Raw genomic sequence first — 71,607 nt, 5'->3', positions numbered from 1 at the left:
CCCCCTGCTTTGTTGGCCGTTCGCGCGCGGCGTCGCGGCGTAAGAGGCGATTAAAAGTGAGATTCGTGAGAAGCGTGCGAGGACTTCAGATCACAGGCCTTTCCCGAAGGGGAGAAGCTAAAGGCGGCGGCGGAGAGGGACTCAGCCGGCTAGATCTTAGAGATCTTAGAGCGCTCCCGAGCTGCTGTTCCACGGGACGGTTTTAAGAGGACGCTCTCTCTCTCTCTCTCTCCCTCTCTCTCTCTTCTCTCTCTCTCACAGGCAGCGGCGTGTAGCTCTCGCACCCTCGCTGCTGCCGTTGCCGAGCGGCGAAGAAAAATTAACGGAAACAGAAAGAGCGTGAGGGAAGCGAAGAAAAGTTATCCTAAAGAGAACTCGCTAGAGGTGGCTAACAAACTGGGCCCGCTCGAGTCAACATTTTTAAATATTTTAAAAAATAGTTACACATCTATTTTGGTGAATGCATGTGTTGTTACTTAGTTTTATTCATTTTATTTCATCACCACTGTTCTAAAGGTCATCCAAGCAGGATTTAGTAAAACAAAAAAATGTATTACTTTGTTGTAAACAGAAAAACACAATGCTTTCATGCCCCATGCTGTGCCCCGTTTAGAAAACAAAACGATAAAGACGTGAAAAAGTATAGGCATGAATTTAATCCTACACTCACCTACCTCTATGTGTTCTGTCAGTTTCTTTAATGTTCTGAAACTTACCTGGTGACTTGTGTCTCTCTGGATTTAAGTGCAGAGTTTAAGTGGGGTGGTTAAGACGACCAGGCTGTGTATCCTGTGTGCTCATGACTCATCACAAACAGAGATGACGTCCGCGAGCCGGGCGGCGGAGAGCGGTTTCCTCGATTTATCGACAGGAGAGCCCCCCTGCTCCGAACCCGGGTGAGATGCAAGCAGCTCCCTCCTTCACCCGGGGCCGCTGCTGATGAGCTCGAGTGGAACGGGGGGGGCGTCGCGGGGGAAGGTGCGGAGCGAAGCGAAGCTTCTTTAGCCCGAAACGTCTGTTTAGCGGCCCCGCGGGGAAGCTCCGCGGGGCGGTCGGAGGCCAAAGCCGTCGTGCTGAGTCCGGGTTCGAGCGGCCGCGCCGGTGGTCTTTGTCCGCTGCTGCTCTCTTTGTTATTAAGGTCTGGGAGAGCGGGCTCACACTCCAGCGGCCGCGACCTGCATGTCGCTCTGTCTGCGGGGTGCGCCGTCCAATCAGAGGAGACGTCCTTCACCCGGGTTCAGTCAGCACTCTCTCGCAGCTCTCTGACGCACAAAGAATAATATCGCGCGCCGTGATAACGCTCACATGTATCGCCGAAGTTAAGGGAAAAATTTTGATCGATCGAATCCAGACCATCTGAGAAGCCCGCGGCCTCTGCGTCTTTCCAGGCTGACGTCAGATGCCTCGACAGAGAGAAGATAGTTCTCTCCCTCTTTTCCTTTCCTGTTTGGAATGGGGAGTTGCACCTCTGAAGCCCTCGCTGCCCCACCTGTACCTGAGTAAGGAATCGCTGAGGCGCTATTCCAGTGGGCAGGCTACTGTTTACAGCGCAGTCTGCGGCACCGGAGAGCCCTCACGGTCCGAAGAGAGGCCTGTCACTCACTGACAGCTGCTGCTAGCGTGTGGGGCATCTGGCCTGAAGGAAGAAAACATTTCAGGGTTTCAGGGGCCTACGTATCCCCCTCCCCCTCCCCCTCCCCCTCCCTTTCTGATGCAGGGCAATGGGAATCTGTTTAGTCCTTTCCTTACTGAAAATGCCCTTTGGAAATGCAGTGAAATTCCCATCTGGCTCCTCACTGTCTCTGGAATAACTGTGAAATTCCCATCTGGCTCCTCACTGTCTCTGCGGAAATGCAGTGAAATTCCCATCTGCCTCCTCACTGTCTGACCTGGAGTGGCATTCGAGCAAGGAAAGAGAAAAAAAATCCTTCAGCATCATCAATGGGGAGTTTGCTCCTCAGGGACTGGTAATTTGTTTTGACTGTCTTTTGATGACGTTGTTACATTTGGACTACTCTTCAGACTGGGAAAACATTTCAACATGTTTACATTTCCATAACAGGGAAGTTGACTTCATAATTGACTTTGTAATTTTTGAAATAACATTTTAAGTACCATATTTGTAATGTTTATTTTTTATTGTTTATTACTTTTTTCCAGAATGTGGGGGTGGGCTTGCGCTTATTTTCAGGACTGTTCGAAGGCAAATCTATTTACAGAGCAAATGAGATTATGAATAAATTACAGCATTTTCTCACAGGCAGACAAACACTGCAAAAACCCATTTCCCAAGTAATGTTTTTTTTTTTTTTTTTTTTTTCTTCTAATAGAGGTCAGATTCCCTGGAGGGGGGCTATTAGAGGTGCCTCATGAACCTCACCCTCTGGTGGGGGTCACTGTCACAAGGTGACCAGCAATTTATGTCCCAGTCCCCTGGGACCAGCCACACCACTCCTTCCAGCGCACAACCCCCCCACCTCCCACCCCCCACCCCCCATCTCCTCCCCCTCTCTTGGCAGCACCCCCAAACGACACCCCGAAACGCGCTCGGTCCTCACACAGGCCCGAGAGTCTCGTTTCGAAGCGGAGAGCGTCGGCCGCGATTCTGACCTACAGGAACACAATTGTTCTTCATACTCAGGCTACCGGAGCGCGGGCCCATTACCTGAATACCTGTGTCAGCAGTTCTCGGGGCGCCCGGGGTCGAACGGATTCGGCCGGAGAGACGTTTGGAGAAACGTGTACTCTGAGATTAGACGCTCGTTTTGAGCGGTCCTGTTTTTTTGTTCGGAGCGCGTTAGCCGCGTGCGGTTCAACCACGGGGAAAGCGTTAACCTCCTGTCAGCCGTGTCAAGAAAATCAGCAATCTGAGCGCCGCACACTGACAGCCATATCTGCCACGAGCAAAGGTCAGGAGCTACTGGCACTGCCATTAATGCGCCATGTATCGCCGCAATGTCAATGTGCGCTGCTTCCTTTATTAGATACAAGTACCATGTTACATCGGGAGAGCGGAAGAAGATGACAGATTTTGACCCATAATTGATTTTCTTTTTTAAAAAGAAATTCACGCACAAACACACATTTTCAAAATGTATAATTCAGTGCTTTAATGCCAGGGCACCAAAAAGAAAGGTGAAGCCAAATAATTTTCTAAAAATTGCGGTACAAAAAACAAAAAAAAAACAAGATTACTGGTTGCAATGTTAGTGAAATAATCTGTAAGGGTAAATAATCATCATTTGAGATTCAGTTTTACTATAATTTTGTTCAATTCCTTTGTTATCACATAGTTTTTATTTTATTTTTAGCAGTACGCGTTGCTGTTGAAGCCCTCGTGCAACGCGAAAGAGAAAATGGTCCCAGGCTGGTCTTCTTTAGCGTTAGCGACGGGGGACTTTATTTAGCAGGAAACGAGCTGGTTTCAGGTCAGCCTGGGAGGCAGGAGCTGGCTCTTCTGTGCCCGTGCTTCTCAGCTGATTTTACCAGTCCCAGGGGCCCCCAAGCACCAGCACTTTAACCCTTTGAAGAGTAGGCTTTTCGAAATGTTTTTTTTTTTTTTTAATGTTTTTATAAATCCTAAGCCAGTGTTCTAGAACTCCATTGCTTTCTATTACCAGTAGTGACTGTTACATCACCATTAGAATGTTCAGTTAGGAACATTCTGATTGCATATTTTTTGCGATCTTATGCCCTTAAAAGGGTTAAGGGGGTAGCTGTGCCATCTGGCGGACGTGCTCCCGTTCTGACAAGGCCCAGTTTGGGGCCCGGTGCGGGACTCTGGTGTCGGACCCTGGGCGGGTCCAGATGAATGTGCTGAGGCTGATTAATACGCAGCCCAAAGAAGAACACTCTAATCCTGGCCAACATGGCAAAGATTTATTTCTCTTAAATTATGTAGCTTCCTGTTAGGCAGTTACCCCGTCTTCAGCTCTCTCTCGGTGCCTACAGCCAAAAGACACTGCCAGGAGGTGGTATCGAGTCTAGTGGGTAAGGGTGTGGATTTAAGATTTGAAGGTTACAGGTACTTCTGAATCTTGAATTACTTTCGTTTGCAGTATAGATTTTGGCTGGGACTAAATCAACATTTCTCCTTCATTTAGGCTAATAATTAAAAGTAATGTTTATTTTTTTCCACAAACACACTTTGGTGAGTTCAGCAGTCACTAAAACTGCCTCTCCAACAGCCAACACAAACAATGCATTATTGAATGCCCTAATACGCATTAATACAAACACCGGTGCTTCCATTGTATTCCTATCTGCACACCTCAGCAAGATTTTTAAAGCTGTCTCCAGTCTCAAGTCTATGCTCACACTGAAAATGTTATAGTTCGTATTTTAATATAGCGGCAACAGGAAGGGTGGACAGAGGCAGCTCTCTCTCTCTCTCTCTCTCTCTCTCTCAATCTGTGGTGCTGTCCCTTCAGCACCTCAGGGTTTTCAGTGGCCTGGGAGAACTCCAGGACCTTGGACAGCGTCAGCCCCACTAACAGGCAACCACGGCAACTATGACTCATGGCCAATCAGAGCAGCTCATATTACCAATTGCCTTAACTTTGGCCTCTATAAAAGGCCTACGAATCAGCCTCATGGGGAGATCATGAGAACTCAATTTGGTGACGCAACATTTATTTTTATTTATTTTATTTGTTTTGGCACTGGAAATATTTAATCTGTAGGTGCCAATATATTATATTATATTGTATTATATTAGTTATTGCTTCCATGCTGTATGCTGTACTCAAAGGTATAGACTGTAAAGGCTTAAGCCCAAGGGGAATTTCTTCCAGGAAAAAAAAAGAATTTGCAACACATAAACAGCTGTATAAGAAAATGCAATATACAAGTAAACAATATTTAGGATTTATATGTATGTTTGTGAAATGACAGGCTGGGATTTAGACTACCTACTGCAAATACTTGAATGAAATAAGATTCAGAAATAAGTCTTGTTCTCACACGAGGTTTTCATTAATCTCTGTAAATATTCCGGCACCTGTAGAGATGTCATTTGTGCAAAAATGCTAATGTTCACTGTAGCAGTTTGTTTATTAAACAGTACTATGAGCATTGTTGTTATAATGCATATTAATGGTTAGAAGAGGTATTACTCCGTATTTGAAATGTATTCATATTCAGGAGGAATTCACATTTATCTTAACATAACTATTAACAAAACACCACCTCCTTTGATTTACATTGCATTTGAATAAATTACAGATGACTGCAATTGGAATAAATGCATTTTGATGGGGGAGATACCGGGGTCGATGATTCACGTGTTCTCTGATAAATAATACATGGAACTCAATTAAGTGCGGTCAGCAGTCAGTAGAACGAGAGGTCCGGGGATTGAAGCTGGGCACATGACCAAAGGCGACCCCCCCACTCCCCCCCCCTCCCCCCCACCCACACACACCACACACACCACACACACACGCATGCACACACGCACACGCACGGGCACACAATCTCAGCCGAAACATGAAAAATAATTAGTAATGTGGCGAGCATCCTGATAAACTACAACACGCTTCCATCGGATGTTTCATTGATTGTTTATATGAGACAACCCTGGGACTGTTCTACTCATTTTAATTACTCCGCATCAAATGATCATTGACTGAGTGATTGATTGATTGTGCGATGCATTGTTTGGCTAATTGACTGCCATTAACGGTTAAAAAACAAAGCGACGGAGTTTTCAGCAAATGTAAAATTTCAGACATAACATTTACATCCGTGCGATTGCACGTTTGTGTAATTATGCTTGTTTTCGCAGCATGTCAACCTAGAAAGAGTTGACTTGCGTGAAATATGATTTACGATCCTCACCTGCTGCCTAGATGCCGCCTGCTTTCTGGTGTCCCACATATTATGCCATACTATGTGTGTCATTGGGGGTGGGGGGCAAATTATTTTGCCCCCCCCCAAGACAGTATTCAAATGTCTTAAGAATGACTGGGGTGCTCCTGCTTACACAAACGGTGGCGGGATTCGCTCGCGCAGGTGTCGATGAAGCAGAGCAAGGACGGGGTGGAAACAGAAGTGATGCACATGATGGCTGTGTGTTATCCGATCCTCACTGTCGTCCCCTAAAATTAGCTCCCGGTGATCAATGGCACACTGACAGAGGGAATAAATTATGCAGCGGCTTTTTCAGCGGCTTGGAAAGAGAACCAGACCAAAAGCCCAGAACCCTGTCGCTGGGTTGAGGTGCGTGAAAGTGCACCTCTCCCACCTCAGGCCGCATTCCGGATCTTTCTCTGGCATTAGAGCGCGTTCCAGATCTTTCTCTGGCCTTAGAGCCTGTTCCAGCACTTTCTTTCAGCTTAGAGCATGTTCTGGACCTTTCTTTGGCCTCAGAGTGCATTCTGGGCCTTTATCTCACCTCAGAGTGCATTCTGGGTCTTTATTTGGCCTCAGAGCGTGTTCTGGCACTTCCTTGCATCTCAGAGCGTGTTTCGGGTCTTTCTTCCCCCCACAGAGCGGCACGAATGCGTCCCGAGGCTGTTTCCCCTTCCTGTGTGGTAAGAGGCACACATGGGACGACTGCAGCCTTCCACAGGGTGCTCTCACTCTGCTTTGCATTGTGGGATTTCTCCTGGACTGGGGTTCAGGTCTGTGGTCGTCAACGTCAGCAAAGCCAGCATTTCACTGCACTGTGTTGAGCTGTATTTACAGGGGGGAAGTGAACAGTTGGTTCAGCATAATCACTGATCTGTATTCAAGCGACACTCACCCTTGATTTCAACTCTCCGTAAACACCAGTTTATTTTTACTCACATTTCGCTGTTACTCATATTTTGACCAGTTCAGCAATCACCCGCATTTATTGGTCCATCTATATTTAGAAATATATGTATGTAGTACTTCCCTGGCTGCTTATTATTTAAAATTGTGAAGTGTTTACTGAATCTGGAGCTACCTCCATTGAAGTAAGCTTGCCAGCCCTCATTATTTTTTTACATCAGACAAGCTCTTGGGTTTACCTTTGCTGCCTGCACAACACCTGCCACCTGGTGGTGACAAATATATGACAGCTACACTCACCTGCCAACTCCTCCATCGTTCCCGTAGCAGTGGATCCACAGCGAACATTCCGACGGACAGAGGTGCGGGTATGGGAGTAAACACCTGCATGCTTTCCGGCGTCAGGTTTACGGCACTGTCTGTGAAATCTGCTCCACGTGGGGAAGGGGGGGGCAGAAACAGCTGTGCAAAGAGACCTGAGAAAGGAAGATGGCCGACATGAAAGCTTGGACTCATCAGTTCATCAGTGCTGTTAATCATTGGAAGATGAACGCTGGTGCTTTTTTTGTGAGGCTGCAGTGTTGGGTCTGTGGTGTTGGGGCTACAGTGTTGGGTGGCGGTGTTGGGGCTGTGGTGTTGGGGCTGCAACATTGGGGCTGTGGTGTTGGGGCAGCGGTGTTTTGGGCTGCAGTGTTGAGGTAGCAGTGTTGGGGCTGCAGTGTTCGGGTATCAGTGTTGGGGCTGCGGTGTTGGGGTAGCAGTGTTGGGGCTGCAGTGTTGGGGTAGCAGTGTTGAGGCTGCGGTGTTGGGGCTGCGGTGTTGGAACAGCAGTGTTGGAGCAGCAGTGTTGAGGTGGGGAATATATGAGGAAGCCACATTGTTGCATGAGGACACTGAAATGCAAAGACGTTTTTTTCTTTTTTATTCAAAGCACTTTCCTCCACCCCCTCAAGGCCTCTGACTGTTTGCTTTCCTGCTTTCGCGAGACGAACACGAGTTACTACTTAACGCCTGCAGCCATTTTTCAGTGGGCTGCGTGGAGCGGGAAATAAGTGTTTCTGATCCAGGCAAAGTAGCATTTGATAAAAAGCCTAGAAATTAGTTCACGAAAGCAAATGCGTGACAAATCAAAGGGAAAACGCTCTGAAAACCCGCACTTTGGACGGTTTGCTATTCGCCAAGGAGGCGCAGGGCTTCACGTTCCAGTCGAACGATCGCTGTTCTGCACAAACGTACAGACACGGGCGCCTTCAGGTCCTACAGCACCTGGGGTTCCATGGTCTCATTGACCGAACGCAGAAGGGAAACAGCAAATCGGAATGCCACGACCAAATTGTGTGTATTGTTTGTTTTGTTTTTGATTTTTCATTTTTTTTTTCAGTTGTATTATTTCATACCTGGGGTTCAGTGATTCCAGGAACTATGACAAAAGATTGGTTTCTTCGCAGCAAAATGGATTCGATGGGCCACAGTCAAGGCCATAGTTTTGTCTTTGTCGTTGTTCATGGAACTGTCAAAGAAGCCCGGTTTTTTTAGTTTTACCCTTATTCATGTGATGATGAATCCCAATTGTTCAAAATTCAATGTGCATGCATCCAATGTGCAATTAGCACTGGCAAATGGCCTAACATGCTTATATAAGGGCTTCTGAGTCATAAAAAACAGCCAATCAGGCAGACAAAGGGAAGAAAAAAATAATTTCTGTGAGTCAGAAATTTAGACTATTGTGACAAAAAAGATTATGCAAGAAAAAATAATGTTTCTCAGTTGGGAGAGTCTACGATTGCAGAAACAAAAAACAAAAAAATTTGCACTGGAGTGAAATCACTGACGACAGTAGCTGTCAGATTTTGTTTTCCCATTAAATCACGGTTCCTGTAGGGTTGTGAGCAAATACTGAGCTTCCAGCAGAGCAGCGCTCTCTATGAACTCCTAAATGAAAGGGCTGAAACTTGTAATCATGATGTCTGATAAACCCAATCACACCAAACACACCTTTGTCTGCACAGATAAGTCAGTTCTGTTCTTAGGAAGGCATGGGGAATCTGTAAAATGTCATGCTTTTGCAAAAACACTGAATGTTCGTAATATTCTATGCAATGGACTGGAAGAACGTAGTTAGACATGCGTCTGTGCAAGCAACATACACAGAAACACGCAAAACACATACAGTAGCATCTGGCAACAGCGACATTGCTGATGAGGTGATCTGAAGATTAGAAGCAATTAAGCGTTTTCTTAATTGTGAGGGTGTAAATCGGATAACCGAAAAGGTGATTGAAGTGGCACATTTTTTAATAGCGAGGATGTAAATCAGCTAATGTGAAGTTTCAGATTTTTTTTTTTAACTGTGTATAAATCAGCCAACAGATTGATTTGAAGTTTTAGGTAGAGCCATACAGGGCGAATCAGAATTGGGTGCGATGTCTTCTGATGAGCCAATCTCTTCCAACATGTCTGTGGGATCTCTGAAGACATCATATTTTCCTCCAATACACTGTTCACAACATTCTCTAACAAGATAAGACTCTTCTTCCAATGCCAAATTGTAATGTTGCCACAAATCTGTTTTCCTTATTTGTTGACTTACATGTATACGTAATAAAATATGGTAAATAAATGAATTGTAAGTGGCTTCATTATGATAGTTCAGCAGCAGGTAATACTTATTGTGAATCATATTTTTTATTCAATTAGGCCTAGTGTAACCGTGTATCTACAGTGAAGCAACCAGCCCAGAGATTCTTCCAAATAGTTTTCTGAATGTCCGTGAGGTGGGGTAGATAAGGTTCGGTGGGGCAGAAAATCAGTGCGGTGGGGCAAATGAGGTGTGATGGAGCAAAATGCCCCTACAGTGGGGTAGATACCGTGACAGTCATAGTATCTACCCCACTGATGGGGCAGAATGTCACTACAGTGGGGTAGATGCCATGACAGTCATACTGCTCAAAGTAATGGGAATCTTAGAGGAATGTTGAATTGCTGGACGAAGAGCCCATAGAATTGTATGTGCTCTTAATTTATTTTTATTTTTTTTCAAAAATAAATAAATAAATACAATGTTCCCTGCACGTCATTTAAATGCTGTTCTGCTTTACCTAGACAGAGGCCTTTTCAAAGCTATTTTTGTTAAAAATCTTGGGTCCTCGAAAAAGCTCAGGGCAATTATAGAACACAAACGGAAGAGAGCAGGGGAGGGCAAACAGGGTTTAGCTTGTTCGCACTCTTTTCCTCTTACGTTTAATCACTTTCGCTACTTCTGAAAGAAACGCTCATTTTATTTGAATTCACAAACATTCCAACAGCATACTAATTGGCATTAGTCTTAAAGAAAGAAGGAAAGAAAGAAAATAATCTTTTCATCAAATTTTAGTCCCAAGACCAAAATCTGTTCTCTGGATAAATCGATTATTTTCTTTGTAGTAAAGTTATTTATTTTTTCCTGAGCAAGCGCCACTATTCAAGAACTGTACATGTTATCCCTTAATAGATTTTTATATTCACTGAAGCAGTACAGAATCATTGGTCAGCAGCACAACTGTGGTCAGAACATGACCCTTCATTCTCCCCATTACATTTTACTGCTGTCTGTGATATACACACATTTACTGCTGTATGTAACATTCATACATTTTACTGCTGTCTGTGATATAAACATGTTAACTGCTGTCTGTAATATACACACATTTTACTGTTGTCTGTAGCATCAATACATTTTGCTGCTGTCTGTAATATTCATACATTTTACTGTCCGTAATAATAATAATACTTTTTACTGCTGTCTGTAACATTCACATGCAGTGGAACCATCGACTTGTCTCTCAAAATTAGTCCTTAGAAGGCAGTGTAATGCACTGCCTTTATGAGGCTGAAATGCTAGCGGTCGGTACTTCTGTACTGAACTGAAATGTTAGTGGTTTATAGTCCTATATTGGACTGAAATTTTAGCGGGTGATACTTCTGTATTGTACTGAATTGTTAGTGGATTATAGTCCTATATTGGACTGAAATATTAGTTGTTAGTACTTCTGTAATGGACTGAAATATTAGCGGATTCCCAGTATGACACTAGTCATGGTGTTCGTTGTACATAGCAATAAGAGCATAAGAGCATAAGAGCATAATCGATAACCATATTAAACACTATTGGCTGTGAAGTTGCAGGAGTTGTGCTTTAATAGCGTTTACTGTTGGTTTTTGTTGGGGGGCGACATAGCTCAGGAGGTAAGAGCGATTGTCTGGCAGTCGGAGGGTTGCCGGTTCAAACCCCGCCCTGGGCGTGTCGAAGTGCCCTTCAGCAAGACACCTAACCCCTAACTGCTCTGGCGAATGAGAGGCATCAATTGTAAAGCGCTTTGGATAAAAGCGCTATATAAATGCAGTCCATAGTTCTGAACTTTGCAATTTGTAGTTCTGTATTGTACTGAAATGTTAGTGGTTTGTAGTTCTACACTGGACTGAAATGTTAGCTGTTGGTAGCTCTATATTGGACTGAAATGTAAGCCTGTCCATTGCCTTTGTGAGACTGAAATGCTAGCGGCTGGCACTTCCAATAGAACACTTTTCCTGAGTTAAATTTTCTGGTAGATCAATGGTGGAGGAGCACAGATAGCAGTGTCGAGGACTGACGCACAGGAGAACTGAAATAATGGCTCATCTTGTTGCATTTTCTTTCATGATTTTTTTTTTGTTGTTTTTTTTTCTACGCAGCTAAGGGAGAGGGAGAGGGGGAGGAGGATTTGGGGGTTGAGGATGGATCGATGAACGCTGTAATGCGCACTCAGCCCGGTGCCGTTTTTATTTCGTAATTGCGGGTGTAGGTGCCGCCTCCAAACTTCTGCCACCAAACTGCCGTTTCATCCAGCGTGAACCGACGGCAGGCCGATAATGGAAGCGGCTTTTGTGATCTGTTGGGGTTTCAGCGGAGATTTGTTGGAGGGAAAAAGAATCGCTCAAGGTCCACTTTATCCGTTCGGCCCCTCTACGCACCCCCGCCACCGCCCCCACCCCACCCTCCCCTCTCGTTCGAAGACACGCTTCAGCAAATCAGTTTCTTAGTTGCCCATGGGTTTCCTTCTGCATAAATATTGAAGCAGGAAATGTAGTTACACCAGGGAATGATAAAGGGACTTGTAAGGGTATGCGAGTACAGCACAGGAGTAGAAAACAATCAATAATTAATTTACCTTCGGCAGTCAGGGGCAATTAACATGCTTTTTCTCATTACCAGTCTAAACGGCCGGTTGCCACTCTCCTCCTTAATCTACATTGACCATTGTCATGCTGAGAGTGTAAGGGGGATGGGGGGGAGGGGGTGCTCCTGACCATAGGACTGCTTCATAAGTAATCATCTGAAATCATGCTGTCTGCATATCCCTGTTTTCTCAATCTGGCAACCCAGATAGTCTGCTCTACAACACAGTTACAAACATAGACTGAACATCACCGGTGTATTTCTAAAACATTTCTAACACACACACACGCACATACGCACACACACACACACACACACACACACATATATATATATATATATATATATATATATATATGTCCATTCATTATCTATACCTGTACACACACCATTCACTCACTATTCAGTCACACACTCTTACCTATGGGAAATGTCTTACCTATGGGCAACCTCCAGTTAGCCTAACCTGCATGTCTTTGGATGGTGGGAGGAAACCGGAGGACCCAGAGGAAACCCTCACGGACACGGGGAGAACATGCACACTCAACGCAGAAGGGCCCAGGCCGGGATTCGAAACCCAGGAGAGGTGCCAGTGCTACCCACAGCTCCACCGTGCCGCTGAGCTGGATTTTTATTTGAAACACTAGTTCTTAACAACAGGAACATGTTGCTTGCCATGCTCCACTTACTGGACAAACATTAAATATTGACAATAATAATGTATTGAAAAACCCTGCTGTAGCAAGCAGTAACAGAATGGGAAACAGTGTGTTCATAATGACTGCTTTGCTCTGAGCACTGAGGTGAAATTTTTTGGTTTCAAACGAAACCCCCTCCTCCGTATTTCCCAAATGATGACTACGTGGAGCTTCACACTTCCGCCGAGAAATGTGTAGATTTCCCAGAGAAACTGCACATTTACTGGTAAAAGAATAAGGCTCAGAATTTTAACACAATAAAAGGGAATCAAAAAACTAACTGCATTTTCCAGGAGGAAGTCTGCTGAATAAAGGCTTAAATTCACTACAGAAGCTGGAGGATAACAGGGGATTTCACACAGTGATGGGGGGAGGGGGTTGGGGGGGTTGTTATTTGAAGACCTTCTGGCCCAACTAGTTAGAAAAAGCTAAAAATGATACATAACTTAATAGGAACGATGGCAAGGTTGGTGGCAAGGTTCAATAACAATACCGCACACAGTTCTCACTCCGCAGAGAGAAAAAAAATCAAGGCATAATTAAGGAAGAACAGTGAGAAAGTCTAATCTCATCAATCTATATATAGATTGCTTATACTGCTCCATAAATATTAAAATAGATATGTGAAAAAGGTTTAATGGTTATGAAGTAATAATGATCAAACTTTGGTGTGTATGCACCCGTCAATTAATATAGTGAACTTTTAAAAAAAAGTTCTCAGGAAGCAGGAAGAGATGGCACGTACTTGCACACAAGATGGAAATTGCAATGAACAATTTATTCTTTGGGCAGGTGCTTTAAGCCAAAGCGACTTACCAAAGTTAATTTCATATAGTAAGCGAACACCACCATAGCCCTACGGATTGCAGACATTTAAGTGGCACTGTCAGGGTGCATGCCAAGGTGGCAGAACAGAGTCTAATAAGACCAGTTATTAAATAAGAGGTATTTGGACAACTGTGTGGGAACCTGACATATATATATATACAAATCACAAACTTTGGCTAATGGTTTTTTTTTCTACCTTTATTTGTTTATGCTATCTATACTTAGCTAACTAAGCAATTTAGCAAACAGCTAATTGGTACCTAAGATGAACCAAAGTCAGCTACCTATTTGAGTCTATGGGGACTGTGTGATTCAGGAATACCCTATTCCAGGGCTTCCCAATCCTGTTCCTGGAACGCTGCCATCCGGTAGGCTTTCATTTCAGTTCCAATTTGGCACACCTGATTCTACCAATTAGCTGCCCAATGAAATCTCTAGCCATTGAATGAGGTGTGCTTTGTAAGCAAAAACCAACGGGGTGGTAGATCTCCAGGAACAGGATTGGGCAGCCCTGCTCTAGCTGTTGAATGAGTTGTGCTTTGTTAGTGTTGGAGTGATAACCATACAGGGTGGTAGATTTCCAGGAACAGGATTGGGATGCCCAGCCCTATTCAATCTAATTTGATGCACCCAATTCAGATCCAGGAATATTCAGCTATTTAACATAGCAAAAACAAAATCTTGTCTCAGACATCTGAACAGTAGACATCTGAGACAAGACATTTTATTTTATTTTTTTTAGAGAAAATGTATCACTGATCAGATTTGACTATTTTAGATAAATGCCCAACGTTGCCAGGAAAGCTAGTTTGAGTGTCTCTATGTAGCTATTGAGCTATTTCTCTTGCAGACTGACTGTGAAGAACTGCTGGCCAGCCAGAGACTATGAAAGGGGCAGATGTGTTGTGCTAGCTAGCTAGCTAGCTAGCTAGCAGACTTAGCCTGCTCAAATTGGGTACTTCATAACTTATTTGGTGAAAATGTAAGCCACCATTTCATGGCTTCGGGTTTGCTGGCATATACTGAGGCTAACGACAAGTAACACTGAGCCTTGTTTATACTGTTTATGTGTGCTTTCATGCTTTTCCACAAACCTGTTGATGCCCCTATACCACCCATTGTAAAGTTGTCAGATGCTGAGAAACCAATGTCATTTGAAATATCTTTCATTTCTCACAAAAAAACTGCCTGAGCCAATCAAAAATATGCACTAAACATTCATTCGAAAGTGAACTATACTTTTAAAACCAAAAAATAAAATAAAAAATATTTTCAAAATGACACAGGGGGGAAAAAACGGAACAAAAAAAAAAAAAAACATGTCCAATACTTTCTCCGAGAAATCCGGTTGCTACTGAAGTTCGGCAAAGGCCAACAGATCGAGGGAAAAAAAAAAAAAAACCTCTTACATCACATCCTTAAACAATCACGTTACACATAGTTTCTATAGATCACACGAAAGGCTCAAATTGGATTTCCTTTATTCATAGAGCTATATCGGATTCGCCGGGCGGCGCAGCGAAAGAACGAAAGAAAGACAAAGGTGTGATATAAGAGCCGGGCGAAGACTGATGGCGTCCCTGGCTTCTTCTGACAGTCCGTGCACCGGGGGGAAGACTGGCGTTCTCCGCCAGTGACTGTGGCTGCAGCGGCTGATGAAAAAGCTCATTTGACACAGTAATTGCGGCGAAACATTTTTTGCCTCCACTGAATTCTGCAGTCGGGAGTGACAGTTATGATGGAGCTCATAGAGTATGCAAGAGCACAATCAAGGGAAGAAACGGAAGGGAGGGAGGGAGGGAGAAAACCAGAGAGAGGGAGGGAGGGGAGAGGGAGGGGGAGAAATGGAGAGAGAGGGAGGGAGCGGGAGAGGGAGAGAGACAGAGAGAGGGAGGGAGGGAGGGGAGAGGGAGGGGGAAAAATAAAGAGAGAGGGAGGGAGGGGGAGAGACAGAGAGAGGGTGGGAGGGAGGGGAGAGGGAGGGGGAGAAAGGGAGAGAGGGAGGGGTGGACAGCGAGGGAGTGGGAAGAAAGAGGGAGAGAGATAGAAAGAGGAGAGAGAGGGAGTGGGGAGAGAGGGGGAGAGACAAGAGGGAGTGCGGGGGCAGGTGATTGAAAAGGCACAAGGAGAGAGGAAAGAGAGATAGAGTGAGAGAGAGAGAGAGATATACAGCGGTTGAAAGAGAGGTGTAGCAGGGTGAGGCAGTTTAATCTGTGCACACCTGCTCTAAACAGCAGCCCCTTCCACACCCTCCTCAGTAAAAAAAAAAAAGCACATCTCTCACGCAACAACAGAACGAATCCTTCTCCCAAACAGAGGGAGAACAGGGTGCGAACGCTGGCGGGCAGGGAGGAGGCACGGGGACGGGCGGGGCCATTACACAGTGGGGGCGCTGGATATTGCGTGAGATGTGGAATTGGGGCTTGGGTGTGGGGGGTGGAGGGGGGGGGATACAGGAATGAAGGAAATTGCGGATTGCAGGGTAGGGGGACTGTAATGCAGGGCTCCTAAGTGCGATGAACTCACCGCTGTGGCATCTTTGAAAGTCTCTGCTCCACAGATGCAGCCACTTTAGACTGCCAGTCATCTCTTAGGCTGTAAGAAGTGGGAGGGAGCGTTGAAATGGTGCAGCGGTTCCGATGTGCGTCACGGCCGAGCCTGAGACCGATCCTCGCGCCAGAGACACCGCGAGGCCCGCTTCCTCCGCCCCCACCCCCCACCCCCGAATCTCTCCGTCCTGCGTCTCCCTCTCTCTCTCCTGAAGCCGAGGCTAAGCGGCCGCCCTGGGCACCGGGAACATTTAAATGCTTCAGAACCAGCTGCCGCTCGCAGACGCGTTTTTTTTTTTTTTTTTACCCGCCGTTAGACGGAGAGCGGCGCTGATGTCCTAATTAGAGCGCTCGCCGTCGCGTTTGGGGCGGCGGTGTCGCGCGTGCGCACGGCGACAGCGCGGCTCCACTCAGCCGCGTCAGCGGGATCGATCCGGCACGCCCCCCCCCGGGTTTCCAGGCTACGGCTGGGAGCTATGGGTGGAGCGACATCGCCATCTAGTGTTCAAGATGAGTACAGCCCACAGTTTGCAACGCCTGATTTTTTTTTTTCTGCACTCGAATCCCTTTCATTGGGTGAAAAGGGACTGCAGCTTAAGTTGGTGTGGTGCGATGCTCTGTGCGCATGAAAAAACAGAATGAACAGACGCTTCTAGCACTTAGGCTGCAGATCATGTGCATAACTCTGCCCTTCTTCAGATGAATCGTAAGCTGACAGGAACCCTGTCCTGCACTAAATCGATAAACACATCAGATCTTCCATTCACTGTGATCCTCTCTCCTTAGTTTCAGCTCTGCTTTACGCTGCACTGTTTACTTTGTAGATGTCCTTGTTGTCAGAAGACCTGCTGGGTTTACAATAGCTGGTATCGGGTCAGGCAGGTTTTTACTTTGGTCCAAAGCCAGAAGATGCTCTCCAAGTAGCTCCAAAGAAGCTTGAACGGCAATGTTACGCCTCCAGAACTTGTACATGTGCATATTTTGCCCGGTTATTCTTCAAAAGATGAAAATATGTTTAATCTTATTTCGATTGGAAACACAACCGGCGCTGAAGGAAGCTGTGGTGTGGCATCTGAAATCAATATCACTCCGCTGGTCTTTTGGAGGGAAAAAAACACAGGAAAAACGTGAGCCGCTTGTGAAGTGGGAAGAAAGGAGAACTGGCACGGAATAAAGTCTGATTTTTAATGTTCACAGTCGGGAATAAACGCTATGAAGTTAATCTGCCTATACGTACACTGAAGACAAAATGCTGTACACGCTGCATTGGAGTTACTTTAAATGCTTTAGATTATGAGACCCCCCCCCCACACACACACACAAACGTCCTGAAAACTGCCATTGTAAAGGCAGAAGGTTGTCAGAAACTAATTTCGGGATCACAGATACCCTTCCTTGCACAGAAAAAAAGCTATCTGGGCCAGTTGGAGACATGGATGAACCAGTGCGCACACTGGTCTCCCGGTCACATGTCCAACTTCTCTGGTCTATCTGAGGCAGAAAACGAGCAGTGGGCCTGCTTATCAGGAAGCGCTGGACCACTTCCAGGCCAGCTGCTCCACACAGACATTATTTCCTCGCAAGGATACTTGATCGCCTTCGTTAAGCTGAGGCTCGCGCGCGTCGGTTTGGGTCACATTAAATCAATTATCCTCCGTTGGAAACCGCGGCGAGAAGTTCCGCTTTTGCTGAGGGATGGAAAACGGGACCCCGCCCACATTCAATAACCAAAAAAAAAAAAACAAAAACCCCAACACCGACACATCTCTCCAGTAGGACGGGCTTCATCGGGAGGGCGATGGCGGCTTCATCGGGAGGGCGATGGCGGCTTTGGCGTTTCCTTTTTCCCCCGCCGCCGCCGGCAGCGAGGCGACGCGGCGCACTTTGCTCCCGCTCGTTAGCGGCGACGTTCGCGGGAAAGCAATTACAAGCCGTCAAGTCGCTTTTTAATCGGGCGGCAACGAGGGAAACAAATATCGCCGGCCTGCCCTCTGAACGTCATTAACGGCCGTTTCCGGGAGATTCATTATCGCTCCGCCGTTCTCATCGGCTGATAGCACTCCGGTGAAATGGTACAGCTGTTCGGCAAGAACCCCTCCTCCGTTCACCAAAGCGCGGCATTAAGGTTTAATCACATTCTTTCTTCTTCTTTTCTTCTTTTTTTGAACCCGCTTTAAGGTTGAATCATGAAATATTCAGTAAGCACAGAGCTGGATGAGAACTTCCAATGTGTGTGTATATATATATATATATATAAAAAGTGAAAAATTAGCATACAACTTTGTGAAGGCGATAGACCGCCACAGGGAACAGCAGCGAAACCATTTTCAGTTCAGTAAATACCACTCAACGTGTGACTCCTAACAAACCAGGCAGACTGATTGGTCCCTTTTGCCATATTGTGCATTGTTGTGACTTTAAACTGAAGCAGGACTTAATGATGCTCCAGTTCTCTCGGTCTCCACAATGGCTGTGCGTTCGCGTCTAACTATAAACACAGAAAGACGCCCACTCTTGAGGGGACGGGGGGTGTGGCTCTGGGGCACTTTCCCCTCCGATGTGGAGCACATCTCTACTTCCTAAACTTCAAGGTTTTGTGGAAAACCACCGATAGTTCTACAACCCCAGTCCCGTGTAAAGGTATCTATGTTTTCCCAATTCCATGCAGGACCCAGAACATTACTGATAGTGAACACTGAACAGAAAGCTTACAACTTACCAAAGCGTGTTACAAACCCAGCACAGACAAAATGTTCTCACAGTGCCGTTGCCCATGTTGTGGCAATGTCATAACACTGACAAAACATTCCAGTAACATTGCGAGAACATTCTGTGCGAGCTGGGAAAATGCCAGTTCCAAAAGAAACAGAATGCTAAAGGCTACCATTCCTAACTACTATCCAGTGCTATTAATTAGCCAAATGCAACGTAAGGCTGAATGTCCATTTAGACCTCTGCCTGTTCTGACAGAGTATTCAATGCAGTTCATCAGTGCACTGCGAGCTCTTTACTGCAATGGCATAAATTAACTTTGGCTCTGAAACTCCTCGATCCTGTCACAACGCATCAGTACCTAAATACCAGTCAGTCTAATCAACCCAATGCACTTAGAGCTTCATTAGCTCTAACAACTTTGGGTATTTTTTTCATCAAAATAAACAGAACATGACCGTGGCAGACTAAATGATTAATTATTGAAATTCACAATTCAATACTCCAGAAAGACAACATCATTTGCTTAACATTTTTTTTTTTTTTTTTTTTTTAAAGAAATGATCTTTTCCATTGTACACTGTGAAATAAGTTTTGCTTTTTCAAAAAAAAGACAGTTCAATGTACATGTTTATTTACAGACGTTCTTTTTTTCCTCTTCGTCTTTATACAAGGGGCTTTCAAATCGAGGCATTCAATTAAAGCAAATTATATTCAAAATGAATACATGTCTGAAAAGGCAGCCAAACATAAAACAAAGGTTCTTTTTTTCCCCATATATCTTACCATTTATAGCAAGGAATGTAAAAATTACAAGTTACATAAAAAATCCACAATATCATTAAGAAAAAAAACACTATATTGAATTGCAAAACCAATTTTAATTATGTTAATACTCGAGAAAAAATGAAGCTACAGCAAATCACATTAGCTTGATTACACTTCTTTATAAAGTCCAAACCCCTCTAAAACAAAACCAAACTAAGCTTTGAAAACAACCAAAATGGTGGAGGCTATATAAATCTTCTGGCAAAAAAATTAATGAAATAAATTAAAAGGCTTAATAGTATTAAGGATTACAGCAATGGCGCTGCTGTACGGAGAAGAAGCACAAAGCAAATTGAAAAAGATTCAAAAATTAATTTCCTGCCGTCTGCCGTTTTAACTAATCAACAGAAGATTTAAAAGACAAACATGGTTCTTTTATTTGACATCGTTACATCAAATTTTTTTTTTGTTTCCTTTTTTCTTGTGAGGTTAATGTGCAAATTTAATTGCACACGCGTGAGAATTCAAGTTCCTTTTGACTTTTCTGTGGTTGCGTTGAACTGCTGAAAGGATGAGCTCGTGTGACCGAAGGGTCGAGTCGGCGTGACCGTGCGATCAGAGTTTTCTCCAGATTCGATCGAACGCAGTCCGTTCTGCTTTTTTGTGTTTTTGAAGAAGAAGAAGCAGCTTTGGTTTTAACCTGGGTGTGGATTGCGTGACGCGGTCATCTCGAAAACAAAACGAACGGGAAAAAAAAAAAAAAAAGTTTAAAAAAAAAAAAAAAGTGAAAGTGTACGGATTTCGGGGGGGCGCCTCCGGGGCCCTCAGACGATGAACTTGTTCTTGGTGGTGGAGCCGCTCTTGGTGGCCGTGTCCGCGTGGGACTGGTACCCGATGGTCAGCTTCTGCGGGACCCCTAATCGCTCCTTGTACACCCTCCTGCGGCCGGGACAGGGAAGGGGAAACCACTTTAGAGAGACACACCGACGCCGAAAAGATTCTCAATCCTCACTCACTCACTCGCTCAGATCAAATCAAAGACCATTCTAACGGTAAATGCAATATTTAGTTTCTATAGCAGCAGCAGTCAAGCGGGCATCGCAGTTGTAAGGGCAAGGGGGGGGGGGGGGGAGAGAACGGTAACTGAGCACTCTGGGCAGTGAGAACCAGATGCCAATTCAGCGCACATTCAAAGCACCTACCGGCAAGATGGTACTAAACTCGATATAAAGACAGATTTGTCTTTCCATCTGAGTGAGAAACAAAGCTGTTTGGGGAGGGGGGAGGGGGGAGGAGGGAGGAGGGGGGTCAGAGTGCCGTAAGGTTTTGAGCACCTGGGTCTGGCTCATAGTGCTGTAATGTTAAGCGCAGCCTGCTCAGACTGTAAGGTTATGTCACAGTATCACAGCTGCACAATGTAAACACACATCACTGGCACACACACAGACCGAGCGCTCGGGGTCCACTCACCCTATATGGGTCACGGCCTCCCGGTTCTCGTAGTCGGTCGTCCACACGGCTATCTTGTCGCCTTTCGTCCGGATGTTGACGACCGCCCCGCACACCTCGTCGCTGTAGTCATCGAAGGCCTCTCCAATCAGGCACAGGAGCTGGGGCAGGACCGCACGGTTAGGATCAGGGAAGAACCGCACGGTTAGAATCAGGGCTGGACGGCACGGTTAGGATCAGGGAAGAACCGCAGAGTTAGGATCGGGGAAGAACCGCACGGTTAGGATCAGGGAAGAACCGCCCGGTTAGGATCAGGGAAGAACCGCACGGTTAGGATCAGAGAAGAACCGCACAGTTAGGATCAGGGCAGGACCGCACGGTTAGGATCGGGGAAGAACCGCCCGGTTAGGATCAGGGAAGAACCGCACGGTTAGGATCAGAGAAGAACCGCCCGGTTAGGATCAGGGAAGAACTGCACGGTTAGGATCAGGGCTGGACAGCACGGTTAGGATCAGGGAAGAACTGCACGGTTAGGATCAGGGCTGGACAGCACGGTTAGGATCAGGGAAGAACCGCACGGTTAGGATCGGGGCTGCCGCACACAATTCAAGGGATTCCGAGGGTCTTATTCAAAGTCTTTGAGGGCCGTGCGTAGAAGCGACCGCTTCATTGTGAGGGTTTAGTCAGAGGGAAAGGAGACTTTCGTGAAACATGCTGGCTAACAGACATTCAAGAGCCTTCAAGCGAAATCTAAGCACCTTCTTGAGCTAAAATGTTCCTCATTGAAAATAAAGAGCTTTCAAGAACCCGTGGGGAGGCTTGAGGTGCTTCTCCAACAGAAGAGGACCTGGAGGTAATCGGAGGGCAATAGGGGACAGAGTGGGAGCGCCTCAGATGTGAGATTTGGGGGGTGGGGGTCAGATCGGAGCTAAGATGGTGCGGGGAGGGGGGGGCTTCACTCACCGTTTCCAGCCAGAAGCGGTCCAGGTCGGCCCGGCGCTGCTGTTTGTTGAGCGTGATCAGCCATCGTCCTCCGCGTTTGTTCCTCTCGTCCTCCCACATGGGCTCAATGCCGTCCTATCACAGCAGAGGATGTTCGAGAGAGGCTCAGTGCCATCCTATCACAGCACAGGATGTTAGAGAGAGGCTCAGTGCCGTCCTATCACAGCACAGGATGTTAGAGAGAGGCTCAGTGATGTCCTATCACAGCACAGGATGTTAGAGAGAGGGTCAGTGCTGTCCTATAACAGCACAGCACAGAACGTTAGGGAGGCTCAATGGCGTCCTATCGCAGCACAGGATGTTGCCAGTTTTGTACCCTCAAGCAAGGCGAGCGCCCAGCTTGCTCCAGTAAATATGCTAAAGAATGCACGCTGTACAGATCCCTCTGGATAAGAGAGTCTGCTAAACGCATAAAATGTAAACGTATAAAAGAATTATGAAGTGCCACAATGCATGTGCGTTAAAGGCGAGCGCAATATTGCTAACGTGCGCTACGCTCCTCAGGGTAAAAAAACCCAGACGGCCCGAACGGGCTTCTCACGCGAGCGCACATGGTCTAATTACACTGCAAAGAGCAATTAGGCTATACGCGCTCTAACACTGACATTTCACAAACAGGACAGCAAACAAAGACACTTCCTCCATTTCCTGCATATTAATGCCGGGCGCAGGCTCACAGCCAACATGGATGCATATATTCAAAAGGGCTAATTCATTAACAGCCGTATAACAATTTAAAATATGCAGTATTATCTTTAATCATTTCCCAGATGTTTTTTTTTTTTTTTAACTGAGCATAACCCTAATTGGTAACTAAAACCGTAACTGTATACGACAGACAATAGCAAATGAGCCATTTTGTCTGCAGAATCCCCAACAGAAATTGCATTTCCTCCACTGTCCTGGACACCAATTGTATTTTATTGAAGCAGGGAAGTCTGCCAGAACCAACTGCTCTCGGCAAAGCCGAAGTAGGCCTAACGCAATGTAATACTTTCTCTGAAAATGATAGATGCGGTGACTAGTAGCCGATTCTAAGCACGAGAGAAAACGCACTTTCGTGAACAAGTTCGCTTATCTTAGCAAAACGCTTTAACTCAAGCACTTGACGCTGATGTACCCAATAAAAAAAAGACGACTCCAAACTCGAATTTTAAATTGAGGGTCTTAAACTAAATATGCACTCAAACATAAATCAAGGAAGGTTTAAAATACTCCTACCGGCACATTTCCGATTTACAGGTATTACGCACGTCTGGTGAAAAGCTGGCTCTAATCGCTCTCTCCGGGGTGTGCGTGTGAGAGAGAGAGCGTAGAGAAAAGAGACTCTTTACAGTCAGTGCTCAATCAGACTCCCGCACGCCTTCCAGGAGAAAGGAACCTGGAATAGCTCACCCGCGGCTAATTATGGGACAACGGCGGTTCCGCTTTCTGCTGAGCCGAAACCCCGGGCTCCCGGCCGCGGGTGACTGTATACAGAGCTATTTGTTGACCCCCCCCCCCCCCCCAAAGAGGGGGACGTTTAGGGTGACGCACTGAAAGGCGACCTCGCTGGCCCCGGGCCTCGCTCTGTTCCTGTCCGTTTAGCGCTGGAACCTGAAACGGCAGACCTCTGGGAGACCTACGGGACCCGCTGAGCATAGGGGACCCACCGCGTGTAGGGGACCCGCAAGGTTCGGCAGACCTCCGGGAGACCTACCAGACCCAGCGTTCATAGGAGACCACCATGCGTATGGGAACCCACCGTGCATAGGAGACCCACCACGAGAAAGGGACCCACAAGGCCCGGCAGACCTCCGGGAGACCTACCAGACCCACTGTGCGTAGGGGACCCGCAAGGTCAGCCAGACCACCGGGAGACCTACTGGACCCACCGCACGTAGGCCACCCACCGCGTAGGGGACCCGCAGGTCTGGCAGACCTCCAGGACCCACCACGCACAGGGGACCCACCATGCGTAGGGAACCCACCACACGTAGGGGTTTTCCAGCAGCCGCAATTAGCACGTGAGCTGTCACAGGCTGCATCCCAGCTCTGCGTGAACCAGATCTAACCAGATCCACCTGAATTTAATAGAGGAAACACACCCACCAGATCAACCAGGCCAACCAGATCCAATAGACCTATCAGATCGAAGGGATCCACCACCACGTAAATGGCCTACTGGCTCATCTTTCCTGTTTTCAAAATCATAAAGGGTGAACCTCATAGTCCCTCGTTTGTCACAATAGAGAACTGTAATTGCACACCTTTATTCATCATTTTCAGAGCATAGGGACACGTGGCTGGCCTCATTTCAGCTTTTGAAATCGGTTATGTGTTGCTAACGTTCACAAATGTTGGCTTGCGTGAGGCATCTTCATTCAGCTGGAGGGGGGAAAAAAATGTAAAAATGAACACTTCCTACCTTGAAGAGTGAGTAGTCGCAGCCAGACATTAGATTGCTGGAGAGCTGAATGTGGTTGTAGAGCCTGGAGAGAACAATCGCGTTAGCGCCCCGCCGCAGAGCAAACATTTCACATTTAATACAGAAAAACACAAAATGTCAGACGCAATCCACGCAATATTACGGGGCACGAAACAGGGTCGACGATTCGGAACATTTAATAAAGTTATTTTTCGCCGTTTTGGATGCGTGATAAAATGTCAGTCGCCCTTACTCGGCTTAAAACACTCTGCGGAGCTCTGAAATTCACAGCGTGGCCTAATCGCTTTTATATGCCAATAACCTGACAGTCTAAAGACGGCAGCCATTAAGCGATTGTTGTCAGGTTGCCTTTTAACTGGAGTGTCTCTCCAAAAAATAAAAAATAAAAAAAAGCAAACAGCGATGACTGGTACACAAACATCAGTAAGCAGTCATATTACTTCTCCTCGTGGACTGCATCACATAAACACAGGAAATGTAGTGACACGTGCAGGTCCACACCTATACATCATTTCAGCCATATAATCATTTGATAGGCTAATCAGAATTGGTTGCAGGCCAACGAGAACTCGCCGGTTTCTGTGCCAACCAACCCGCTGTCTGTTTGCATGTATATTATTTATCAGTATGTTTATCATACAATAAACGCTAGCTTGCTGGTGTGAACTACTGGAGAAATTACAAGCACTCCTTAGTGTTTTAATTATGACGCTTTGAATTTATCACAAATTAGTGGCACTTGTAGCTTCAAAAATAAATCACTGATCAATTTAAGCGATACAGGCATGTAAGGCATGCTACTGATTTGAGATTCATAGACTTTACCACCCCAACATAAGAAAAAACTTGCACTCAACCATGCATTGATTGCACGTTTTGGCAGCCGTGTCCAAAGGCATTTGAATGTGTGTGCTACAGTACTTACGCCCAGAAATCTTCCACCGTGTCGAATTTGGAAATGAGACGGAGGTTGGCCTGCCAGGTTTTGCTTTTGTCATTTTTAAAGAACCAAAGAGACCATCTGCAGAGAGAAAGCCCACGTTACACAGCGTCATTTTCTCACACTGTTACTTTACAAATCAATCTGGAGTCTTCAATTACACTTCTCCGGCTACACTGTTTACTACAGGAGAGCCATTTACTACTTCACACCCAGCAGGCCAAACACAATACTATAGTATTACAGGAGAACTAGCGATTAATTTACACCCTACAGTCCACACAGTACTACAGGAGAGCCATTGACTATTTTACACCTTATAGACCAAAGCAGTACTAAAGTATTACAGGACAGACAATGACTATTACACAACCCACAGGCCACACATTACTAGAGACTGGTTTGTGCTAAAACCATCAAAAGAGCTCACATGCGAGTCAAAAAGAGATTTTTGCCACTTTATTTTTTTTTATTTATTTACTGCATAGAGTAATATGAAAAGGGTCATAATGATACCTTAAGACTTATACGGTAAGGACTCATTTCGGTGCTGCAACCACATCGGCTGCAGAGTACAGTTCTATGCATCCAGGACCAGGACACAAGAAACCGTCTGAAACGGCAACAGGACTTTGGCAAATTCAGCAACTTTTTAATATAACGCTGATATAAATATCTGGTCCAGAGATAAAACTATAAAAGTTTAAAATCCTTTCCAAACACAGACTTGACAACACATGCTGAGCGAGAGAACGGCACAAAGAGCTGACCTAGGCATTCTAGCCAGAGGAGCTCATCAGCACGGATACCCAAAACATTCCGAAAAACTGATGAATGCTCACATTTAGCACTTAATATGCAGGGCTAACTGGATGTTGAAATCGATTTTGAGCAATGCAAAAAATAATGTCAAAATTAACCCCAGGGGGTAAAAATCAATGGCCGCACACGCCAAGCACGTAATTGGAATACGGCCCTAACCAGGGTGGTCGATGAGCATTAAATACATCCAGACGCGTTAAATGGGATTGTATTTCAAAGAACAAAGCACAGCACATGTACGGTTACCAAGGAGACGTACCATGTTGTGGTGGCCACAATTACCTCTCTCTATATATATATATATATTTTTTTTTTTTTTTTTTTTTAAGTGTTTCAGTCGAAAGAAAGCTCACCTGTTCTGTAGTGGATGTTTAATGTAGCTTTCGGGACTGACAATCTCTTGACTGACTTCTTCAGTTTTTTCTTCTTCAGGATTTTGGGGATTTGAAGTGGTTTCCTGTCGGATGAGGCGGGAGGTAAAAGGAACATTAATAGGGCACTTAATTTCAGCCCCACTTGGGAACTGTCCCACATGCAATACTCCTCAGTACGGTTTGATGGCATCGACGAACGAGCTTTCCCATGAACACCAGAGAGTAAACCTTAGCTTGCAGCCCCACTCATTCCACCTCCAGTAACGGCTCTTCCTGGTCTTGAACAAACACTCTCACCGCTCGTTTTGGAAAGTTGGCCTCCAGTACCTAGCGAACGCTTCTGCAGGAAAACTAGCGGGTTTGGCTTCATGTGGGTATTCTTAAAACCCGCCACAAGAACCGGAGAGTCAACCACCCAAAATTTGGGTTCTCTCCAAATTCACTTTTTTCAGATTATTTAAAAGGTGGCAATTAACCTCATTGTCCAGTCTAATATAACGTACAAGTAAACACTCACGGAATTTCGTATTTGTGAAATAGATCACTGTTCACTGAAGGGCTTCAAGTACTGTATGCCTTGTTAATTTATTCCTGCAAAGTTTATTCTATATTTGTCATAACTTTTTTATGGCTATACATAAACATGTTAGTTGTAAATACTACTAATAAATCTCAGTTCTACAAATTAATATGCATTTTCTGTCATCATTAATAATACTACAACTTATAAAAAATAATGGCAGCCGATGGCCCTGTCATTCAATTCTGTGAATAGCCAAAATCATTACAACCCGATTACCATTACCTAGCTAGCCTAGCCAAGTTAACTAGTCTGTAAGCTAACATACTTTTAATAACATAACATTTCAGAATTCACCAAATACCATTTTGATATTTTGATCTGCCTCAATTAAGTTTTTTTCGTGAACTTATCGGCACACACACTTATATTAACACACAAAACGTGCTAGCTACATTTCGGCTGGGCACAACTTTCCTTAATTAGCGAGGCTGTCTAACAGGTTACCCGGCTGTACATGGCGGAGTAACTGCCTGGCTTTGCGGGAACGAAGCGCCTCTCCTCCTAGTGGTGGGCACAGCCGAAATGCTCAGAATTGGGGATTGTAAACTGGCTAACGTTAACGTTACACAACTTGGACAATTATGCTAAGACACCCTTCGTAACCAGCGAGCTGACGGAACGTTGGCCTGCGTTTTCTCCCACAAGCATAACGCCATATGGCTGTCCGCCGATTTTAAAAAAAGAAAAAAGGAAAAGGGGGTTGTGCTTTTTGTTCACGGTTGCAATGCACTTTAGTCCCGTTCTTTAGTGACAACACCCCTGCGTACGATCTACCATTTAGGCGTGAGATTGCACAGGCCCCGGTGGCTACAGTATCACCCGGAGAGCCGTTACTCACACCGAATGCGCGTGAATGCTTAACCCTGATACCTATTTCTGACTCTCCCGATGGGATCCCATGTTGCTCCCGTCCCCTTCTACAAACACTTGGCACTGGGTGTGCAGAGGCTGAGAAACACACCGTAAAGCTCCACATTCGCGAAACTACCTGGGCCACTTTCTTCCCGCAAGCACGAACAGAACAACACTTTTATTGTTCTTGTACTTCTCTAGTACAGTATCTTTGGCGAAAGTTAACCAAAAGACGCCGTTAAGTGGCCCGCACGGCCATATGTGTCGGCAGAGTAAATTCACTCACCGGTTCCGCGGTCGCCATCTTATATCGATCTGATTCAGAGGCCTCTGCTGGGAGCATAAAATCCGATTGGACCCAGAGATCCAACGTGACAGGCCCAAACATGGAAATCCATGTACGCATGCTCAAAAATAACTCATCGGGAGTGAATGGATATGTAGTCTCCAAAAGTCCCTTGCGCAGCGAAGGGGACAATATTACTACTGTCTCCGAGTTTATTCAGCATTTGTCTAAATTGAGACAAAAATAAAGGAAAACTGTACGTCATTGTAAAATACAACTTGTATATATTGTTTTCATTTGACATACTGCTGGGAAACGCTGGCATATCGTCAATATTTTAAATTCTATACTTTTTTTTTCTAAATGAGGATGTTGTGCCGTTTACATTGTTTGTAACAGTTCATTGGCACAGCAAGCTTTGTTTCCTCTGATTCTCCGAATCCACAGAATTCGCCTGGATTTTCTTTTCTTTTTTTAACTTGCGTCCAAAGGCAAGGAGGAAAAAGCTAGCTAGATGGGTACACCACATTTTTTTGAACACATTTCTTAAATTTGATTTAGGATAGTACAAAATATACCTTTGTATTTTATGTGTATAAAAAAGTGTTAAAGCTGAGAGCAACTTGTCCTGCTGTGATCAGCGTAAAAAACAAATAAAACTGAAGACTGAGACCGTGCCCGCATCTTATAAATAAATAAAAGTGTTTAAATTTCCCCCATGACATGATTTAGTCTCTATGATCGCAATTCACGACTGCTTAATTAATCGCAGAAGTTTCGGAACCAGTGGTAGGCACAACTTTGGACAACAGTAGCTGTCCACACACCCCACTGTCCCCACAGATTCTACACTAAAATCCAGATGATCAAATCCTGTGTGCCTTCCGCTCTTTCGACCTTCTGACTGTAAAATGCTTCCGGTTGGTAAACAATTACAGCTTATGAATATTCATACATACAGAGGGGCCGAACATCCATTGTCGCAGTGTTGTGTGCGTCCATGTGTGTTTTTATACAGTCTATGGAGTGTTTACGGCCCCTCATGCATATTCATAACTGAATATTGACACTTTCGTTTGGGCGATTGGGACACAACTTGGTGCGAAGTTGAGTATCTGTTGGGTGTGCATCATCTCTGCTGCCCCTCCCGGGCTGGGGTCCTCGGCTCTTCGCTGCCCCTCCCCACTCCCTCCAGCTCTTCCTCTCCGTGTCAGCATGGCGGCCGTGGAGCCCAGAGAATGTGAGACAGACGGCTGCGGCAGCGAGGCCAAGCTGCAGTGCCCAACCTGCATCAAGCTCGGAATCCAGGGCTCGTATTTCTGCTCCCAGGTAGCCAGCTTAGCGGTCGCTTTCACAGAAACAGCCCTGCCGGCAGATAATTAGCTGTCCCGAGGCGCCAGTTAGCTAACGCTAGCCAATTCAGATGCGCTCATACTTTTCGTTTTAAGCTAGCTAGCTAGGTACCTTCCCCATCTGTATGTGGTGATTTGCAAGAACATTTATTTTCAAATCTTGTCAGCCAGCTATGAAACGCTGGCAAGTTAGCGGATTGGTTAGTTTGATGCCGGACGTTAGCAATTTATCTTAATTTCACTAGTTAGCAGGCGTAATTCCGATGTGTTGACTGATAGCTTATAAGCAGTCAGTTTTCCAATGTACAAGCTAGTTGCAGTTTTGTAGTTTGCTTGCTGTGCAGTAGTTCTCTGGGTGCCAGCACAGACCCGCTAGCTATGTTCACCGACAGCGTGGGCCTGTGTAGGTTTTCTGTATCTAAAGTAGCATCTATTAGTTAGCGTTACTCAGCGTTAGTTTACAGGTCTAGCTGACATCATCGTGCGAGCGTGTTAGCATTGTGGTTAAAATGATTGCACTGGCCTGAATTAAAGTAAGCAGAGTAAACTACCTACGAATTTAGCAGTTTGCTAGTCAAGGTCTGATCGGAAAGCCGGTGTGTACTTTTGCATGTGGTAACTACCACGCGGTCTACATTCACTAGAGCTCTCATCGCGTACAAGTTGCCGGATGAGATAAGTTAGCTGGCTCGTTGTTGTGCTAGGCTTCATCCTTGACATAAGCTCTCGTTAACATTTCCCCTTAGAGCATCTTTTCCATTGAAATTTGGAGTCTCCTGTAAAGTAACGAGGTACGAAAAATATAGAGGAAATCCAGCCACCGGTAATGAAGGAACCACTACTCCACACAAAATGTTCAGATTGTAGGTTCCCATCGCTGAGTCATTTGGCGGTGTTGCACAATTAGCCTTTTAATTCAGATATATTTGAGCGTTTTATTTCCTTTTTTTCTCATTTTTTTATCTTGTTTGAAGTGAGTGACATACTTGAGCTGATCGCTGGTTCATGTAACTTCTGGTGTACTTACACGTATAGTAACAAACACCATGGCGCAATATGTATAACGTTGTGTTGGCCAACATTTTAAACTGGCATTAGTAAGCAGACGCAAATGCAAGCCATTAATATTGTTCTATGCATTATATATGGAACTTGCTCAGCAATAAGGATAGACCTGTGTATCTGCTGTTCACTTTTATGCTTTAGGGGTTAACCTGTCACTGGTAAAAATGGTACCCTGGTGCTATTCCTAACTATCATAAACAATCTTTTGGTCCAGTTTTTATTTTTTATGTCGACACCCTGACTTGTTAATGGTGACTTGTTAAATGGGGAACTTGTCACATAATGTAATTTTTAATTTTTAGTGAACTTTGTTTTAGTTTAGTTTGCTTGGCCTAAAACAAATTGTTTCGTTCTGTTCATGCAGCTTCACTTTCACCTCCAGGACTCTAGGGGGCACCCGTACATTTTTGTTTTCGTTGACACCTTGGTTTGTGGTGTCTTCCGTTTATCTGGGAGGGAGGTCTGTGCAGGGGCTGTGTCTTCCTCCTCCAATGTGTTAATGATGTCGTTGGCCTATTGTGTTGGCCTACTCTGGAGGTTCCCTTTTGCTGGGAGGAAGTGGTGCTATAGCTGTCCCCAGATTTAGAATGCAAAGAGGACACATAATTACTGTAGCAGACCGTTCGATGTTCAGATGGTGGACAGGTGTGCACACCTGACTTCCAGAACATTCCAGCGAACCATCACCTGGCAGCGTGACTGGGCACTCGCAATTCCATTTTTAAAGTGCAGAGAAGTAAGTTTAAAAAAAAAAAAAAAAAAAATACATCAAACGTAATGCTGTGGACGAGCTGGTTTCACTCACTGATAACTGTCAGTAGCGAGTGTGGCACTCACGGGCGATGCCTGGTGCAGACTGCCCTGCAGGCCTGCCTGGATTTAATGGCGGGTGATTTCTGAGATAGCGGGCTGTGTCTGCGGCTCCAGCGGTCGCGAGCGTGCGCCTGCGGCAAGGTTAGCAGCAGCTGATGGATCAGAGCGCCTGAGGAACGGTGCTTATCCTGCAGATTCATCCACTGAGGGGAGTCTGAGCAAGGCATGCTGGGATATCGTTACCTTACTGAGCCTGCTCTGTGTTTCACTGACTAGCAGTGACGGTCACTGTCCTGTTTAACTGCAATATTACACATGACTGGCACAGACAGTCACTGACCTGTTTAACAGCAGTATATCACTGACTGGCACAGACAGTCACTGACCTGTTTGACAGCAGTATATCACTGACTGGCAAACAGTCACTGACCTGTTTGACAGCAGTATATCACTGACTGGCAAACAGTCACTGCCCTGTTTAATAGCAGTATATCACTGACTGGCACAGACAGTCACTGACCTGTTTAACAGCAGTATATCACTGACTGGTAAAGACAGTCACTGACCTGTTTTAACAGCAATATATCACTGACTGGTAGAGACAGTCACTGCCCTGTTTTAACAGCAGTATATCACTGACTGGTAGAGACAGCCCCAGGACAGACTTTTCCAGGTCAGTTTAAATCGCACTGAGAAGGTTCACATTTTTGATTAAAGTTTAAAGAAAATTGAGCATTTAGGCATTAATCCTGTATCATTAATTTTTTTAGCCCAAATTTCAGAGCGTGGCCTCCGGGATATGTGAACAAATAATTTCAAATATTTGGATGAATTTAACTTGGTTTTGAATGTGTCTGAAGGCTGGATTTTTACAGTTTTCCTGTTTTTATAGAACACTCGTCATTTTATTAATTCCTAAATACTTCTGATGTTCCTTCTGCTATTAGTGCCATTATGTTCATTTTTGAGATACAGTTGGTGGGCGTAGCTTTGGCCCCGGGTCCATTATCACACAGAAACAGCCCTGTCCGTCTGCTCTGGCTCTGCAGGGTGGTGTGTGGGGACGGGGAGTGGTGGGGTGGGATAAGCAGCCCAGTTTGGCCGCGTGACGGGTTTATTTTCTCTTAGGGCCTCACCCCCCAACCCGAAACCGCAGTTTTACACCTCAACACCGCTCCCCTCATCAGTTACGTGCGGACTACCGTTTCGAGCACAGTACCGAAAAGCTTTTTAATCACTATTTTGCAGATTATGAATCGGAGGTTTTTTTTTTTTTTCTTCTTTAATATCCATTTGCAGTGTCTGCCTCTCCTGAAACGCAGTGCACGATTTAGCCCAATTACCCAGGGTACCTGAGGACACGCTGGCAGTGTTCTGTTTACCGCGACTTTGCCATTGCTTCTGCCAGACAGGCAGACCAAATACAGTCTGTAAATGCTATTGCTGATGAACACTGCGGTCACAAGGGTTGTGAGTTCAGCCTGTCAGATGCAAGCTCAGTTCGCTAATCGTTAGCCCAACTCTTTAGCCAGTGACAGAATGTGAGGTCCACCGTCTGGTGAACTTTACACCCTCACGCCTAATTCTTTCTGTGTCCCCTCACAGGAGTGCTTCAAAGGGAGTTGGTCCACCCATAAACTGCTACACAAGAAAGCAAGTATGTTGTTCGATAAAGTTTGCTCCTTTAAATAATTTTTACTAATGCAGTGTGTGCGATGTTGTAGTCTATTAGTCATCTGTTTGCATGTGAATCGGATGAAAGTACGCCTGCTAGTGTTATGGGGCAAAAACTGCAAATGTAGTCACATCCTGGCAGTGTCCTTTCAGAAAAACCTGGGGAAAGCCAACAGCCAGAAAGACTCTTAAAAAGTTTTAATGACATGCAGTACAGTCAGTCACACTAGTGAATATCTGAGTCTGCGTGTGTGTGTGTACACACAGAAGTGTGAGTGTGTGAGTATTTTATATAGTTATTTGCTTTATGAATTCCTGTCACATTGTAATTGGGGTAAATATTGAGTGACTAACGCATCACAGCAACATTACTTGGATAAATATTTGTCCATGTTTGGCAGTTTCCCCAAGTGTTTTTTTTTTTAAACAGGAATTGCTGACACTGAAAAATGTTTTTAAAACATTTTTTTAATTTTAATGATATACTTATTTGGAAAAACCTTGAGCCTGGTTTTTTAATGCAATTTGCTGAAACTTAAACTGACTATTATAATTTTTTTAATGAAAATGCATTCCAAGATTGTTTATTCTCCTGTATTTCATACAAATTTCACTGTAAGAGAAGTCTCCTGTGTGAGTCATCTGCAGTGTGTTTAACATCCTTTTTCTGTGGCAGAGGAAGACAAGAGCAAGGACGAGACAAAGAGCAGTGTGGAGAACGACGTTAACACAGACCCATGGCCTGGCTACAGATACACGGGCAAACTGCGCCCACACTACCCGCTGGTACATACACACACACACACACACACACACACAAACGCACATACACATGCGCACACACACACACACAAACACACATACGCACACACACACACGCACACGCACACGCACACGCATACGCACACACACACGCACACACACGCACACACACAAACACGCACACACGCACACACACAAACACACATACGCACACACACGCACACGCACACACATACGCACACACACACGCACACACACAAACACGCACACACGCACACACACAAACACACATACGCACACACACGCACACGCACACACATACGCACACACACACGCACACACACGCACACACACAAACACGCACGCATGCATACACACACACACACACACACACACGCACACACATACGCACAAACACACACGCATGCACGCGCGCACACCTCAGCTCACTAAATCACCCACTCATCACAAACTGCGCCCATCCTACCTGCTGGTGCATGCGCACACACACACACACACACTCACGCACATACACGCTCACACACACGTGGAGTTTTCACACCGTTCAGATAATGAGCATCAGCTGGAGAATCGCACACAGAAAGTACAGTAAAGCCATAATTTAAAGTGATTTTTTAACATTACTCTTAATAAGGTGAGAGCTCCCCCCCCAGTGGCTGCCCCTCTGAGATACACGCCACTCTAATAGATGATCTCTCTTCTCTCTGGCCTGCTTTGTGTGTTTTGGAATTTAAGTGAGTAATTTTCTCTCTGTTTATAGACCCCAAAGCGGCCCGTTCCAGATAACATCCAGAGACCTGACTATGCAGAGCATCCTTTAGGTAACCAGTGTACCTCTCTCCTTTCTCCCTCTCTCCTCCGCTCCCCCTCCCCTTCCCCCCATCTCCTCTCCTAGTGTTCGGACCTTGTGGGTCCTGCCCTTGGATTGGATGTGCTTTGTGCGTGTGTGTGCGTGATTGCGTGCATACATGCGTGACTGCGCGTGGGCCTCTGTGTATGTGTCATACTATGTCAGAGATGTGACTCAGCCCTACTGGCTGGGGATTGCTGGTGTGAAAGTGTGAAAGTGGGAGGGAACGCAGCCTTTGCTCGTCGTCGGTAAGACGGAGAACTGCGTACCGCGTTTGAACACGGCCGTCCTTTCAGCCGTTTGCGTCCGCTGGCGTCTGGCTGCGACGGCGACGGCATCACCGATTCACTGCAGCTGTCCGTGAACGTCAGACCAGCGAAGTGTGTGCCACACCTGTTAATGTTGGCAACGGTCACGGGAAATCCAGCCAGTTACTGAAAGTGAAATGTTATATAAATATTGTGCATTTTGCTGTACACGAACAGGACCACACACCGTTTCTACAGAATATTCGTTTTTTTTTTGGCCAAACAATAGGACCCTTCCAGTTGGCCGTTGCTTTCCTGTAAGAACCAATAAGAAGGCTGAGTGGAGGGCTGAGGGGGTCAAAGTTTTGGCATTCAACCCAGGGGTCTTTGGCAGACCAGAGTGAAACTTACAGTAGCTCCCCATACCTAATGCAGCCTCACGTAGCTGGTGTTTGTTTCTCTTTTTTTCCTGTTCTTAATTTCATGCCCTGTCTGTAAAACAGCAGCATGTCGGTGACTCTCTCCATTAAGGTCCGTTTGTGAGTTTGTCATTCGGAAAGCGAGTGATTTTACTTTCCCCTGACCTACATTCTCAACCCTGCGGTGTTCTGGGCAGACGCCCAGGTCTTCTTCCTCAGCCTGGGCCAGGGCAGTAGAGTGAACTCCAGCGAGGAGCTCGCTTTAATTAGTTTTCTTTAGTCACTGATTATGTGCCAGAAACGATGGGTAGAGGCCGCGGATGGTAGGAGAGGGGTTTTCCACACAAAATGGGTTTACCTGTTTCTTTATCCAACTTTCCCCCCTTTGTTTTTCAAGTATGATTTGTTTAATTTATGTATGTGTGACTGGCTTTATTTTGTGGGAGGTAGTTGGAGAGGATCTCCTAGAGTTAACCTTGGTTTCAGAATGTGGATTACCTGGCGTAGAGTAGCAGAATCGTCTATGTTACTCTCAAGAATACAAAAAAAGTGGAATATTAACCTGACTAAATAAAGTACCGCTTGTCAGATAACCTGTCACAGCGGTAACCATAACATTGTCCAAACAGAAATCCAAAGAAAGAAAGGGGTGGGGAAAAAAGGTTATCTAAAGGAGGTCAGGGGAATCAGGGATACTGTTTTTTCACACCTTATCCATGTTGGTGCTGCTGAACGTTTTGTCGCTGGGCTAGATCTTCCAACTGTGTCCCTCCAAAGCTTTCCCATCCAGGACATTATTTAAAGCTGGGATCGAGACTTGGCTAGTTGGTTAGATAGTACCAAGCAATGCTGTAGTAATGTATTTAGCATTTAATTCTCGGTTAGCTGGCTAGTGGCGAATGGGTGTGTTGGTAAGTTATTTTAAGGTTTGAGCACATTAAGCTAGCTCTGATGTGCTAACCCTAGGCTTCTCACCAGCCCCATATGTAGAGCATGTCTCCGATAAATTAGTTGAAGGCAGTTTTAGTAGCGCGCCTGTAGAACACCCTCCCCGACCTCACCTGCACTAGCACCCCCTGTAGGACAGGGGGGCGCCGTAGTCCTTGTCTGAAGCTCTCTTCTCGCCTTGCTCCTTACGGCAGCCGCGGAGGTGGGCCTCATCGCAGGTACGTCCCGGAGACCCGGCGGGAGATCGGAAGCCCCGCCTCCTCACCGCCGTGTCATGTTGTTGTGACACATGCGTGTGCTTCAGTACAATGACCTGTGGGGTGCTTTTCTGTCGTCGTTTTTTTTTTTTTTTAAACGTATTAGTTTTTAGTATTTTGTGTTTCCTGTGGAAAAAAAAAAAAAAAGCCTAGTGGCGCATAGAGAAGCATGTGGTTCATGTTTGTGTTCGTTGCATGGTTCAGTTTTTCTTGTTTTTATAATTTTTTAAAATTTATTTTATGAAGTTTCATTCGGAGGAACCATCACAAGCAGCCTTTTTTCCTCCTTTTGTTCTCTTCACCTCCATTCACCTTTTGCTTTATCGAAACGTTTATTTCGGTTTATCGGGTGGCCCGATCACAAACCAGATTCCATTTCCTGTTTCTGAAATCCGTTTTCACGGACTGCTTGGCCTTCTCTGCGTCTGTCTGTCTGTGAAAATGACACGATGGGAATTCTCTGGCCGTTTCTTCCAGGGATGTCCGAGTCTGAGCAGACCATGAAGGGGACGTCCCAGATTAAGATTCTCTCTCCGGAGGACATCGAAGGCATGAGAGTCGTGTGCAGGGTATGTAAAGCAATTAAGAGAATATGCTTTTCAGCTTTTATTGTGTTTTAATTGTATTTGTGTTGTGTGTATTTCATTTATGTGTGTCTGAAGTGTGGAGTGCAGGGAGCTGAGGGGATTTGAAGCTTTCCCCCTCGTCTGTGTGGAGTGTAAAGGAACAAGATCCACCGGATTCCCTTGCAGTTGACACTGTGACCCTTTGGTGTAGCGTGCGAGTTTCCATTTAGCACTTGGACACGACACCAAAAATAAACCACCGGAATATCCCCTGACCTCAGCCAGACAATAAGGCTCAGACCGGTCGGCAGTTATTTCGAATGCTGGCTTGGATTCATAGTGGTCATTCATACCCGGCTACTGTGTCAAGCCATTACATTACATTACATTACAGCCACTTAGCAGATGCTCTAAGCCAGAGAAACTTCCAGAAGCCCTGCGCCATGTTCACTTTTAAAAAGGGTCCAAACAGAGGCTTGAGTTTTTGTTTGTGGGCGGGTCTAGCCTTCCATACAACTGCCTTGGTCAGAACATCTGGTCTGTAGTGGGTGATGACTAATCGTTTCCCTTTGAGAACGTGAGATCCGTCATTTGGCCTGTTCCTGACAGCTCGCCCGAGAGGTGCTCGACATCGCCGCCCTGATGGTGAAACCTGGCATGACGACTGAGGAGATCGACCACGCTGTGCACCTGGTAAAGGGGCAGTTTTCCATTTCCCATGGTTACCATTACCCCCCCCACCAAGCGCCTCCCCCCCATGAATGCTTGTTCCTTTTTCTCCAGGCTTGCACGGCGAGGAACTGCTACCCGTCGCCCCTCAACTACTACAACTTTCCCAAGTCCTGCTGCACGTCCGTCAACGAGGTCATCTGTCACGGCATCCCGGACCGGCGCCCCCTGCAGGACGGAGATATTCTCAACGGTGCGTTTCGCCCAGCCAGCCCGTGGGTGCGAGGAACTCGGGGGTTCTGTTTAACAGCACTGTCTCCGCATCAAACACTTTGAGCATCGAACGACGACTCAAATTCCAGATTTCAAAGAAGAAGAAAAACACCTCGGGGTTCAAACAGAGGACACAGGAACATCACGATCCACCCAATCAAACTGCACAAACTCAAATGACAGTGTCTGTGTTCAATCGGTTGATACTTAGGGACAAGAGAGCACCACGGTGCCAATGACTTTGACACTTTGCCGAGAAATTTCCAGGAAACCCCTGAAAATCCATTGGCTTCTCGTTCCTACAATCAAATCTTGACCTTTTTATTTATCTTGACCCTTTTATTACCTTTTATATTTGCTGTGTACCAGGCCAGTGACAGACAGAGGCCAGTGGTAACTCATCTTCACAAACTTTAAAATGTCTCCCCCCCCCTTTTCTCCCCTTGCAGTGGACATCACCGTTTACCGCAATGGGTACCATGGAGACCTTAATGAAACCTTCTTTGTTGGGGAAGTGGAGGAAGGGGCGCGAAGGCTGGTCCAGACGACCTACGAGTGCCTCATGCAGTCCATCGACGCGGGTTTGAGCCTTTTTGCTGTTACAAGGGGGAGTGGGTGGGACAATGTCACTGTCATGTTATTCTTTGCCATTGCGTTAATTTATAAAATGCTAAATATCCAGAGCAACTTACAATGAAGGAGCATTAGTGGGTCCACCTGACTAATGTGAGTCACCGGTGCCATGCCCCCCCCCCCCCCCCCCATCCCAAACTGACCCCCCCCCCCATCTGCTTCCTCTGCCCCCAGTGAAGCCAGGCGTCCGCTACAGGGAGCTGGGCAACATCATCCAGAAGCACGCCCAGGCCAGCGGGTTCTCAGTGGTGCGCAGTTACTGTGGACACGGCATCCACAAGCTGTTCCACACCGCGCCCAACGTGCCACACTACGCCAGTGAGTAACCCACTCGCCCCCTGCTGGGCATGTGGGAAAGTGCAGCTGGTTTTGAGTGAAGCTGCAAGCGTATGATTTCAACGGGCAACTCACTCTCTTTCTCCCTCTCCCTCTCTCTGAAGAAAATAAAGCTGTGGGGGTGATGAAGCCAGGCCATGTGTTCACCATTGAGCCTATGATCTGCGAGGGTGAGTGTGTGTTGTGAGTTTAGTCAGTTGGTTGGTCAGTCAGTCAGTTGGTGAGTTCTCTAGCTGACCACATCACTCTCCGTGACCCCACCCCTCTCCCTGACTACGCCCAATCTTCTCCCTGACCGCGCCCGTCCTCTCTCCAGGGGGGTGGCAGGACGAGACGTGGCCGGACGGCTGGACGGCGGTGACCCGGGACGGGAAGCGCTCGGCGCAGTTTGAGCACACCCTGCTGGTGACGGAGACGGGCTGCGAGATCCTCACGCGCCGCCTGGACGACAGCGGCCGCCCCCACTTCATGAGCCAGATGTAGAGCGGACCGTGGTGGCCCCCGACGGTCCCGCACACGCACGGATACGCACACACATACACACACACGCACGCATACACACACACGCACGCATACACACACACGCACGCATACACACACACACGCATACGTACATGCACATACACACACACACAAAAACACACATATGCAGACAAACACACACACACATACACACACACACGCATACATACACACGTAGACACACACACGCGCAAACACACACACGCAGACACACATAAACACACACAGGCAGACACACACGCATATACATACACACGAACACAGATGCACACACACTCACACATGCGCATACATACATACGCACGTACACAGATGCACACACTCACACAAGCATACATGCCCGTGCACAGATACATGCACACAGACACATACACACGCACACACATACATGCATATACATGCACACACACAGACACACATGCACACACACACAGGACTGTGACAGAGCACTGTTTACACACCACCCTGCCGCGGCCTCAATCCTGGGCCTCTCCTTCGGTATTTTCCTCCATCTTCGATTTTACGCTGATACTTGAATACATCTGGAATCAAAATCAACTGTGTGGGATATTTTTTTTGTACGTGGGGTCACCCCTTTTTTTTTTTTTTTAAATAAATTTTCCGCCGATCTCATTTAAGACAAAGATTGCTATTTAAACGAAAATATCGCTAGAGGCTTATTTATGATACGCGGAGTTTATTTATGACACGCACGTACGTTTTCGATGTTACCGAGGACGTCGTCCTCGCCGCCGAGCTTGGATTCCGTAGACGCAAACCGCACGGGGGTGCTTAAATTTAGAATGTACTGTCGGAATGTACGCCGCGCCGTGAGACTCTCCTCCGGTCGTCCGCGGGGGGAACCCGCACACAGTTCCAACGCGTCGCTTCAGAAGCCGAAATGCCGACGGCCCGGTCCGAGCTTGTGGTTTGCAGTAGAAGAGTCGATTGGCTAGGAGACGGTTATTATTATTATTATTATTATTATTTTTTTGTTTAAAACCGCCGTCCTTTCCGCCAGAGCACGGAGTAGCGCGCTCAGCCTTACCGTCGGAGAACGCGCGAGCCTGCTAAGACGGACCGAGGGAACGCCGGCATCGAGCGATCGACTTTTCACGCTGAACATTTTCGTATTTTACGCGACAGTGCTCTCACGTCCCTGTACTTAGAAACTCCAGTCATCCCGCACCATTTCCAGGCCTTATCTTCGTGATTCTGAGACCATTTTATTTTTATTTTTGTATGTTTGATGTGGACGTTCGCCGTTGAGTATTATCCCCCCCCCCCCCCCAAAAAAAAAGTGGCAACACAGACGTCGTCCTTTCCTGTACTAAAGCTAAAACCGGCACCGCAAAAAAAGAAAAGAAAATAATAAAATCAGTCAGGATTGTTTTCGCCCAGTTCTGCCAATACAGAAATTATTTTACCCAAATCACGTTTATTTTTTATTTATTTTTTTTTAAATGCAACTTTGAAGTGATGTTGGTGAGGCTCTGGTTGTCAGTGGTGTCTCACTTTTCTGTATGTGCGTGAGAAGGGTTGTGGGCGGTCCTTCGGCCTCTCTCTCACTCTGATTGGCTGGCCTGGAACGTTGAAGTGTCACCGTTGTGTGAAGTCATTCGGTGTTGAATGTGCCCAGAAGCGGAAGACCACGGACAGCCGAACACTCCTATTGTATCAGTGTTGATTCAAACGGCATTAAATAATATATTCATTGTGGATCTCTTTTTCATCTAAATATTTATATATTAGAGGTTATATTATATATAAAGGTTCCTGTAATCCAGGCATGGCCAATTATGGTCCAAGAGAACTACAAGTTCCTGCGGTTTTTTATTTGATATTTAATAGATCAATTAAATCAGATGATTACACTGGTAATCCTCAGGGTTGACACCCCAGTTGTAATGTTTTGCTTTGGGGGGAGTTAAAGCAAAATGACTTAAGCAAATTGTGCGTTTGGGGGTAAACTATGCATTTGTTTGACAAAAGTGATGACTTTTGTCAGTGGGCTGCTTAAGAATGTGAAGAGTCATAACTTGCATCACAAACTCAACAGTCCTGTGTGGGGTTGCACATTTCACAAAAAATATAATTGTGAAATGAATACAGGTGTTAATACCGAGGCATGTATGTGCAAATCCTGTATCCAGCGGGATTATGTTGAACACCCTGGTGTAGGACTAGCGATCAAAAGCTAAACGCACTGTGGGCTGGTGTCCCAGACTAGGATTAAGCCTAGTCCAAGACCAGGTGTCCTTTTTCAGTGGATATCTCCATTGGGGAAATGTTTTTATTCAAGACTAGGCTTAATTGTTGTCTGAGAAACCAGCTCTGAGTTTAACAGATACCACAGTGAAGGCAGATTAGCCTTTTGATTTTATTGTAGACAAGCCAGTTTTGTGATCCGTTCGTTGTTTATTCAAGTGCAGAAAAAAGATGTAAGTGCCCATTTAAACAGTTCAGTAAAATATAAACTGACTGTAAAAACAACATTTAATACGGGGTAATTTGAAGACTACCCAAAAAATGGCATTAGATGAAAGGTGGCACTACTGGGGGGGGGACTAGCAACAGCAAGAGGAGGAAACCAGGGTCGTTGTCTGAAGCAGCCGCGTCAGAACCCAAAGCCTAGAAGTTCAGGACAGTCCGAATGCTGGGTGAAAAAATTAACAGAATTATTATGAAATATACGCACCATGTACACTCCTTGTATGGCATTAAACATGGCCTTAATTAAGGATTAACATTAAAAACTGCAAATGCTATAACACAACCATGCTGTCCTACACATGGACTGCTCCCGTCATTCACCTTACACTGTACATATTCCTCAAATACACTTTTTGTGTATATTGCCAATACATTACAAGTTCTACTACTTGTTTTGACAAAGTGTGCCCCATTGTAGATAGGAGTTTGAATGAGATTTGTTTCCAGGTCTGGGAAGAATACGGGACTGGACCCTGCAAGTTTGCGGGTACAATCGAGAGTCATCTGTGTATCAGCTGGTTTTGAGAAGGGTGAATTGTGGGTAATGGCCTCAGGTGACCACCGCAGGGGGTGGAGGGTTTTTTTAATGAGATCTACTGTAATTAAAGATCTGTGTAAAACTCATGGAAGTATTGGGAGTTCCCGCTTACCTTTGCCCAGAGTGCAGGAGTTCAAAGCCTTCGTTGATCTTGTCAAAGGGCAAGGTGTGGGTCACAAACTCATCCACCTTCAGCTTCTTGTTCATGTAGTCATCGACCAGCTTGGGCACGCTCTCCACACTCTTCCACCCTGAAGCATAGAAACACATCAGGCAAACATCGCTTACCAAACATGTTGAGAAAAACAACTCTTTCAGCCTATAGCACACCATGCATGACACAATCTGCGCTGACCAAACATGCTGAAAAATACAACACCGTCAGCCTAAAGCCCAGAATGCATCACACACAACTAAACTCAATCAAAACTCATAAAAATATTTGTAGCCCGAAGATAACTGCGCCCAATACGATATTCCAAAAAAATCTGCTCACCTCCAAAAGCAGTTCCCTTCCAGGTGCGCCCCGTGACCAACTGGAAGGGGCGGGTGGAGATCTCCTGCCCCGCCCCGGCCACCCCGATGATGACGCTGACCCCCCAGCCCTTGTGGCAGGCTTCCAGGGCCGCTCTCTGAAACACAGACCGCCAAAACACCGTCACCGTAGGAACCGAAACGGCGGCAACCTTGGCCCACACCGACCACTTCAGACCCCGATCACAGAGATCTAAACCCTCCCAGAAAGTCTCCTGCAAGGTGTGACTCATCACAGACGGTCGAGCAGGTCTCACCATGATGGCCACGTTGCCCACGCACTCGAAGGTGTAGTCCAGCCCTCCGTCCGTCATCTCCACCAGGACCTCCTGTATGGGGCGGCTGTGGTCCTTGGGGTTCACCAGGTCGGTGGCCCCGAACTCCTTGGCCTTCTGGAACTTGTCGGGGTTGATGTCGACGCCGATGATCCGGGACGCCCCCACCTCCTTGCAGCCCATGATGACGGCGAGGCCCAGGGCCCCCAGGCCGAAAACAGCGCAGGTGGACCCCGGCTCCACCTGCGGGGTGCACCACCACAGCTACGTCAGGAATGTTCCTCGTGGGGCACTCCCCCAACCCAGTGCTCGTTCCTGGGGGGTGTTTCATGAAGCGGGATTACTGAGTTGGGCTGGATAGCTCTGTTGACAGCTCTCTTTACTTGAGTCCATGTTCCAGATTCGGGAGGGTTCCGGGTTTTACTCAGTGCACTAATCCAGCTAACTCAGTAATCCTGCTTTGTGAAACAGGGCCCTGTTCATTCAGACCACTGAATTACTCTGCTACTAAACAGCCAATAACCTTGAAGGACCTGCTATTAATGTAATTCCCTCCATGGGAGGCTGTGGGTATTGATTAATGCGTCTTTGGTAGCACCTTGAAGATGCAAATCAACCTGTAAATCTATCATATCACTTCTAAGAACAGTCTAGACTTACGATGCTAAACTTCGATAAACGTGGTCCCACCTCCTGGCCCGTAGTCGTTTCCGAGAGCGAGTGAATTTGGCAGAGAAGCGGTTCGTTTTTTGGGGCGCAGCTCACCTTGGCAGTGTTCAGAACCGCCCCGTAGCCTGTGGAGATGCCGCAGCCCAGGAGGCACACCTTGTCCAGGGCAGCCTTCTCGTCCACCTTGGCCAGGGAGATGTCCACCACCACGGTGTACTCGGAGAAGGTGCTGCACCCCATGAAGTGGAACACCGGCTTCCCCTGGCAGGTGAACCGGGTCGTCCGGTCCGGCATCAGTCCCTGACCCTGGGTCACCCTGAATGGGAGAGAGGAGAGGTTGGAGCAGGCCTGCCCCAACACTGTTCCTGGAGATCTACAGGCCTATATTGGTTTTCCATTTCTACCGTACCCTAATTTGGCACAACCAATTCAACTAATTAGCAGCTCAAAGAGGTCTCCAGCTGTTGAATGAGGTGCGCTGTTGAATGAGGTGTTGTTCAGGTTGGAGTGAAAACCTACAACACCCTCTAACCTTTGTTCCCTACCTGATCTTTTGACAAAGATTGGTCTTGGGGTTTTTGCAGAACTTGCAGTCCCCACACTGCGGAACATACAGGGGAACCACGGTGTCACCTTAAACAAAACAATAAAAAAAAGTATAACTTTACGTTGAATGTTATGCACATTCTATAATCCACACAAAAATAATTCAACACTCAAATTCAAAAATGTACTTGTTGCTACCACCTTGCTGTTACAGTTATTTGCTTCTGCTAGAACCCATTCATTAGCCGTGAATTGCACAGTTTTCTGTTGTGTTTAGCAGCACCCCATCGACAAATCAGAGCCGAGTATTTTATGGCGCTAGGGTTTAAGCCAGTTTAATCTGCCAAGCTTCTTACCTGCTTTGAATTTGGTGACGCCCTCTCCAACACTCTCCACTGTTCCGGCCCCCTCGTGCCCCAGGATGACGGGGAAGAGCCCCTCGGGGTCGGACCCGCTGAGCGTGTAGGAATCCGTGTGACAGATCCCCGTGGCAAAGAGCTGAAACACAGCTCGCGTTCGCGAGAACGACGGTCACCATCACCGCTATAGTCAACATGAGCATGGTCATCGCCAACATCGCCAATACTGCTGTAATCATCTAGGGAATATATGACCACAGCCATCGTGAATACTGTGGTGATCACAATCACTCTCACCAGCACTGTCTCCATCAGAAATAAAGTCAGGTTTACCCGACTTGATTTTGTGGTGGTATTCCACTTATTTTTTTAGACATTTAGTAGTCAGCGCAATCTGAATGCAAAAGGCAGCTTTTGCGTAAGGCTAATGATTACTGCAGCCCATAAACCCGTGCTGATAATGAACAGGAATTACCGTGGTGGAATTTATGAGGCCCAGTAATTAAGAGATATAATAATTTGCCTGCCGGCGCACGCTTTGGCCTGTCAGTTCTCCATTGAGGTAATTACTCGGACGTGAAGTGAAGTCTTCCGGTGCTGGCGGTGTAATTCCGTGGCTATAGCAAAGCCAGCCGGATCGTGTGCTGCGATTGGCTGTAACCGTGGCGACGCTCGGGGGGGGGGGGGGGGTCGTGAACGCTACCTTGATGCGGACCTCGTGGGCTTTGGGCGGAGCCACCTCCACCTCTTCGATCGACAGGGTCTTCCCCGCCCCCCAGGCCACCGCCGCCTTGCACTTAATCACCTGGAAAACAGGCGAGCTGTAGAGGGCATCTCAACAGGCATCAAGGAACGGGCAGAGGTCATGCAGGCTGTCAGGTACTGGGAATCAATCCTGTTCTTAATATGTGGCAGTATAACAAGGCCTTGTTTATTGGTCCAACTCCAATGGTAAAGTCTAACTTCATAATGTGTTCCTGGGAAAGTCATATGGAACAAATTCCTGTTTTGCACAAAGACTGAAGAAATGCAAGTACCCAGGTTAATACTATAACCGACATGCTACTTGTGAATGGAATGTAAGAAGAGTTGTCACAATCCCTTTAAAGTAGCAGACAAATGGAGGTTCAAAGTTCAAGTTATTCCGGATAAAAACAACAGCCAATCAGCTCAGTGACTGCACCTTACTTCGGTGTGGACAAGGTGTGCACGTTTGTGATTGATCAACTCATACAAGGCAACGTTCAAGTTCATATTTTTACATAAATACTATAAAATGTTATAAATTAACATGAACTCTTACTGATGACGAGCTGTACACAACTGCAGAACATTAGACAAATGTAAGCTGTAGCATTCCAGCCTACTATTTAAAGTCCTTCAATCACTGACAGCTGCTAGTTCTGCACGATCTTGTGATATCGATGCGCGACGTATGCCGCACATAGAAATCATAAGAAGAAAAATTACTGCAAGATCGCCCGACCCCCAACTTCCCTACGATTCGAACTGGCCAGTTGATTTTAGTTTTTGTACACGTGCAAAACAAACATTGCAAACAGCTGAAACATGGATAGAACGGATTCCATTCAGTTCAAGTAGTCTTCTGGAAGAAGCTTAACACAAACTCGAATCCAGTAAGAAACAAAAGCAGAAAATAAAGACAAAGCATGAACAGAAGTTTTGACAGCGCTCGATCCAAGCCACCATTGTTGTTTTAACATCCGGATTTGCAATGCTTCTATAAACATCGCAATGTACGGAAGATCCCACACTATACATAAATGCTGGGCGTTGCCACTATACATATATATGAAATGCAGAAATGAACTTACTTTTCCAGCCGTCGCCATAATCACGCTCATGCAGCACACTGCACAAAAACAAAGGGGGCGTAATGAATTGAAGTTCCCATGAAACACTCGCCGTCCAATCAGAGCGCAGTGGTGTCCCCCTAACAAAGCCAATCAGAGCGCAGCACACACAGTGTGCTTGTGCACGACAACCGAGCATGATTGGGAACAGACACGCCCATTTGTTGCACATGCATTGAAAGTGCTGGACATTTTCTGCTCTGAAAACAAGATATTTTGAAGGACTGTACTGGACACATTATTGAATAATGTCCATCGAAGTCCTTAACAGCGTAGCTTGCCAGAAGTTGGCGCATTTGGAAGGGTATTATTGTGTATTTTAATTAAACCAAATGTCAAGACAAATTTAAGTTGGGATGGTTTGCTTAGAATAAATCTGACAGTTAAAAGTGTGTGAAGGTTTGTGTTAGCTGAATAAGTACAATGTGAACAATGGGATTTTTATTCTTCATGATATGCATAGCTATTTCTGACGTAATATAGTTTAAGAGAGTAAATAATCCCTCTAAACATGAAAAACACCTCATTAAGAAAAAAAAAAAACTTAGAATTTTGGAATTGCAATTGTGGTTGTAACGAAAACCAGCATGTAGTCGTCTCCTAAGAATGAGTTTGACAAGTACATGTAATACTAATATTTGATCACAAGAGGGCAGTAAGCAACAGAGTAATGAGTTTGAGACACTATTCTTCTTTTGCACCTGGGATCCTCCTGAATCACTGGCAATTTTTTGGGATTATTGCAGCCATTTCCAAACACATAGAAACTTTATTTTAAATATATATTTAAAGTGGACAGTTAAATTTGAACTCAACTGGACATGCTGACTTAATGCAGTGGTTCTCAGACTCCTGGGTCCTTCTGTCTGCTGGGGTAAATTTGTAGGCTCCTAATTGGTTAAAGCGTTGACGCTTGGTCACTAAAACTAACCATTTGATAGATAATGAAGAATTCAAAGGATCTGCAAAGGCACTAGGTCACATAAATGCTTTGAGAATATGATTAGTATTCTAATGAGCTATTTCGTTTGCAGTTTTGTCCTTCAACCCAATAAGACACAGAGACATCTGTTTCCAGCCAAACTTTAACAAACATCCGATAAATCAGATTGGATGCAATTGCCTAACTAATGTCTAAATATGGGATTTGTCAACACAGTGGACATGCGGTAGCGCATACAGTAGCACTTCACAGCACCATGGAAAGAGCGCTTTCGATTATCAAAAGGTTTTTGGTATTGCAATTCCTATCACTTGCACTTGGCGTCTCCCTCCACCATGTTACAGGATTGGGCATAAAATGAGATATTTTAGCTTCTTTTTTGGCCCAATGGAATACTAAAACTTGCATGAGCAGAGTTCAGCATATATGTGACAGCTCCTATCAGAACAACTGTGCACAAACACTTTCGCTGTTCTCCTCCACTTCTTCTTTATAGTGATAATGGTTGTGGCAGTATTTTTAGTATTTTTATTATTACTGTAAGAAATAATTAGGCACAGTTTTGAAGTAAGAAGTTTCTAAACTATTGGGAGTTACTGTACCATATAGAAAAATATTAGCTAACCACACTGCTGTGAATGTTAGTATTTATCAAAACTTCACTGTGATAAAAAGTTAGTGTTTAGCTAACCTCACTGCTGTAAAAGTGTTTAACTTCACTGTGATAAAAGTTAGTGTTTAGCTAATCTCACTACTGTAAAAGTGTTTATCGAACTTCACTGCTGCAAAAGGTAGTGATTAGCTAACTAAACTGCTGTAATAGTTAGTGTTTTGCTGCTGTGCTGTTATAAATATCTGGGTGGCATCAATGCATTCTCTTCTTGCTCGCTACCTAATGTTGCTTTTCAATACCACTGTGAGTATGTGGACCAAGAGTACAAAATTTCAGATATATTTCTATTTTTTGTCTTTTTTGAAAGGAGGTCATACTATAACAAAACTGGTTCTAGACATAACAGTTTTCATATTCAGTAGTGTTGACACGTTGCCCTGGTTACACCAAAGGCTTGAACATAAATTGCTGGCAGTAACAACGCAAAATTCCTGGTAGATCTATTAGCCTGTCATAAATGTTAGACATTTGCTATTATAACCACCATGGGGATGTTGACACAGCACCTTTAATGTAAATGCATAATACAGATCTTCTTGTGCATAATTTCATGCACATGTAGACATGCATAAGATGCCCTGAAGGTGGTGCTTCAGGGATTTGCTTGAGCCCCGATCTGTCCCCAAAGCAGAGCAACAACCAGCTGCTGCCCTGACCCAGTCCTCCACCTCCACACTGACTGTATACAAGACTCATCACCACCCTAACCTGAGTGCACACACATACACACACACACATACACGACTCAACACCACCCTACCCTGACTGCACACACACACACACACACACACACACACACAAATCAACACCACCCTAACCTGACTGCACACACACATACACACACACACACATACACAACTCAACACCACCCTAACCTGACTGCACACACACACACACACACAGACACACAAATCAACACCACCCTAACCTGACTGCACACACACACACACACACACACACACACACACATACACAACTCAACACCACCCTAACCTGACTGCACACACACACACACACACAAATCAACACCACCCTACCCTGACTGCACACACACACACACACACACACACACACACACAAATCAACACCACCCTAACCTGATTGCACACACACATACACACACACACACACATATACACAACTCAACACCACCCTAACCTGACTGCACACACACACACACACACACACACACAAATCAACACCACCCTAACCTGACTGCACACACACACACACATACACACACAAATCAACACCACCCTAACCTGACTGCACACACACACACGCACACACACACACACACACACGACTCAACACCACCCTAACCTGACTGCACACACATGACTCATTACCATTTCTCGCAAGTTTATGTGTAAGTGTGTGTGCGTGTCTGTGTGTGCGCGTGCATGTGTGCATACGTTTGTGCATGTATGTGTGATTTTTTGTTTTTGTTATCTTACTAAACTGATACCATACTGCATGGTAGAGGCTGCTCCCTGTTCTCTAGCTGGGCAAATCTTTCATTCAAGTGTAAAAGGAAATCAGCTGCAGGCTCAACAGATAAAACCGAAGAACAGGAGGAGGTAAGTGACACAGAACACATCTTCACCTGCCACTGATCTTAAATCAATCAGGGCTGCAGTACCAAACATGCAGCCTCAGCGTTTTCTTGTGTTTGATAGGCACAGGGCAGCATTGTTTGTTTCTTTATTTATTTAAAAAAAAGTTTTTAAAAATCAATTCTTATTGGGATTTATATCTTCTTCAGTGGAAGAGCTTTGAGTTGAACATAAAGTAGATTCCTTAGCTGCTGTGGAGTAGTAAAAAAAATGAAAATATCACACTGAGCAACCGGAAGATGGACGCAGACTGAACATTAGGTCTGGCAGTAGAGTCTTGGCAGGGATGGATAATCACCAGTTGATTAATGTAAACAGACTTGCAGTCAAAATTCTTAACCAGCCCATGTGTGTAACTTAGTGAAGAGACATTATGCAAATAGCATGCAAATATTTTTAAAGAATTTAGTCTGTAAATGGTACCAATTACCAAGGCACAAACCATCAAGCATCAAGCATTGGAAGATTCTCATATCAAAGGAAAACAAAGCCAATTTTGTTAGGTGCATTACACTGTTGCTTGTGTTAATTATGGTTGCAACATCTACAAATATCTTTTCATTGTTTTCATTGTTTTCAGAGGACTGCAGTTATTTGGATGTTCTTCTGAGATGTTTTGTGACTTCTGGAATGAGCCGTCACTGTGCCCTAGAACTTTTGGCAGGTTAACCACTCATGGGAAGATTCACCACTTTTTCCCAACAATCTCTAATTTCCTTTGATTGTGGCATAGTGTGCTTGTAGAAGATTTGTGGCGACTACTTCACTTTGATGGTAACGTTGATTTGAAGTATGGTTTAGATTCAACGGAGCTGGCTGAAATCAAACATGGCTGTGTTCAATCAGTTGAGTCTAATTATCAATTAAATTATTTGGTTGATTGAGTAACTAGGGGGGCAATTACTTTTTTTCCATGGGTGATATGTATCTTTTTTTTTCATTAAATAAATGAAATCATAATATGAAAATATGTTTTGTGTTTACTCAGTTTCCCTTATATTACAATATTGGTCTTATATTTTATTTACAGATATGAAACCATTTAGTATGACAAATATGCAATAATAGAGGAAAATCAGGATACTTTTTCACAGCACTGTAAGAACATGGCTGACCCTGTGTGTGTGTGTCTGTGTGTGGGTATGTGTGTGTGTGTGTGTATGTGTGTGAGTGTGTGTATGTGTGTGTGGAGATAGGATGTAGGTGGGAGAAAAGTGTTTCCAGTGACTTCAGAATTAGAGCCGGGAAAGTAATTTAGTATCAGCCAAAATAGAAAGATGTGGGCTGAACTTTGATCTTTGTGTGTGTGTGTGTGTGTGTGTGCAAGTTTTCAGTCAGACCGTGTTTCCTTCTGTTTCATAAAACAATAACAAAATGTAATAATTTTAAGCTTCCTAGGGTAGAACCTCTTGTTTTGATGTTTCTCATTTCTCCCTCCGTTCTTCTCTTTTTTAAATTTATCTGAGACTGCCTTGCATGCCAGAAAATATGAATTATGATCACCCGGAGAAATGAATACTTTAATGCGCCCAACTACTCTCACGTACGCCATTTATCTTCTCTAAAAAAGAGAAGGTTGAGGCTGTGGCACTGGTGTATCTGATGAGAATCTCAATAAACACTCTGAGGCACCACCAGACCTTCTTCCATGCATTCATTTATTAAGGGTCCAGAATTGCTGGCACCCTTAATAAATATGAGAATAAAATAACTGTATTAAATAACCAACATGGGTAATGATCCACTTCATATGTTCAAAAAAGGAGAGAAAATTAGATTGTTTTGTTCTTGTGCAGTTAGTCAGAGCTCCCTCCCTCACAAAGATGACGCCATTCAGTGGCCTTCTATTTTTCTTTTGGTTTTCTGGGGGTGGGGGGGGTGTCTCTGAGTTGTTGGTCTATACTTGTGGTCTGCCCTTTCCTATTCAAACTACTCCTTTTCTATCAGGTTCGGGTTTGGTTTCTATCAGGTTGGAGACTCTCAAATAGTCAATACAAATCAATTTTAATAGAAATGTTGGCCCTAGTTCTTTCGGAATGTGTCATGTTTTTTTTTTTTTTTGTTTTTTTTTTGTTGATCTTTTTAATGGTGACCTTGTTTTCACATCTCATCTGAAAGACAGCGGCCTCAGCTGGATGTGCCCCTCAGGAAGCAGAATGATCTTTTCATCGTGGCACCGTTGGCATATTTGCAGCAGATCAGTTGTCAAAGCAGTAGCTTAGTGGCAAGGTCTCTCTCGGTTGCAGGTATCGCTCCTGGGTGGTCCGGACGCCCGTGTCATCCGTGCTACATTTTTTGAAAGCAAAACCATGTTTCTCTCTGAACTGTGATTCACGACAGCCTTTGTCCCGAAAGAGGGTAGAGCTATTGTCCGTCTGTGAGTCTCTGTAACGCAAACCAGTACAACCCTGAAGAGAGCACTGAAAGTACTCTCTCTCTCTCCCTCTCAGTCTCTCCTTCCCTCTTTCCCTCTCCTACTGTCTAAGGTGAACAGAATAAAGAGTTCATATTTTAGTCACTCATGCTAAGTTAGCTTTTTAATCTCAACCAAAATAAAGTCTGATTTTATGTCGCTCTTGACTTCACAGATGTGAATTTAATTGTTAAAAAAAACATACGATCTGATTACTTTCTTCATCCTGGTTAACATAACCCTGAATTCCAACACAGTGCACAGTACAACAACCGTAGTTAGACAGTCCAAATACTGGGCCTCATTTATCACACGTCTGCCAAACAAATTTGATCTTAAATCGTGGGTTTTATTAAAGTTTTGGTATGTCAGTTCATTCCTAAGATCCGAACAGATTTCACAAGTGCTCTAAACCATTTGTATCACTTGTGTAAATAAAATAAAAAAAAGTAGTTTAAAGTTAGTTTTGAGTGTTTGTGCTTTTATGTTTCCATTCATTTGTATTTTATTTTGATTTTAAAAGAGCAGCAAAATTATTTGAACTAATCATAAGTCAATTTACAATCACTGCAGGATTCAACGTTATAACAGGTGATGCTTCATTTGTGTACTCCTGAGTAAATTCCATAAAAAATGTAAACAAAGTTTGCTATAAATAGGGCGCAGAGGTCATAGCTTATTACATTACATTACATTCATTTGGCAGACGCTTTTATCCAAAGCGACGTACAAGAAGTGCATTTTCATGATCGTAGACAACTGCTGAACACGGCCATAGACTGACCTCGCTTTATTAGAAAATTCGATGCATGGCACACTCTTGAGAGAGCACATATTCAAAGACCGAACCGATTTGTTTGCTGAGGATGACGAATGGTTCATGAGTCGTTTCGACTGCCCAGACACCGCCTCCCGAGTCTGTGCCACACACTGGAGCCAGGCCTCAGGAGATACACACGCCGTTCTCGTGCAATTCCAGCAGATGTTCAGGTGCTTTCGGGCCTCGGCTTCTTGGCGACTTACGCAGAACAGGGAAAACGCATCGATGCCACCCTCCGGGGTAATCCCAGACAGTGGAGTCCCTCCTGTAATTCGGCCAATGCGTTTATCCCGGCGCAACCGGGCCAATCCCTGCCCTCCCCCTGCGGCTGATGTGCTTCGTCTGTGGGCTAGGATTTTCCTTCTTTGCTTCCGGTTTCATGTCAAACCGTTTTTGTTTTGCCGGTCGCATAGTGTGCACCTGAGACACAGTTTACAACAGCATATACTGTGTCTTGCCAGGCTTTAGTCGTCTCAGGCTCTGACACTCCTCTGCTTAACCTACAGAATTCAATATGTTTTCTGGCTTGTACTTCCATTAACAGCACACCAGTAGTCTGCAGAAACAGGAGAAATACCAGACGACTGGAAGCAAGGTAACATAATATCAATATATAAGAAAGTAGACTGTATTGATTCAGGAAACTACAGGCCTGTTAGTTTAACTCGCATCACATGTAAAATACTGAAATCCATCATTTGAGAAGTTAGCTTTATTTCTTGAAAATAACAACATCCCAAGGGATAGCTAGCAAGGATTTTGCAAGGGAAGGTCATGTCTGCCAAATCATTAAATCATTCAAAGTGCGATGCTCTTATACATTTTTTTTGCATTTTCAAAGAGTCGGTATAGGCCAAAATATATTGGATGTTCGTTGCGGACCTAAAACTCTTCGAAAAGCAACAGCTTGAATTATTATTCCTGTCTTGTTTTGTGTCCATTGTAGATGATAATATGGTTGTGGCGGCATGGTTATTCACTTTAATATCGGTAACCAAACCCTTGTGTAGACAAGCGAGTTAAAACCTGGCAAATGAAATTCAATAGAGCTAAATGTAAAGTTCTACACATTGGAAACAAAAACATAAGGCAGGACTATTTTATGGTGGGAACAAAATTGGAATGTGCTCAATTTGAAAAAGACTTAGGATTAATAGTTGATCGAAGCCTTCAGGTTCTAAGCACTGTGCTGTAGCCGTAAAAAAAAAAAGGCCAAGAGAATGCTGGAATATGTAGCCAAAAGTACAAATAGTATATTTGTATATATAAGTATATAAGTATATTTTCTTATATATAAAGCCGCTTTTCCACCAAAATTACCCGGAACTTTCAGTCCCAGGAACTACTTTACCAGGAACTAAAAGGTTCCTTCAGCCCATGGTTGTCTGCGTTTCCACCGCGGTCTAAAGTCCCACGAAGATTAGGCAAATTAGCCCACTGACGTATGAAAAAGCGACGTTGTCGTCCGTCCATCTGTCCTATGATTTCTTCTGTAACCCCATACTACCACCGAAGTAGCCTACATTATTTTCTAATAACCGGGACAGCGCGGAGGGGTTTATTCCACTTATATACAACGGGCTACCAACAATGACTGTATATGGTTACTTTTGTATTTATTGATTTTTATCGATTTAATCACCTGGAATTGAAATATTCTTCTGCAGCCGCTTGGGCATATTTTACCGTTGTCAAGCAAAAATGTCATTGGTAGTTGAACTTGGACCGTTGTTATGCAACAAATAGTATATAACAGGCCAATAGTCAGATTGTAACTGTTTTATATATCCTCTCAAACACATTCATTATGTTTTTATGCGAACATTCGCTTTCATGTCTTGACATCCGAAGCAACAGAATGCATTCACATTTCCAATATAACTGGCAACAACAGCAGAAAACATGCACACGTTGTAAACAATTTGCTGTTTGATTACTTTCTCATCGTCAATTCCATATAGGCTAATCGCAAAATGACAAGAATAGAACGAAAACTCGGACTTGCGTGATACGAGTGGTACAGCCACCGTTTGCTTTCCTTCGAAGTTACTGCTAGCAGCGAAGTGTGCCCTCCAGATGCGAACCATGCACCATAAATTAGTCCATAGTCTTCCTGGTCTTTTCGTGGAATTGAAGAATGGCAGTAAAATGGAGTAAAATTACGGCAGTCTGAAAAAGCTAAAGGGACGATTACTAGAATTAACCCGCTATTTTACCCTGACAAAAAGTGCGGAAGGTGATTTCCAGTTTGCTTTTACTGTATCACCAATGTTAATTACGCAGAACTACCGCATACCTCACATAACTGTATCAAACGTTTTGAGTCAATTACAACGGGCTAACAAAGAAAATCCGGAAGAAAATATTCAGCAACCGAATTAATCCGTTTGAATGGTTTGGTAGCCTATGTAATATGCTGTCCCAGCACGAATGCTTAGCATTTTATAAAACGAATACTAAAGCAAGAAAAGAATAGAAGAGCACACGTTATAATTCCAAGACGTTGGCAGGCTATAACCAAAACTAGGCTACTGCGCCGCATAACATACAAGTTTGATTTGAAGTTATTATGAAAATAAATTGGTTTGCGGCTGCATATTTTCAAACATGGTGGTTAATGGCGGAAAATAAATACAAAAAAATGCTGCGAGTACTCGACCAATCAGAAATGTTCAGCGCTGCAAGCTCCACCCAAAAAGTTCCTGTACTTTCGGAAAGTACTACCCCCCGAGCAGGAACTTTTTCGGGGGTAAAATAAAGCCCCAGGAACTAAATTTAGACCCTAGTCCCTGCGGTGGAAACGCACTGAGTTCCTCAAAAGGTTCCTAGTTCCCGGGTAAAGTTCCTGCGGTGGAAGCGCGGCTTAAATATAAATCCAAGGAAGTTATACTTATTTATACAACACCTTCGTCAGACCACACTTGAAGGATTGTGAGATCTGGGGACCGTACTACAAGAAAGATATAGAGGCTCTGGAAAAGGTTCAAAGAAGGGCAACAAAAGTGGTTCCTGGTGTGAAAGATAAAGGTTATGAGGAAAGACTTGAAATGCTTAGTAAAAGTTGACTTGGCGGAAATTTTATTGAGGCTTCTAAATTCATAAAAGGGATTAACAAAGTGAACTACAAGAGATTATTCATGGTTGAGTTCCATTAATAGAAGGAGGGGGCATAAGTGGTAAATTCCGCACAGATGTATTTTTCTTCACGCAGAGTAGTCACTGCATGGAATAGCTTGCCAGGTCATGTAGTAGAGGCAGAAACTCTGGGGGTTTTCAAGACCAGGCTTGATACGGTGCTAGATACTAGTCTAGTGTGTAGGTAACACTTTAGGAACCCTTTACACTATAGGTACACTTTAGTGGTAGGATAATGGCGAGCATGTTGGGCTGAATGGCCTGTTCTTGTAGTTTCTCAGCCATCTTTTTAAATTGCCTGCAGTGAAATTCCAAGCTCCTTGTATGGTGTTTTAAGGGCATTAATTTAAGCCACTCACAAGTTCTGTAAACGTGCTTTTCATTATCGATCGATTGTTATTTCTCAACATACGCATGTGAACACGAGAAAAAAAGAAGCTATGTCAACACATGTTCGATAATTCCAATGGAGTTTGTTAGATTGTTTCCGATTACTTGTAAACGCACACACAGTTGTACGAAAATATCGATAAATGGGACCCGCTTTGTGCAAACCAACGTTAATCAACAGCCAGCCCAAGGTCTGAAGGCCCTTTGATCACTGACAAGGAAAAAAAAAACCATGGTGTTCAGTTACCTCTAGACTGTGATGGTAGTGCAGTTCCATGACTTATACATTATGGGGAGTGGAACATATACATCAGGGACACAAGCTGTGGAACTAAAATTCCTTCATTTATTTCACTGTGGTTATTGAATAAAGATGATGTCTCACCCATATGCTAAGATAAAGTATAATTTTTTGGTTTTTAAAAAAAATTTGGAATGATTTTTGGAAACATTTTTTAAAAAAAATCTTTATCTTTATATCTAACACATTTCTTTTATTTATTTTAGCATGGTTGTTAAATAAACACGAATTCTCCTTTATTTGAATGGAAAAAGAAACACATTTAGGATTTTTTTTTTCTTTTTGGACATTCATAATAAATGCTACAAGCATGTTTAATTGATTACATCAGGACTGTTGAATCAACACTGCAGCAGTCACCTATATCTTATGGTGTTTCTTTCAGTGCACGTTGTTTCTTGTTTGCCCATTTCGATGTTTCTTCTCGATTTCGTAGTCACTCAGTTCGAGATTCCTTTAACTTGGTTGATTACAGGGCTTATGTGGATCAGGTGCTGATCAGTGCCTTGGAGACTGGCAGTTGATTAGTCATTGAGAGCAGCTGTTGTGCATTGTCCTCCTGTCCAATCAGGGGTGCGACCACGCCCTTCCTGTTGGGGATAAAACAGGAAGGCGATGGCATGTTCTGTTTCATTTCTGATTACACCACCGCTTGCTACCCTGGTGGAACGATTTGCTTAGTTCTTGTCTGGTTTTAAACTGTTTTGGAGATGGTTAAGCAACTACTTTAAATGGTTGAGATGGAAATCTTGCTGGTGTGATCATGTCTGAATGTTGGGTTAGGTTGGTACAGACAACCGATCATCACCAAATTCTAGATTGTATCCAGCTGGTGCTTGCTGGATTCTGTCTTTAGCTGATGCCTGAGATTTTCCCTGGGGTACACTACTTGTACCAGTAGGTTAATTAGGGAAGAAATTTTAGTCTTGAGGCCTCTCGTTAGAGTTTTTGTTCCAGTTGTCGGGCACAATTGTGGGTTTGTATGCAGGTTAGTGGAAAGCCTAGCTAATTTCAGGGTGTTTAAAAATACCCTTTTGCTGGGTCACCTGTGCTAGGGTGGCTAGTAGCGCTAGTCTTGCCTGCTCATTGCAATGCCATACAGCTTGCATAAATTTCTCCTCAATGGTGAAGAAAATAAACTAATTATAATAGGAAAAATATGCAGTTACTCTTTCTGGAAGAGACACTTAATTAGTGATGTCACTCCAATTCCTCCATCTAGATTTGGGGAAAAAAAATATGCATTGGCAAAAACCCAGATTTTTTTTGCAAAACTTTTGCATTTCTTTAGTCAAATTGTGTTTGAGGATTAGAGAAATCATTCTTTAAATAAACAATTTCCCATTTGAAGAAAGAAAAAACAAATTTTTTCCCCCACTTTTTTGGATAACTAAGTCCAATAGGTTTTCCATGTGTTCAAATATTTCATTAATTTCCACATTGAATACTTGAATAAACAATTTCTCATTAACATGAATGAGAATCACTATATAAAAATATAGGCTTTCGCACAAACGGTTTCATTTTTATTTTTTTTGTATGAAACTATCTCTAAAAGGGCACCACACAAATGAATTTGAAATGGTGGAAAGTCAGTGAAAATGAAACCCTCTCGCTGGCAAATAAGAGGATTTTGCCTGGGGCGGTGGTTGGCTGCATGCCAGAGGCTTTTATGAGCTTTTTGTCATGTTAAAAGTATCGTAATATGGCTAAACATAGTTACCACCACCAGGAGTTTATTGTTAGTGTTTGCACCCAACTGTACAAGAATTAGTTTGCTGGTGAAATAAGTGGAGGAAATGAAGCAATTAACAAAAGTTTAAAAATACAGGCCTGGCAATGTGCCCTGCTAATTCAGTCCTAGCAATGTGCCCTGTTGACATGCACCACTGGATGAGCATCTGAAATTGACTTTGTGCACCGATGCCATGAATCATTGATAAAAATACAATTTTTATGAAAGGGAATGGCAAGGCTGATGTTTACAATGACTGTTTATTATTAGCTCAACGTTCACATCCTCGAAGGGAACAGTTAGTTGGTGTTGCTAGGCAACAGTAGCAAAGCCACCCCCCCCCCCCTTTTTTTAGCAGAAGTGCGGGGGCCATGACTGTAGCCCTCCCCAGGACTGTTTCTGGGGGTGTGCGTAATTAGGCGACGTCTGAAATGTGTGTGGAGGAGACGTGGGTGGGAGAAATGAAAAGAAAATTATCGCACTGACAGTTTGACCCTAAAGATAGGCGACTACTTTCATAATAGTCAAAGGTTTTCCCCTTTCCCCTTGAGGGCAGAACAAGAGTTACTAGCATTAAGTTTACCTTCTCTTCACAGGGCACACACAATTTCTGAACAAATAATGTCAGTTTAGATTGAACCGTTCTGTATACGAGTCTTACAGTTCTCACATGCAAAGTGATACTCTGCAGAAACAGCATTTTTTCAGAATTTTTTATTTTTTTGTTTTCCCCAGAAGTGTTCCATCTGTTTGCCTTTCCCCTGGAGCCTTAAACACATGCTCTCTCTCTCTGAGCTGAAGACAGCACAGAGAGCAGATTATCCCCTGAAGGCCAGGCACATCTTACCATGTTCATTACCGAGTCTCGCTCTTAAACCTCAAATGTCTGCATTCCAACAGCAGGCTCTTGAGGTGAGGTGAGGTAGGCGTGCGTGCTTGCGTGCCCTCATTTTATCCCAAGAAACTAAGCTCTTTCCATGAAATATTTCCGGTAAACTGAACTCTAATATTACCACAAATCTCTTATTTAGATTTTGGAGCAATCAACCAAAATGTAGAATAACCACGAAGTCACAAATCCAGGATGTCCATCCACAATATTTTCAACTCAAAAATCAATGTAAAGCAAACGTAAGAAGCAAAAAGGTGGCACGCCACAGCTTTGGTTCAACCACACATGGTGGTCATCTCGTAGCGGTTCCTACACTGGCGTAGCCGTTTCCTCCCGATCTCCGCGCCGCCGCTAGCCGCGACGTTCCCGCCATGGCTCATCGTAACCATAGTTACCGTGGTCGGCAGAGGCACACTGCCAAATGGCATAAGTGCAGGAGACAAAGCAGGAGTTTGAGGCGAAATCGCCAAGGTGACCCAGACGACTTTGAGGTTAATAATTGACTGTTGCCGTGCAACGTGCGACTATACATTCCTTTATTTTTTAACCATCACTGGGGGGGCGGGGGTGTATTCCGTAGAGGCTTTTTAAACAGGCATGTCTGTTTGCCTCTCTGAGCATAAGCAATGCAGATGAAAAATGCATGAATGAACGTGTTCCTGATAATGCAGAGTGAGACAGAGATGCTTTTTAAAAGGTGTCACACTTCATTACAAAACCAAGGAGAGCCAGAGGGATTTACAATATAGCACTGTCAGTGTTCATGGAAATCAATCTCTAAGTCAATGTGCGAGATCAACCGCGAAGCCTTGTTGTAAACACACACACACTCAAAGATGGTTGCACATTAAATGATTAATATTATGCGTGCTATTTTGAAACGCGGATTGCAATCACAAATTAAAACCGTATTCATTATTCATGATGGCACGCTTTTATGTGCTAATCTATGGCTGAAAAAATAAAAACTTTTTTTTTTATTAAATTTTTTAAAAAAAGTCAAAGTCCTGAAATAGCTTTACCCTTTTTGGTTAATGGTTAAACTGCGATACTGACACAAGATGGGTGCTTTTCAGCAATAGACTCTGGATTTCTCTTTGAATGGGCCTCCTGCTCTCCAGGGCAGCTGATAACACTCTGATATTGAATGTTTTTTTTTTTTTTTTTTTTTTTTTTTTTTTTTTAAGGCTGCCTGGTGGGCTGTTTCATAGGTTAGCTGCTGTCCTTCAGCAGCGGGGGGGGGGGGGGAGAAAGAAAAAACAAAAAGGTGAGATTTATTGCCACCATTGCAAGGTGAATGCACACCAAGGTCCCTCCTGGGCAGTTTGTAGAGCTGTTTCAGTCCTGAGTACAGTCACTTCAGGCTACCCAACATTTAGACACAGCTTTGTGTGGCTGTCGGAGTACGTATGGCTAGATCTGCAGAATATGGCAGAATTCATTAAAGTCGCAATGCTTCAAATGCATCTCAAAATGAACATCTTGTTCTGTGACATCACTGGGAATGCATGGATGACAGAACAGGTGCTTGGACCCCAGAAACTGCTGATTACAGCTATATATGTTTATTTATTTTTATCCCAGTGTCCATGTGGAAATCAGTAGCTGTGGATATTTGTATTGATAGGCCTACTGGATGTAATTTGTGAAATGAAGGTTGTTAAAATACACACAAACGGGTTCTCATGTTCTGCCAGTACAGCCGTCCTGCAATTACTAAATAATAAATTATTGATAATATACTTTTTGGCAGTTATGGCTGTTGGAGTACAGCTACGTATTATTGTGTAACATTAGCATTTTCATGGCAAGGGCTAATTGACATTTCCATTAATTTAGTGGGGAATAATGCAACGTAAAATGCATTCTCTCAGCCATTACCTTATCTGCTGTTGCTTCAATTGCCTTGTGAGCAGTGCTATCGAGCTGATTTAGTTAAATGCGTTCCCTCCCATCGTGCGCGCGCGCGCGCACACACACACACACACACACACACACACACACGTCGCCGTTAAAGCAGATCGGAGTGGGAGGACCATGCCGTTCAGCAGTTCCCTGCCCAGGAACATTAGACGCAAGAATTATGACATCATAAAGGCTTGTGCTTTGCTGAGCTGTTAATAAGAAGAGAACATTGAGACGATGAACGAAGCAAATGTCGCAAACAAGAGGTTCTTGCACATCCCTAATTGCGCTGTAATTGCATCCTATTTTTGGATATATTGAAACTCCTGGCACCCTGTGAGCCAGTGTGTGTGTCTGCGAATATTGAAGCTGTTTGTGCCTGATGGTTTGTCTGTAGAGAAATAAGAACTTCTCAAGCCAAGTGTTGTCATTATAAGATTTAATCTGGGGGAGAAAAAAAATGCATATTTGCATATTTATTAGCTCAAAAGATAAAAATGAACTTTAGATAAAACTATTTAAAAGATTAATTAAAAGATTTAATTATCATTTTTAGCAACAAATAATTTTTCTGTCTGAAGCAATGCCACAATGACAGAGAAAACAGCCAAGTGGGTTGAACGGATGCATATTTAAAGAGTTGTGCCTCAAAGAGTTATTTGAATGTTGGATTAATCATGCACAGACATCTCTGCACATCATTTGGAAAGCAGGTGTGTATGGAGTCTAGACCAGCAGCCCTACTGTTTACAGATACCAGGCTCTAAAAACGGAATTAAAAGAATAACCCGCGCCGACACCGCGTGATTGACAGCGCCGCCGTCTTTATACCTTGTTTTATATTTTCCGAGCACCGAGTCGGAAAATTGCCGGAATGTCATCATCCCGCTCGTTTGCATTTAAATCGGCTGTGCCGTTGCCCTGAGCACTCTGGATCAAAGTCAGGCTTCGACTCGGAGCCGCAATTAAATTCAAGAGTTAATTTTAGCTTAAAAAAATAAAAATAAAATATTGCTTCATTTCGCATCCAATTTAAGAACACATGCTGCCGTGCACCAAAGCAATGGCAATGATTCTGATTGTTGCTATCTGTAGTTCTAGTGCTGTTCACTTACCATGTTAAATGGATTTAAAAAATTTTTTTTTTTTTTTTTTTTTAATTTTTTTTATGAAAGTGCAAAATACATGAACATTCATTTGTTACTAGCACCCAGCTGCATTTATGCGTGGACAGGAAGTGCAGAGGGGGCTGATCAGCCTCTGCTGGCAAGCTGCTTGATTTGATTCCTGTTGTCATGTTCCCTTATGGAACGCCTGGAGATAATTGTATAAAAAGTAAGATGGCATTCTTGCTCCAGCACAAGTCTCCCACCATAAAAATATGGAGTTCCTGTGAGCCATTATAGCTAATGTCTGCACACACTCGATGTGAAAATGTGGTACCATGGTACTGCTGTTTGGCAGTATGGCTGTATGCCCCCTCATGGTCTGGTATCGCGTCCATTGCTTTACTGAAGTGGCAGGTTGCTGCTAAATTCACAGGTCAGTATTTCAATAAACAGTCATGTGCTGTCACCATTGGAATGGCGTTCACATGATTGAGGTCAGAAGTCTTCTTCCAGTCTCCCTTTATTATTCCTGTCCCCAATATTTATTATTGTTATTTTACAGCGCGGGGAGAAAATAACTGTTGGCATGGTTCATTTACAAAATCGCACCAGTTTATTCTCACTCTTCTGAACTGGCATTCGATTGGCTGAGGACGCGCGCGCCCTTCTGAACAAACAGAAGGATCCTGCAGATATGATTGACTGTTTCTAATTGGGAGGAAATGAAATGGGGGATAAGTGTTCTTTTAATGGGTATCAGGGAACCGTGACCTTACCGTGAGATAGAAGACGCACACGCATGTGCGTGCCGTGGTCTTTCGTCTGAAGGGGCCAGTCACTGCACACCACATGTGCTCACATCTCGTTCCTGCGCTATATAAAGAACCACGCCAACGCACTTCTGCTTTTTTTAACACTTTAGAGGGGCAGCAGAGATTGTCATTATTTATTAAAGTTGATGGATTCAGAGTGTCTTTGCAGAAAGAAGAAAAAAAGGGGGGGGGGGGGCTGCTACTGCTATCTTTGGATGTGGCTCCCATCCTGCCACCCTTCTCTATGAGCAGGATGAACAGAATGAAGAACATCACTCACTCCCCTCAGCCTCAGTGGCCTGGCTGCTGCGCAGGGTCTGAGCTCTCTCGCTCCCTCTCTCTCTCACTCCCTCTCTCTCTCTGTGCTTAATGGCTGAGAGCTGAACTTCCCCGCAACCGGAATAAGCAAGCTTGAGTAGCTTTAAATCTCATCGTGAGCCATTTATTTTTTACTATCTCTTGTCTTTATTGTTGATGATAGCATTTATTTAAATTTTATAGTTCTTTATTTACAGTTTGTTTTATTGCCGTTTATGAGTAATTTAAAAAGTGTTTACCTTTTTTTTAAATTCCACATTCTTTGCTTCTAGGAGGAGGAGTATTTCAGCGACTTTAATCGCCCCCCCCAGAGCTAGAGTGACACACACTTCCAAAATCCCCCGTTACGGTGAAAGGTAGCCCACATAAACAGATCCCATAATTTGGGCAGGTGAGCTTCTCCCTACACATCTGATGGCCTTGCAGATGCCCTACAGATCTCTTCTGCCCCCTTCACTTTGCTTTACTCCACTGATCTAAGGCTCTGGCCTTTAAAAGAGGTCTACAGAGACGGAAAATGTTAGCACCCTTAATCATAAGTCCCACTGGTTTTGCAATGAGAACGGACGCGTTCAGCGCTGCAGCCCACGTGTTTAATGGAACTGTATAAATAGCAACAGCGTCCAGGTTTTTAAATATTTCATTTTAACGCAGTGCGATGCAGGAAACGGGAAGGATGCGGCCGTTCATGAAGCGATTTAGCGGGAGCTCATTTTAATGGTTTGGCCCCGCGGGGCCCCGCGGTGAAATTCATATTAAATCATGAGTATCCGCTCTAAGGCAGAACACCTTTAATGGCCACTGAGTCAAGACCTCTGCCAAGATGTACAGCGCCTACGTTGCCTACGGAATTGCCTGCTCCGGGAGGCCTCCGAGCCTGGAGGTCTCTTAACGAGTTCCACTTAGTTTCAGCCTTTGGCAGGTTCGGACTAAAAGTAACTTTTCGCCTGAAACGCACCAGATTCTGTTTCGAGTTTGTCTTCATGGCACGCAAGGAAGGGTAGCCTAGAGGTTGGGTGTGCAGCTGGCTACTGCAGTTCAGGCCCCTGGTGGGCATGGAGGGACGTTGACTTGGGAGAGAGACTTTGGGTATCTGGAGAGATGAAGTTGGATCTTTACAAAAACTGCCATTGGGCCCTTGAGGAAGGCCCTTCACCCAAAAAAAAAGGCTGCTCCATGGGATTTACTTTCTCTCCCTCTGCATCTGGTCTCTGTGGCATTTCTCCCAGGGTGTCTCCTTGAAAAGGAGAGAAATATGTTCTCAATGTATATGTACATTCCCTGGTTAAATAATGGATTTAGAAAAAGGTCAGCTTTGGTGCCAATGCCAGAATCAAACACACAGGTGCATTTCATCACAAAAGCAAAAGCCGTATGTGGCTACAAAATGAACAGCCTACCATGCCTATGGGGTTCCGTCTGTACTTCTGCAAATCTTTTCAGCTGGATATTCAAGGAAGAAGGTTTTCAAGTACCCGCGGTATCTGAAAGTGAATTCTCGACAAACTTTAGTAAAGGAGCGAATTGACATTTTTTTGATCAGAAAGTCAAATTCTCTTACTGTAAGAGTTCAGAGAGAGATTCTTCGACTTACTCAACATTTGCTTTGAAATATGACTCAATTGTTTTCTTTCATTTCATAGTCTGGTCAAGCTCTGTGAGTTATGAAATCACCAAAAATGCATCAAACCAAATCACAATTACAAAGAGAAAAGAAACTGTGTCAAAGCTTTCACTTACAAAAACACAATGTGATGAGGTATACTTGTTTGCCGTATTACAATACGAGAAGAACTAATACCAACCATATAATCATTCCTGTAGACTGTTAGTCATGCTTTCTGATTTGATGACCCTCGTTTTTCATTGTCGTGTCTCATGATTAATTGCCCGTCATACGGCAGTCGAAATTACACCCTGAGAGACGGAAACGGTTATCGATGGAGCACTGTGATCTACAGTGGCTCTTTGAAGCTGAAACTATTAATGGGACGGATGGGTAATTATACATCAGATTGTTATCCATGAAGAGAAAGCGAAGAGTCATCAAGTAAAATTATTTCAGTAAGTCATGGGTCCATACAACAAAAATGCACGGTTCAAACTAGTGCTTCCGGCATGTTGGCAGACGGAGCAAATGTGTGTGCGTGCTGATTTTGTTTTTGATGAGAGATCTGGATACTTATTTTATTTTTTAAAGCCATCTGCTATCATAACCAATCGGTTCCAGCAGCTGTCAATCTTGCAAAGGCACTGTCTGTCACTGTTATGACTGGCCCTAGGGTCTGACCACTGACCTGATGATGCCAGTGTCAGTTGTGGGCAAAAGTTATTAAGCAGTGTTTCACAACCCTGGTCCTGGGGACCCACAGCATATGGTGGTTTTTGTTCCAACCATAGTAACAAACTCTGTATTGTAATGAGCTGCTAATTGTTCTTAATAGACTTCTTTTTTCTATTGAAGGGTCATGTTACAGTCTTAAAACCACATTATACCCAAAATAGTTATGTATGCCCTTAAAAATAAATGTCCCATTCACATCTCAGGCATTTCAATTGTTCTGACCAACTTATGCTTCCATTTACTGTGCTGTACAGCAAATAATTCCAGTTGAGGTTCCATTTTGAATGGATTTGATTAGTCTGACAGATAAAATCATGTGGGTCCCATTTTCTCAGTGTGGAAACCTGAAACCATTTGTGTAAAAATAAATGGAGTTTACCTCCAACAAATGGTGACAAGCCAAACTTCCTTTTGGTTAAAATAGGTTTAACTGCAAATTGTGGTAGAATACATTATCATTAGCATGCTACACCTATTTGAAAAAATCAGTTCAAGACTGAATTATTAAAATCTGCTGTATAACCAACAGATTTTATAGCTTGATTTGGATCTGGCTGTGTAAAATTCAATTTTGTTTTAGACAAATATAAAAAAAATCCATATTTTACTTGTTACCTCTGTTTATGTATGTACTAGTTCATCACTTTTGAAGTGGTTAAGGAAAAGCTCAGCCAAAATTCACTGGCCCCCACACACAGTATCTTATGGAGTCCAAAATTCACACCACTACATTTATCATCCTAACACCTCTCAGACTGCTAGACTATCTCATGCTCCCCCACAGAGTTACTTTATGATTAGCTTCACAGTCATGGCTACAAAATCCGTTGTTGCCAAGGAAACAGTTGGAGAGACTGTTTCCCCCCCCTTCCTTGTGAATTGGCCCTGTGTTCAGACCACACCAGGGCTCAGACTGTCATGGTGAGAAGTTCCTCATTACAAAGAGGATTTAATCCAGACTCCCTCCGAAGTGCTCTGATCCTGACAGGCAGTTGGTCCCCGAAACAGCGAAAATAAAGCCGCCATTTTAGATTAGCTGAGGTCCAGCTCTGTAGCTGAATGCTAATTTATATTTGGCCCCCTGGTCAGATGATTACAAAGCCCGACAGAAGGCAGGATTCCCCTCCTTCAGAGGGTAGAGGACGAGGAGGAGGAGTGTGTGATGAGAATTCTGTAAATAAAATAATTCTCAATTTTACCAGAGGGACATCCTAATTAACTGCACATCAACATTTAATCTGTGCAAATGAGCAGCAAGATTATCTCCGTCAATGTGACTTGTGGGGGAGGAACACGATGATGATGATGATGATTGATGACGATGATGGTTATCATGGGATTTCACACATACCACATGGCACCGTTTACACGGAAAACCAGCTACATAACAGCTCTGTCTAACACGGTGGCTTACGGAAGGCTCAGAGAGAGTCGGTGAGTGACAGGGCTTTGGTTCAAGTGCGACATCATCCTGTACTGTGCAGTATATTACAGGACAAGAAGACCGTCCCCTTGGCTCATCTTCTCTCCATTGGTAAAGATTAGACTTAAAGAAAGCTCTTATCTGACAGTTGATGATTGTATTTCTGTTAGTGGCTCTGTTCAGTATTTGTGTTTGTTTGTGTTTTGAACATACTGCCCTAAAGCATGACACAAACTGTAATGGCTAAACAGGCTAAATTGACTAAATGGGCTAACAAGCTAAATGGGCTCAACAGGCTAAACGAGCTACATGGGCTAAATTGGCTAAACAAGCTAAATGGGTTAAATAAACTAAATGGGGGCATGAGTAGAATTTGGAAGTGGGACATTTAGGGAAAACCTGGACACAGAGGTAAATGGGGCAGTAAATTTGGGGGCCTGTGGGGGGAACTCTTCCCTCTGAACCGAGTGCAGAAGAACCTCAAGAGTATGGGGCTGCCAGTCAACCAGGCAAATTATGAAACCAGAAATCTCTCGCACAGTTATGCTTCCTTATCCACTGGTGCAAAGCAAGGATGAGCGCTAAGCCAGAACGTGTCACTGTCAACATTAGGCAACGAAGAACGTTTCAGTCACTATTGTTAAAGAATGCAATGCAGGAAAGCGAACCGCCTTCGATTCGAGGAAAGGGGAGAACAAAATCAAACGCTTCTCAAAAGGAGCCAGATGGCCGTCATTGACAAAAATAATGTATTGTTTGCGAAGCTCATGAAGAGCCAAATAATGAATGTTATAATGGGATATTGACTGCCACTAGTTTGACTTATTTTATTGAAACAATTCTTTCACAGCTACAAATGTGAGCAGCCAATTTAGAAAATAAAAATAAGGCCACAGTAATTTAAGTAGGGGTTCCAATCAATAAATGATTCACTATCTTCTTTAAAAATGGTGCATTTTCTCTGTTCAAAAAGTTTTCACATTTCAGAGTTCCCAAACAGGCCCAGTTCTTGGTGTGTTTGAATCTGGTTGAAGGAGGTTCTGCCTTTCAAGATTTAACCCCTCACTTGTGGCCATTAAATGTCATCTTTGTCAAGAGACACTCCGTCAAGAGACCATGTTCACTGCCAAATTCCTGTCCCCGCCTCTGACCTTGGCTGATTCTGGGACAGCCACTCAAAATGGCAGCCAAGAATTGCCCATTTGGGAACTACAGGGAGGTGGAGTTTTGCCGGAATCACACTCCTCACTTTTTATAAAGCACTTTTGAGACCCTGAAAATAGATTAAACGTACATTCCAAATGCATTGCATTGGCATCATTCATGGACTGGTGGAGCGTGGGTTTTATAGAAATGTATTTCATTGCACTGAAAATGTCGTTATTATTATTATTTTGGTGACTGGTCCCTGGAAGCAGAGTGTGTAATCAGAGATTCCAGGAAGTGCTTCCTTATCCAAAAAGTCTCCAGCTTCTAGTGCGCTACTGGGGGTACTGATGTCCTACCATTTTTGCCTGCACTTATCCGTGGGAGAAGATAATGAGTTTGGAGTTTGGATGTGTCTTTTCTTGCTGCTGTGAGAGCGCACTGGGTGACGCACTCCGTCTCCAGTCCACCCTGCTGTGGCTCGATTTCCTGCAGAACAGCGGGATACTGTGCCTGATAAAATAAGGCTAGAAGTAATGGCTGACTACTACTTCTCCCCCCCCCCCCCCCCCCCCCCCGTTTTTTCGACTACTTTTATTGCTGTCCTCAAACTTTTGCTGGGATGGGCTGAGATTGCTGTAGCTACTCTAGAAAGTAAATGGTTAGCCTAATTCAATGACGTTTTAGAATAATTTCCCAGCTATTAGGTTATAAAGTTTGTTTTCATCTATATTTTTACCAGCTTAAATATGCACAAGCTATTTTGTTGGTTCCGTATTTAAACCATTAAAAATGTCAGATCAAACTGCCAAGTTAATGGACTTTATTTAGTGAAAATTACAATGTGTTGGTTACTAATTAAAAAATGTAATAAAATAGAACGTGATGCTTCTGTGTTTCCAAATGGCTGTTTCACCTCACTCAGAAGCCTTCCTCTGGTTTTTCTTTTTTTCTTTCATTTCAACCTGAATTATGCTCTGGAATGCAGAGTTGTACTGTCATCAATACCAGGACTGAACCCATGCCCAGAAATGTTGACGAAATAATAAGGATTTCGTGGACAGAAATCCCATGCATAAAGAACCAGTATTAACATTATTTACAGGATTTATTCACATTTATTTACCACATTCATTCGAAGACGTCCATTTATGCAGCTGGAGGCAGACCCAACTGATTCAGATTATGCACATAAATGAGTGCGTAAAATGGTAATGGGGCTAGAGGAGCATCAAGCTTTCTGCTTAGCCACTGCTATCCCATCCCCGCACCCCATCTGCTATACCCCCTTTCCGATGGCCTGGAGGCAATCAACATGTGTTAAGTTTTGCTGAAAGTCTAAGACTTTATTTAGTCTTAAGGCTTTATTTGTGAGTAAAAGCTAAGAGTCTAAGAAAACGAGCATAATTATGAGTGACAAATAGAATTTTTCATATTTATGTATCTTTTGCAAGATGGCTTAAGGTATCTCGTTAATAAATATTATCTTTTCCATCTTTCCGGCAGGGCGCCAGCAGGCCAGCAGAGGATGCCGCTGCTGACATTTGCAGTACTGACACAGAGCCGAAGCCGCTCGGTCAGGTGACACGGGTCCTTCGGCGTGACTCATCGCCGCGGAGACCAGCCGTCAAAGCCGAACCCGAGACCGGGGAGAAATCTGAGAAGTCGTGCGTAATTAAAACCGGAAAACTGAAACGAGGGGAGCGTGGGCCGATGGTGCCGGTCGTTCTCTGACAGGAAACGGACCGGGGTGGCACAGAGCCGTGCCCCCTGGGTAAATTTCACATCGCCGTGGCGATCGCTGGAGTTAAGAACAGAGTTCTGCGTGCATTGAGAGGAGCGTGTTTACGCAGGAGACATGTCTGCTTCTTGCTTGGGTGTACACGCACTCCTGCAGCATCACACTGGCTCCTTTGCCTATAGAGACACGGGCTGTTAACAGAGCCGTTAATTCCAGAATTCCTGCAGTGATATCAAAAGCCTTTTCCTCACTGAAGCAATGTTAAATAGAACTGTACTCCAAAGCCAATATAACAGTTCCTACTACAAAGGGAGAATAATATATACGTAGTTTAAGCAGCAGTGGCAAACAGGTTTGTTAATGCCTATCTACTAATGTGCTGAACTTATGGGCGAGTGTCTCCAGGTCAGCTCCTCTGATTTGGGGGTGTGTGGGGTGTTTGACTGTGGTGTAATGAGCTGACGGCATCAGTCATGCAGAGAGGAGCTGGCCTACGGATGTAAATGGAGGCGCAATATTTTTAATCTGTGTAGCATTCTAATAAAAACTCATATTTACCTTGTGCTTTGTTTTTGTTTTATTTACATGTCACGAATGAAGGATGCTATCCTTTTTCAGTGATTTCTTGTGAACCGGTGTGCTGATATTCATCTCCCTCCACTGCCAGCATGCTGACAGGTGACGAGTACAAATACTTTGACAAGTGGCATTTGTGCCACCGCGTTTGACCCGAGAGATGTTCCATGCACAGATCAGAAACGGTGACCGTATCACACTGCTTGGTATGGAATGGCATGATTACCGTGCAATACAAAAGGCTCTTTATATTGTTTGTATAAATTCTATTGTTACAAGTTACGTTATGATTGACATGGCGGAACCGAAATGATCAGCCATTAACCCAAATCACATAGATAAGCAGCCTGTGGAAACCCTGCCTTTTTCCCTCACAGA

The 71,607-nt window shown here is 44.3% G+C and overlaps 3 protein-coding genes across 6 annotated transcripts; 1 reads left to right on the top strand and 2 right to left on the bottom strand.

The window, feature by feature from the left end:
- Window positions 1-19,349: 19,349 nt before the first annotated feature.
- eif4eb (eukaryotic translation initiation factor 4eb) lies at window positions 19,350-28,358 on the bottom strand. 3 transcript variants are annotated; one of them, XM_035419844.1, is made up of 7 exons: window positions 28,242-28,358; window positions 26,500-26,603; window positions 25,310-25,405; window positions 24,364-24,427; window positions 21,918-22,031; window positions 20,976-21,115; window positions 19,350-20,444 (listed from the first exon to the last, which is right to left on the bottom strand). In XM_035419844.1, exons 1-7 carry the CDS (start codon window positions 28,341-28,343, stop codon window positions 20,330-20,332), a joined length of 735 nt encoding a protein of 244 aa, XP_035275735.1. In that variant the 5' UTR covers window positions 28,344-28,358; the 3' UTR covers window positions 19,350-20,329. The 3 variants fall into 3 exon arrangements, with proteins under 3 accessions (XP_035275735.1, XP_035275736.1, XP_035275737.1); XM_035419845.1 differs by lacking the exon at window positions 28,242-28,358 and adding an exon at window positions 28,065-28,094; XM_035419846.1 differs by lacking the exon at window positions 28,242-28,358 and adding an exon at window positions 27,548-27,574.
- An 899-nt stretch (window positions 28,359-29,257) lies between these two features.
- metap1 (methionyl aminopeptidase 1) lies at window positions 29,258-39,706 on the top strand. Of its 2 annotated transcripts, XM_035416634.1 has the most exons (12): window positions 29,258-29,570; window positions 33,077-33,128; window positions 33,822-33,931; window positions 34,689-34,749; window positions 36,588-36,611; window positions 37,128-37,219; window positions 37,826-37,909; window positions 38,000-38,138; window positions 38,608-38,739; window positions 38,966-39,109; window positions 39,232-39,297; window positions 39,444-39,706. In XM_035416634.1, exons 1-12 carry the CDS (start codon window positions 29,457-29,459, stop codon window positions 39,608-39,610), a joined length of 1,185 nt encoding a protein of 394 aa, XP_035272525.1. In that variant the 5' UTR covers window positions 29,258-29,456; the 3' UTR covers window positions 39,611-39,706. The 2 variants fall into 2 exon arrangements, with proteins under 2 accessions (XP_035272525.1, XP_035272526.1); XM_035416635.1 differs by lacking the exon at window positions 36,588-36,611 and having other exon boundaries at window positions 29,263-29,570; window positions 39,444-39,705.
- A 2,341-nt stretch (window positions 39,707-42,047) lies between these two features.
- On the bottom strand, window positions 42,048-46,992 carry LOC118228226 (alcohol dehydrogenase class-3). Its single transcript, XM_035419576.1, has 9 exons — window positions 46,899-46,992; window positions 45,767-45,868; window positions 45,061-45,202; window positions 44,704-44,791; window positions 44,255-44,474; window positions 43,472-43,732; window positions 43,177-43,312; window positions 42,793-42,931; window positions 42,048-42,305 (listed from the first exon to the last, which is right to left on the bottom strand). The coding sequence occupies exons 1-9, from the start codon at window positions 46,926-46,928 to the stop codon at window positions 42,281-42,283; spliced, it is 1,143 nt and encodes a 380-aa protein (XP_035275467.1). The 5' UTR covers window positions 46,929-46,992; the 3' UTR covers window positions 42,048-42,280.
- Window positions 46,993-71,607: the final 24,615 nt, after the last annotated feature.

This window comes from Anguilla anguilla, chromosome 5 (genome assembly GCF_013347855.1).
Source record: "Anguilla anguilla isolate fAngAng1 chromosome 5, fAngAng1.pri, whole genome shotgun sequence".
Classification (NCBI taxonomy): Eukaryota; Metazoa; Chordata; class Actinopteri; order Anguilliformes; family Anguillidae; genus Anguilla; species Anguilla anguilla.
The sequence above is the reverse complement of the archived record's forward strand: the minus strand, read 5'-3'. Positions and strand labels throughout refer to the sequence as shown.

Bases quoted from the DNA above. Each gene is read 5' to 3' on its own strand.
- eif4eb (XM_035419844.1), bottom strand. From the start codon at position 28,343: ATGTTTGGGCCTGTCACGTTGGATCTCTGGGTCCAATCGGATTTTATG. The intron at 26,604-28,241 runs GTGAGTGAATTT...CTCATCCGACAG, and splicing joins AGATGGCGACCGCGGAACCG to GAAACCACTTCAAATCCCCA. The intron at 24,428-25,309 runs GTAAGTACTGTA...TGTTCTCTCCAG, and splicing joins ACGGTGGAAGATTTCTGGGC to GCTCTACAACCACATTCAGC.
- metap1 (XM_035416634.1), top strand. From the start codon at position 29,457: ATGGCGGCCGTGGAGCCCAGAGAATGTGAGACAGACGGCTGCGGCAGC. The intron at 37,910-37,999 runs GTAAAGGGGCAG...CTTTTTCTCCAG, and splicing joins TCGACCACGCTGTGCACCTG to GCTTGCACGGCGAGGAACTG. The intron at 38,740-38,965 runs GTTTGAGCCTTT...CTCTGCCCCCAG, and splicing joins CATGCAGTCCATCGACGCGG to TGAAGCCAGGCGTCCGCTAC.
- LOC118228226 (XM_035419576.1), bottom strand. From the start codon at position 46,928: ATGAGCGTGATTATGGCGACGGCTGGAAAA. The intron at 43,313-43,471 runs GTGAGACCTGCT...TCTGTGTTTCAG, and splicing joins TGGGCAACGTGGCCATCATG to AGAGCGGCCCTGGAAGCCTG. The intron at 42,306-42,792 runs GTAAGCGGGAAC...TTTTTCACCCAG, and splicing joins CTCCTGCACTCTGGGCAAAG to CATTCGGACTGTCCTGAACT.